At 34.5% G+C, this 72089-nt stretch overlaps 1 pseudogene; it reads left to right on the plus strand.

Annotated features, from left to right (window-relative positions):
• Positions 1 to 16838: 16838 nt before the first annotated feature.
• On the plus strand, positions 16839 to 44293 carry LOC149531774 (uncharacterized; annotated as a pseudogene).
• The last annotated feature ends 27796 nt before the right edge of the window (positions 44294 to 72089 follow it).

The raw sequence follows: 72089 nt of genomic DNA on the forward strand, positions 1-72089 counted from the left end.
ATGATTAATTAATAACATAGAATTATTGGTCATAAACTAAATATTTGCTCTTAGTATCATTCAATTTCTCGATAAAAAGCAATAGGCTTACCTTCTTGACTTAAAACCACTCCAATTGCACTCTCACTAGCATCACAATCAACTTGAAAACCTTTAGTAAAATTGGGTAAAGCAAGCACAAGAAATTCAATGATCTTTTCTTTCCATGTTTCCATCTGAATTCCTTTTCACCATCTCTCATAGTCTCTATCATAGCATTACAAACTAAACTAAAATTTATGATAAACTTCTTATAGAAACTTATCAATCCATGAAATGATATAACTTCTCCAACACACTTAGGTGTAGGCCACCCAAGAATAGATTTCACTTTCTTATGACCCATATTAAAACCATCAATAGTAATCACAAAACCAAGATACACAATCTCCTCTTTCGTACAAGAATATTTCTTCAAATTTATCAACATCTTTTTCTCTTTCAATCTCTAAAACATTTGTCTAGTATGCATAAGATTTTATTCTTATGTCTTATAGTAGAATAATATGCCATCAAGATATGCAATAACAAATTTACCAAATAACTTCTTCAAAACCTCATTCATCAACCTTGTAAAAGTACTAGGTACATTAGTCAAACCAAAAGGAATAACCAATCACTCATACAAACCTTAGTCTTAAAAGAAGTCTCCCATTCATCTCCTTCTTTGATTCTAATATGATGATATCTACTCTTCAAGTCAATATTTGTAAAGTATATTTCTTTACTCAGTCTATCCATAATGTTATCCATCCTAGGAAAGGGAAATCAGTACTTAATTTTTATTCTATTTATATCTCTAGAATTAGTGCACATTATCCATTCCATTCTTCTTAGGTTCCAATATAACAAGTATTGATCAAGGACTCAAACTTTCTCTAATCAAACTTTTATCAAGGAATTCTTGCACTTATCTATTCAATTCTTCATTTCCTGCAGGTATTAGCCTATGTGGTGCTTTATTAGGCAAACTAGTTCCAAGTGTAAAATCTATACAATGAATTATACTTCTCACAGGGGATAATCCATTAGGTACATTACTAGAAAATATCTTGAAATTTAGCCAACAAAGCTCTAACCTCAGGTGCATGCTCAAGTTCATCTTGTTTCTCAATCTTTCTAGGAATAAAAGTAAAGCAAATATTTAGTCTCTTCATCTCTTTGACAAACTAGTTTCCTTTAACCAAGAAAAATCTAACCCTAGTACATTGATTCTCCTTAGGTTTGTCAATCAAAGGAAATAATACTTGTTTCTTCACATTAGCCCAAATAGTATACTAATTCAATCTACTACCATGTAAATATTTCCTATCATACTTCCAATATCTTTCCAAAATTATATGACAATAATCCATAGGCATATTATTACACAAAACTTCATTAAAGTAGTTCCCAATCTTGAATTTTAGAAGGCATTATTCACTGACTAGTAATTTATGTTCATCCTTGATCCAAGCAATGTGATAAGGGTTAGGGTGTTTCAATCCCTATAACTTCAACTTAGATACCAACTATTTAGATGCCAAATTATCAAAACTACCACTGTCAATAATCACTTTGCAACATTTATCTTCAATCTTACATCTAGTTTTAAACAGACTTTTCCTCAAAATAGGTTCATCATCCAATTACTCATTCCACAAATTTATTCTCATCATCAGGTTCTCTCCTTTCTTAGGTTCATTCAGAGGATTAATAGATTCCTCTTGAATCAAAGCATTTCTACTACTGCTCTCTGTCTTCTTTCTAGAAAATGTACATTCAAAGGCTCTATGTCCTCACAATTAAACCAAAATCTATTTTCCCTCTTTCCATTACTATTATTCCTATGGTAAATAAAAAATTTACCTCTAGTGTAGTTAACATAACATCTTTCCATTTAGATTTACCTTTTTCATGAAGTGTACTATTAGATCTACTACTTTCTCCACAAGATCTACCTCTACTTCTCTAAAATCTTCCACCTCTTTCTATATGTCTCTTCTCATGTTTCATTGTCAAAAAAAATTTAGCTCTTAAGGCATACAAGTATGCCTCTTCAATAGTTTCCATCTTCAGAAAGCTAATATCATCTTGTATATAAGTCCTCAAACCATTCAAATATCTAGAAACGTTATCAACCTTGGCATCAACATGTCTAGATCTAATATCCATCTTATAGAATTCCTAAATATAATCTCTCATAGCCATATCTTTCTATCTCAAATTTTGCATTCTTCTCAACAACTTGATAATCAACAGGCAAACCATCTTTACCCAAGTCTTGGTCTTTTCCTTTCCTCTTCTATGACTATCAATTTACAAGTCTTCCCACCAAAGAGAAGCATAACCTCTCAACTTTTTAGCTATTATTCTCACCTTTTTGTCTTTAGATTTACTTTCATAATCAAATAACTTTTCAATATCAGAGATCCAATCCAATAAAGTATCAATATCCAACTTTCCACTATAGCAAGATAGTTCAAAATCAAATCTAGAAATTGCTCTTCTGAAGGCTCTCAAAAGTCTTTCTTCATCGTGTTCAACCCCAGGTTTAGGATTAGGTGAAACTTCTTCTTCTTCATCACTAACATCATCAAAATAAACTCCTCTTCATTGGGTTGTTTCAATAGCTTCAAGACTAGCTACAATTTGTCTCAATATGTCCATAATAGCATCATCTATGTCTCCTCCATGTCAAACCATTTTGACAATAGTTCCTGCAAGAATCATAACCTTTTGCAAGTTATAGATCAAAAACTTGATTTTTCACCCTACAACCTATCTTCAACAAGATTCTCTATCATCCTATCCTTCACAAGGAAATTATGCATGCTCTGATACCATCTAATGCAAGAAAGGAAGCCCAAAGAAGGGGATATTGAGCTACCCTCTAAGAGTTACAAAAAAAGCCCATTATAAGAGAAACTATAAGAAATTATAAAGAATTCCAATGTAGACATGTGAGACAATCTTCCACTAACATGCCATGCATAATGCATACTTGGCTAACCTCATAAACACCCAAAATATAATCTAAAATCTTAGAATATCAGGCTTATAGAGAAAAATTTTAATATTTTCGATCTATCTAGCCTCATTCTACCTATCCTAACTCAAGAGATCAAAATATATAGCCAACAAGACCATAAGTATGTCCGTCAGGCAAATTATTACAAAATATAGGTCTTGACCCAAAGGAGATTTTAGTGACCTTACAATCAAGAAAACTAACTTGTGCAAGGGCAAAGGTAGGTCCATACATGATCTAAGAAGAAAACCCCCATGCTGTAGAAATCCTTGATCCCATACATAACCTTGCCAAAGCCAAAACCACACATTACTCAAGCTACTCAGAAAGAACACACTACAAGTAAATAGAAAGGATAACTCCAGCAAATGAATGAATTCTTTTCTATGTGCTTAGATACAAGATCCACAACAGGTCCTCTTTAAGTAGTTGATTTCATGAAAAGAGAAAATTTGGGCAACAGAGGCCATTTCTCAAACACTAGATAGGAAAAGCTGAAAATAAATCTTTTTAGTTGACGCAAGATTTCTAAAGTACCTAAGATACTCCTGTATCAAAAGATCAACTTATATGTCTTGGGAAACCTTTCTCCTTCAAGAGATATTAGGAAAACTCCATCTCTTGAACTATAGGATGATAAACTTCCATCAAATTTCATAGACCATAGTTCATCAACAATGTTGTATATTAGGATTTCAGTCATATCTTTAGCATTACATGTCATCATATAAGTATCAAGGCTAATGTCAACATACAATATCTCTACCCTTGGATCATCAAACTTTAATACTATATATTTAACCTTGGGATATGAAAATCAAGTCTAACTTTCTTGTCACCCATATGTACTAAGGAATGTGACATGTGTAGTTTGATTTTGCCCCCCAAGTCCCTATAAAAAATCCCAGTCAAGAGTATTTTGCAACTAGCCAGAGTATCAATCTTTAAAATATTATGCTTCAACTTCTTCTCAAGATGAGTGTCTTAGGAAACTTGACCATCATTTAGATGGTCGATGAGGGAAACTTACTTCACATCCATGGAATAAACTTTCCCAAATGTATTTTGAATGCTATCACTAAAGCATGACCCACTTTAGAGGGCATAACATTATTTAATGCTTCAGAGTTAGTCATAGAATTGCTTAATTTACAACTAACAATGAAGAGGGAGACATGGAAAGGCTCTGCATTGTCTACAAAAGATGTTACAATAAAAGAATCATCCTTTATCATAAGTCTGTCTAAGTCATCACCTTCTAACTTTTCATTTTGATTCATGATAAATAGTAGGCTTAGGTATGCAAAAGCCTTGCTATTACATTGAACTAATTTTCCCAACTGGTGAGGATTGACCATTAGATACTATAATCAAGAAATTTTTACATTCCTCTTTCACAATGGTCAATGAACTCAAATGAATCTTTAGGTATTTAAATAGATGTGGTGGCATAGGCATATTGTTTTCCTGATTCCTTTGTCAAAGAAGAGCATTCTTCCATGTATTTGTGAGAAAGGATAGGTTTGAGAACTTCATTCATGGATTTGTATTTTACATTCAATTTAGTTTTCTCTTCTAACTTATGTCACATGATCTTTGTAAACACATCATAAGAATTCTTGTTAGAGTAAAAGACTTGTTACCTTTTATCCACTCTTAAGAATTCACTTTATGAGGTTGAAATTTAATAATTATTCTCACTTATTAAATGTCACGTTATCTCTTTAGGGATACTTTAGGGTTTCCTTTTTGTGATTGCTAGATCTCCTTGTATTTTGTAACAAGACGTTCATTTATTATTCTCTCTCTTGAATACATTTTCATCTTTAAGAGTTGCTCTTCTATCCTTTGCTTCATTATTCCTCATGATAGGTTTATTTGCTTGCATGAGTTATTGTGGGTTCTGTGAATTTGTTCTTACAAAGTTCTGTATGGTATCAGAGCCATTTCTATAGCTGCATGTTCCTATTTTGAAGAGCTTCTTGAAGCTTTATAGTTTGAAAGTTTCAGATACCCCCTTTTGTTGGGATCTATGGGGATGTTATTTTTTGATACACTTTGAGTCCAAACTGACCTAACCATTAGATTCAAAGAGCCCCAAAATCCCCATTGGAAAAAGTTGTCGTTTGAAGCATTTTTTTTTAGCTCTTTGGTTCTTTTGGCAATATCTGGAGGGGTGCTATTTTTTGGCACACTTTGAGCCCAAACAGACCTCACCATTGGGTTTGTAGTGTCTGAAAAGTCCCATTTCCATATAAGGCACATCCTTTTTGGAGAAAGTTAGATTTTGTACAAGAAAAATTATCCCAAGGCCCTATTAGACTTGAGCACAAAAATCGAAGAGTATGAGGCAAATTTTTCAAATTTTTAATTTTAAAAAAATTGTAAAGGGGGGATTTTTTTTGTTTTTTGGCAAAAAACACATATATCTATATATATTATTTGAAAGTAGGGGATAAGCAGTATTGCAGGCTCCACGTGGAGTCATAATCCCACCAAACACCACCCCCACTCTTTTGACACTTGACCTCCTTCCCACTCTAGGTACTTAGTGTCATGGCACTCTTTGCATGTATGTTGTGCTCCCTATGTTTTTCGCCTTCCTATCACATCAGTTGTACTCCACCTTTCCACCATTGTCCTCCACTACAATCGAGCTCCACACTGTTGTGTCAACCACCTACATGCCACCTAGAGTAGAAAACAAACCACCACTCGAGGCCCACCTTAGCCACTCATCATTTTTTCTGTCGACATAAAATTTTCCTAGCCACTGACCAAATATTTCTGGAAAGCAACTTTTATTTCTAGTGATGTTTCTTGGCAAGGGGGTTTTTGTGCATGCAATGACCATTTGTCTGTCAAATTTATTGTCTTGATATCTTGACATCAGCAATACATCACCCCCTTTTTGCACCTTTTGAGCCCTTTTTTACAAGTATTTGGTTTTTCAACCATAACTTGAGCATACATCCTCCATTTTTTAAAAATAAAATATTGTTAGAAAGCTATTTCGGAGCATGTTTTGATGTTGCAAATTTTTTGGGATTTTGATATAGTTTGGTTTCCTTTTTTGGTAGTCAAAATATGGGGTTCTATTTTACACTCTAGAAGGCATATCTTGAGCATTTGACCTCTATTATTTAAAAATTGCATATCAATGGAAAGCTTTGTAATGTGCTCTTTCCAATGATGGTAGTTTTTCTTCTAAATTCTACACCATGTTCATCTTATTCAAAAAAAATCACTCTAGTAGATAACTTGGTTATTTCAGGTCTAGGGATAGTTTTCTCACATGAGATGACTCTTTTTGGACTATAGTATCTTTTGTATCAATCTTATGCCTATTATGATTCCTATTGATACCATTTGTAAGCATGTTTATGCAAATACACTAAGATAACATGTCATTTTATCTATTTTCTTGGGATATATCTTATTGCATCTTATTGTACATGCACTAGTGATAAAGTTCCATGGGGGGTTGATGTTTTCCTTTGAATTCCATATACTTGTGTCAAGTGAGTGTTCCTTCCATGATATTATCCTTGTGTTTTGTGTCTAGAGTGTGACCACCTCTTGACAATATTATGTATGTTTTGTGCATCTTGATTGGTCTTGGTTCCTTGATGTGTAATTTTGGTTGGCCCACTTTCTCAATTGCCTATCACCTCTCCCTTGTTTGCATTAGGGGGTTTTTTCCTTTTCGTTCTACTCCACTACAAAAAAAAAAAAAAAAAATTATCAAAAAATATATATATCTATATATATGTTTTGAAAGTGGGAGGGAGTAGTACCGCAAGCTCCATGTAGAGCTGTAACCACACCAAACCCCACCCCCACTCTTTCGACACTCAACGTCCTTCCCACTTTTTTCATCTATCTTTTTTTGGAATATAGTTCTTTCCATGTAGTTTTCTTTATTCCTCCATTTGATAGAGATTTGGTTGTGATTGGGTGCCTCATCAGGCCTTGTTGCCAAGACCCAAGTTTACATTGTAGTTTACCCTGATTTTGCTTGCATTATTTATTGTTGCATTTTCGCTCATCTTAAGGGTGGGTTTTAGAACTAAAGGCTTATTACCTTTTATATCCACTCTTAATTTTTCACTTTTTGAGGTTGAAATTTAATCATTGTTCTCATTTATTAAATATCATATTATCTATTTAGGGCTACTTTAGGGTTTCCTTTTTAAGATTTCTTGATATCCTTTATAAGGATGATCTCCTTATATTTTGTAAGAAGATGCTCATTCATTATTTTCTCTCTTGAATACATTTCCATCTTTGAGATCCACTCTTCTCTCCTTTGCTTCATTTTTCCTTATGACAGGTTTATTTGCTCGCAACAATTCTTGTGGGTCATATGAAGTTGTTCTTACAAACTTCTATAATTTGTATTAATGTCACCCATGTCTTCATCATCAGACTCGTAGTGCATGAATTTTATAGAAGGTTTCCCTAATAATTGATCCATTTAATATTTATAAGCAATGTATTCTTCAATTCTTTCACTTGTTTGGTGCATCTACATTGTACTTATCTCTATACACTGACTTTCCTTCTATGGATGATTTATTTACTTCATTGTTGACTACATTTTGAAAATTATCTTACTATTTTCTAGGTAGCTTGATCAAGAATTTATGTGACCTTTCTGCAATCTGATTTAACATGAATTGTACATGTTAGTTGTTGGTTGGTGATTTACTGAAGATATTTTACACTTGCTCTTCAACATATATATGATTCCTCCCCAATGAATTTATTTTATACACAGTATTCTTCAAAAATAATTTGTAAACTCTAACTACTATTGTTGGTGTAAATAAGTATTCTCTATTTACACTTTATTCAAGTTTACTTAGGTTAATGCATTATTTAATTATTTATTAGTTAGTCACCTAGGAGTATGCATACTCTTGTGAGTTTTCATGTTGATAACATAGGAGTTTGCACCTCTTTTATGCACATGGTATCTACAACACAAGAGTTAGCACTCTAATTAATCACATGGTGTCTACAACATCTCTACATGAGATACACCTTGTCATTCTTATCCTCTCATCTACAATGAAGTATAAGCTGTGTGCTTGGTTTTCATGATGCTTATCTTATCTCCTGACTCTTTCTAAAACCATTCTAGATGCATCTTGAGAGGTCTTTATAAATAGGCACTCCTAGTGTGTATGTACATGTATCAGGACATGCTTTGAGATGTTGATTCTCATATTGATTATACTTTTTTGGTATGTTGTTGTTCTTGTGTTTGAGTTCTTTGATCTTGGGTGAATTTTTCCCTAAGGAAAATTCTTACATGGTATCAGAGCTCTTGGAGAATTTCTCTTCACATAATCATTCGAGACCATCTTCTTGCTTCAGTACCTCGACCCAAATCTGGAGTATCGTAGTCATTGGGAGTGTCTAGAACTAGATTAGACCTTGCCATTATGTTTAGAACGTCAATTCAATGACAATCAGCTATACATTCACCTATGCCAGCCCAAAGTAAATTTTGAGGCAAAAAAAATTTGTAAACCGAAACCCAAAGGCCTGATTTGCAAATCTAGTATGATTTTTTTTTAGATTTGCAATTTATCCTTCAGATCTGCATTTAATTTCTCTGCATTTTTCATCTACTTTTTTGTGGAAATTCTTAGATTTTTTTTCTTTTCCCTTCAAGCCTTTACAAAAAAAAATTTGCAAGAATCAGGCAGTGACACCCCAGCCCCTATAGAGAACATTCACAGAATATTCTTCATTTGGCAGTTTGATTACAGTCTGGCCACACCATATATTTTCTAGCTTAAATCTGACCAACAACCTCATCAGGTGAGCTCAACACTCACTAGTACATTTGAGGTCATTTTTTGACCATTATTGGTCAAAATTTTGACCCAATTTTTGACCAAATCTCATCCAAGTTCAACCAACCCAATGGTCGATAATTTTCTGGTCAAAATTTCAACCAACCTACTAGTTGGTCAAAACCTTTGAAACATGTTGGCACAAGTTTTGCCAAGCATTGGTCAAAATTTTGACCAATTCTTGGTCAAAAACTGCCAAGTATTGGTCAAAATTTCGAACAATGATTGGTCAAAAATAGCCAAGCATTGGTCAAAATTTTGACCAATGCTTGATAGAAAATTACCAAGCATTGGTCAAAATTTTGACCAATGATTGGTCAAAAATAGCCAAGCATTGGTCAAAATTTTGACCAATGCTTGGTAGAAAATTGCCAAGCATTGGTCGAAATTTCGACCAATGCTTGGTCAAAATATTTGTTAGGCCTACACTTGTTGAGGTCCACTTCAACAATGCCCCTTCTTGTGAAATTTTTGTCAAAAATCTTTCTAATGAGATAATGTGTTATGAGCTCTTCATCAGTGGGATGGAACGTGAATCCAAGAGGCAGTTGTGCATCACCCATATCATGACTGTAACTAAAGTTAAGAGCCTCTATTATTGAATTCTCTTCCCTATTACCCAAATAATAGGGAAGAGAATTAAATAATAGAGGCTCTTAACTTTAGTTACAGTCATGATATGGGTGATGCACAACTGCCTCCTGGATTCACGTTCCATCCCACTGATGAAGAGTTCATAACACATTATCTCATTAGAAAGGTTTTAGACAACAATTTCACAAGAAGGGCCCTTGCTAAAGTGGACCTCAACAAGTGTGAGCCTCAGGGAGGGTTCAATTCCCTCCTTTATTATTCACTATGCATATAATCCCACACACCCATTTGATCTCGAATGATGATATGTACTGAATGCTAAGTGTCTGTGTTGAATGCTCCAAAACCATCCATTTCATGCCTTCAACTGTACACAATGTCTTTCTAGTTTATTTCTACTCACACACCCATTTCATTTCATATGATCATCTAAAAATTGTGTCACTCGAAGATCTCAATTGTTTCCTCTTGATTGATCATCTCATAATTGTTGAATGAGAGCTTTGGGATAAGCTATAGGCATCCATCAAAGCATAAAGGATTTTTTCAGACGGTGTAGATGAAGTAGTAGCATTTTCCTTGGGAGACATGCTTGCAAAATGGAAGCATAGATAAGTCATGTGAACTATTTGACAGGATGCCTAAACGTAATGTGGTCATCAAAAGCCATGGCTGCTAGATATGCACAAAATAGATATATTGAGAGAATATATTTGTTTAAATTGCAACTGCCCTAGTAGACATGCATGCAAAATGTGGAATCATAGGTAAGGTGTTTGAACTATTTTATTGATTGCCTCCATGAAATGTCGTCTAATGGCAAGCCAATATTGTAGGATATTCATATTGATTTGTTGAATATATCCAGATGATGTAGTGACATTCTTGTTACTACAACCAATGCCACATATGTATAAAACTGAGACTCCAACTCTTGTTGAGGTTGTAAATTATGTTGAACATAGTCTCAAGCCATAATAGTTTTCTAGCTACCAAAATTAGAAAGAGAATCATACAAACTTGTGCAAGCTCTTTGTATTTTCTTTGATATGATATTCAATAAAAGGATGAGAAACAAAACTCTAAATAAGCAGGCAAGCTCTCCATGTGCTCTACACCCCATAGGAAAATCTACTCTAATAAAAGCGGCAATGAAAAACCAGTTCACTTTGCATTTTTAACCTTAGGTAGGCTCTTAGCAACATGCTCGCATTGAACCTTTGATGTAAAGGAGAAATAGACAAGCTCATAACCCTCAGGAAGGCTTTCTTAGATAAGAAGTGTATGAGCAGACACAAATCCTCTATAATAATGTTGCTGCAATTTTCTTGTTTAAATCCAAACAAAGTTGTATTATCTTGGGTAGAGGAGACTACTGTTGTTTGTGGTTAAGGATCCTTTAGGTTCGTAGAATCACATGCAAACTAGATGTGACATTGCAGTAAGCAAGTTGTAATAAGAGCTAGGAGCTTGCCTAGTGATTAGGGCTCGACACTAGACACTGCATGAAGCATTTTTAGGCATTTGAGTATGAAGTGTCACCAGCACAAAATCAAACTGAAAAGGAAATTTAGCGAATAAAACTAAATAAAAATAGTCCTCTTGAGTAAATATCAACATTGTATGAACAATACCATTGCAGTGCACTATACTTGGTACAAATATATTGTTGGTTGAGTCCCATGACATAATGCTAGTTCCTAGGTACGTCAATATGCCTACTTATCCAGTTATATCATTTTCTTATGGATAAAGGACAATCTACTAAAAAAAGAAAAGACCACTTTTCACAAATTCACGCAGGTATAAACCCATTCATCTTTGAAGGTAATGCTCTTACTACCGTTTCACCCCTAGTAAATTTGTTTAAGTTCCTAAGTGACGATAGTTGTAGCATTAACAGTGAAAGCTCTCACCAATGTAGGCCCCAAGCTAGCATATAATCCTCTAAAACCGAGTTCTCTATAAATCTTTGAAACATAGAATTGGGAAATGGTTTCATGTTCATTAATATGAGCACTTATTGCTTTTAAATTCATCTATTGGTTATCTAAGACTACTTAGTAGAATAGATCCTAGACAAAAAGACAGAAGCTAAGTCTCGTGGTATTGGAATATTTAAATTTTAATCTTTTAATTAGAACATTCTATATACCCACTATAAAATAAGCATGCAAACAATTGGTATTACTATCGTGAATGATAATTTTTTTATCCAGAACACAAGAAAACATGCAAATAAATGAATTAACCCAATTCAATAATCCAACCATCAATCCTAATAGATATCCTAATTGTTGGCATAAGAATCCAATAGCTTTGTAAAAGCCTAGTCAAAAAATTTATTAAAAATTAATTTAAAAATATTTTTTCTAGAGTAGAGTCCATGTAAAAATGAAATTTTATGTCCTACCATCCTGATTGTGTGTATAGGATTTTTGCTAGCATTAATATTTGGAGCTGTTTGAATATGGGTTTTTGCAACATCGAGAGGAAAAATAGCTGACCAAAACTGCAAAGCAAATTACAAGTTTTGTTGCACACATTTGATCTACAAAAACTGAGTTTAAATACTTAAATTGAAATTCCAACATTAAGGTTACATACCTCAATTCCTGCAAGCCCACTAGAGACAACTCCAACTCTTGCTTCTTGTCACGTCCCCATTTTTGGTGACAGTTCAATTTAATTAATTTAATTAATCTGGTTGTCCAAAATAATGCATATTTTATAAGGACGAATAATTAATTATTTTAATTAAATAAATAGTTGATATTAAGTTAATTATTTATAAAGTTATCAAATAAATAAATATTAAAAGATAACTTTATATTTAATTAATTTAATAAAGTGACTTGGATCATAAAATATTTAATAAAGTCACTTAAGAGATAAGATCGAAAATGTTCTAGAAGTCTCTGGAGAAGATGGAGAGAAAAGAATAAATAGGCACCCCGGGGCTCCATTCGAATCAAGCAGTTGTTTATCTTCCTTTTGGTTTCAGATTGTGATTCAATCACAGGTGCATTGTGGAACCTAAGGTTTTCGCAATTGTCACAGTTGGCCATTGAGAACGATAACTCTCAATAGGTGCGCAATTTTGAGGGTGTGAAATATCATCTAAATTATTGCAGATTGGAGGTGACATTACAGTCATTTCATCGGGGCAGAATCTGTGGCCAAGGGCCAACGTTGGAGGAACATTGTGTGAATTATTTGTAGGATAGAGATAGCTGCAGTATAGAGTCGCCTTTGTTCTTTGTCAGCCAAGATTGAGGAAGAGGATCCATCCTTATTAGCAACGGCTGGAAGTGTATATATTTCCATCAACAGTAATAATTGGGATGCATCATCCCTGGAGCAAGATCACAGGAGCCAGCTGGAACCATTAGGGTCTGAATTATATGCAAGTTTAGCTACCGAAAGCAAATCCTACAACAGGTGGGAGCTGATATAATCTTTCATCTCTTGCAAATTCCTAAGACCCTCCAGAAAACTCCCTAGCTGAACATCCTACAGCAAATCTTAATATTCTATCATCAATTGACACATCATCGACGGCAACCAGTATTGTGCAGGCTTTGAAGTGGAACAACAGGACAAGAAGGTGTATTTTGCGGAAGACATAATAAGCACACGCAAGTGAACTTGAGTGAATGATTCAGAGTTATAATAAATTGGAATCAAGGCTAGTCGCGGTAGAGGGATATACGGTTTGAAGGACTCACAGTTTCTTTGGAATCTTTGCCAGCTTAGATTTGGCAAACATGCAAGGGCAGATCGTGAAGTTGATACGCTTTCCTCCAGCACACACCACGGGGGAAACTCATACGCGTCAAACTCGGATTGAAGACCATTAATCACAGTGAGTTGATTAATTAGAAGTCGCATGCGAATTAGTTGCAGAGACAACATTAAGGACGGACGACTCCATCTACATTTGCCCCTGCGTTTCCTGACCCCGGCCAGTAGCGAACTTAGAATGGGCATTACTCAGGGAACATTGCAATTTTCATCTGAATCAAAATTATGACCAGTATAATAGAAGAAGGACAAAATCGAGACTGGTGAACCTCAGATACCTGCGATCCCCATATTGGTAAATGCGTGAGACAGAGATAAGAAGTTGAGAGCTATCACATGTTCAGGTTTGAATCAACTCCTGCTTCATCTGATTGAGAACTTGGCAGATGCAGTGGAAGGAGTTCGAGATCAACATTCGAATATGTTGTTCTTGACTGGGAATAAGCTCAGTGGTTGATGTGACATGGTATCATGTAATACCACAAACAATACTGGCCATGAGAGTTTTCAAATGATATTGCAATAAGGTAAATGAGTTGACAACGCAGCTTGAGAAATGTCAACCATTGCTAAATTCTGGAGCAAGGTACAATGATGCTACGGTCCAGGTCCATTATTGAATCATGGTTAAGCAATGAAACATTTGAATGTAATAGGACTTTCTCCCTGAACATTAAAGGTATGATTATATTTTTCATTTGAAATGTCTTGGTGAATTATGTGAGGAATTACTCCATTCATGACAAATCTCATAGTGTATTAGTACAACTCTGATTACAAGGATAGAACTTGACATTAGTTTGTAACTAGTTCGTTAAACAACCTTGGGTGCTAACTGTTTGACAAAATGCCTAATCATTGAAGTTTTAGTATTTTGGTGTCTAAGAAGCAATAATCCTGTCGGGGATATTTCAGTGGTATCAGAGCGGTTTTCTTGCCATCCTGTGGGGTGAGAACCAAATTACATGAGTGATCAACACTCTACTTCAACCAAGATGGATAGGTACAACACAAAGTCTCCAAGGACACAATCTTGGACCAGTAATAGACATAGTATTCAGAGTCGGAATTGTGGAAAGGAGGACTATTCAGGCATTCAGGATGAGCTCAGAAAAATTAGACATAACATGTCTGAACTGATGGTTAAGCACCACCGTATGATTGACAGGTTGTCCGACCCAACTAAGGTGAATAAGTCAACTGGTTTTTTATTCGGAAAATCTTCTCGCAAAGCACTAGTTGATACAGTGGGCGATGTTACTAGGAACCTTAATGAGGAGTTCGAGAAACAAGTGTGCAACCGATCAGAGGCTTCAGTTCGGTCATAGGAAGAAGTGGTGAAGGATATTACAATGATGGATAGTAACTGTCAACTTGATACTTCAATTGAGACAGTTGTATACAGGTTTCCCAAGGGTGAAGTCTCAGGTACTCAAGGTGGTTTGGTTCCGACAGTCAATGATTACAGTGAAGTGAGTTCAGATGATGATAAGGATGTTGATGATGAGATACCAGGTAGAGATGAGCAAACACTGAGTATCCATGATTTTTCTGAGAGAGAGTAGCAGGCTCAGTTAGATGCTTCGGATGAAATTGGTAGTACTTCACATGATTGGACTAGCCAGCTGAAGGTAAGTGAAGATAGTATTGTGACTTCCTTATCTCATCATGACAAGATGCGGGACATGTTGGAGGATCACATCCAGATGATTCAGTTACAGAGAAGACATAGGGGAAATCAGGCAAAGTCCTCTTGCGTTGACTTACAGGCGATTAGAGAGGGAATGGGGATGATGAAGTTGAGCTATTTGCATCTTCTATCAGATCGTGACCATCTTCTTAGACTTGTCAGAGACTACTCAGATATCTTGAGAAGGAAGGAGGAAACTGACAAGGTTTCTTGCAAGCTTGAAGACACTCAAGTTTCTTGGGAAAATACTTCATTGGCATTACAAGACAGGAAGAAACATGGGCATGAGTACGACATGGAGCTGAGCTCAAGTTCATCTTGCACTCAGTTTTTGACAGAAGAGGGATCATATGAGGTTGCTGATAATGCTACGAGTTCATCTTGCATTCACATCCAGGATATAAGGACAATGTCAAACAAATATGAGGAGTTAGTTGGTATTGGTCACATTACTCAGGTAAGTAGTTTGCTTGAGTTACTAGTTGTTCCTTGTTTACGGATATGGACTCAAGAATGTTTCCGCAGCGTTTGGGATTCAATTGACTGGAGAACACTTAATGGTAGCAGCGATTGTTTAAATACTATCATGGACTAGATTAGCAGAATACCCGGTGTTGTCTTTCTTTGTGCCAGCAGCTTGATCGATGTTGGTATTAGTTTTTATACACCGGTATTGGGTTTGGTTCATATATGCAGACAACCATTCTTGCTAAAAGGTGTTGAAGATTTTTCATATTTGGAAGCATGTACAGATGAGTCCCAGGATCGTTTTGGCCTTGATGACATCCGAGAGAATGAAGTGAATAGTTTTGAAGATTCAGCTTCCTTGACAAATTCTTTGGGAACAGGGGAGTTTAACAGCAGTACTACAGATTTTGACACTCCGGATGAGGATATGAGTTTTGGAGATGATTCGCGAGATATGAATGATAATACTCTAGAAACCAATGACCTTGAAGATACTCTTTTAGACAGGGCACCAGAAGAGGTTTGTAGGAGACAGTTCAGCCAGAGCCATCATGTGACTAGTCAATTGAAAGTTAGTAAGCGAGACATTGCTATCGCTTGTGAGCATTTTGATACTGCTCGTCAGTTATTGGTCGTTACTGGGTGGGGTACTGCTATGACAGATGAGTCCAGTGGTGGTTACTTTCCTTTGGTAGAGATTCATGCCTTGAGTGAAGCTGTCTAGATTTTGAAGCAGGATTACTTACGACTGGTAGCCGATCGTGATCACCTGGTTGAGTGGGGGAGTACAGCATATGAGGCACTCTTGGATCATGAAGAGGAGGTGAGTGAGCTTTCCCAGGAGCTCATAGCGACTACTGAGGTATTAGAGGACACACAGTGAGATCTACAAAAATTGCAACTTCAGTTAAAAGAGGTGACCGTGGAGTTGGAACATTTGCGGTCAAAACCAGCCCCAGACCCAGTTCATTTGACTATTGAGGTGGATGATGGTAAGAACACTTCCACAGTTGCTACTAAAAAGCATATTGTTGAGGCTGACACACATATTCAGGATTTGGTAGTAGCTGGTTCTAATGAGTTCGGGATACCGGTAGAGTCAAGTTTCCAGATTGATTCTTCTCAGATAGTTGATAGTGTGGTACAGTTGAGTACGCCACCCTTACAAGAGGACCAGTTGTGGTGTAAAGGGGAGTATGTTAATGTTTCCTCATATAATTTTTACTGCACTGAACCGTTCATGGAGTATTTGCTGGATAGTGCATGTGTTCATTTGGACTCGCATAAAGTGACAGAAGGTGTTCTCATCCAAGATACTAGTGTTATTTGCAGATTGGTTGAGAAGATTATAGGGGTCCTTTCTACTATGCTACCTCATAGGGATCTTGAGGAGGGGTTTTTTGAGCAGAGCGCACAGGGACCTATCCAACTTACAGTCACTCAGAGTCAGAGATTGGAGCCATATGTTGATTCCCAGTTCAGCGATCGAGAGCCAGTAGCAGAATTTGGAGGTTCTTACTGGCATTATACGGTAGGGTACGCTCATCACTTTTCTTTTGATAGAGAGATAGAAGATTTTATTTCATGTGGATGTAGGTCGACTCCAGTTTCTTACCATCCATTATGGGATAGATTGGCACCATCTTTTGAAAATAAAATTGGTAGTAGCAAGTTACTCAGCCTGCAGCATTGACACACCCGGAGCAGTTTTTCAGAGATTGGATTTGATGGCAGTGATTCAAGTACCTATGGCTGTTGTCATATCTATAGTGCAGTTGGGTGTAGGTGTCATTTTGATAGGGGTTTGAGTTTTGATAGAGTTGATGTTTCAGTTGGCTTGAGTTTCACAGAATGTTTTCTTCTACCGACATTTACAGTTGGTTTTCAGATAATTTCATCAGAGTTGTCAGTTGTTTGGATGTTGAGTACAGTTTCTCAGATACTGGTATTGATGATTTCTCCACGGGAGTATGATGAGGATTGGGAGGACATACAGATTTACATTTGGGACCCAAGCATACTGATTGGTTTATGGTTCAGCCATTGCTTGGGGAGAAGCAATTTCAGGAAGGGCGGACTGTCATGTCCCCATTTTTGGTGACAGTTCGATTTAATTAATTTAATTAATCTGGTTGTCCAAAATAATGCATATTTTATAAGGACGACTAATTAATTATTTTAATTAAATAAATAGGTGATATTAAGTTAATTATTTATAAAGTTATCAAATAAATAAATATTAAAAGATAACTTTATATTTAATTAATTTAATAAAGTGACTTGGATCATAAAATATTTAATAAAGTTACTTAAGAGATAAGATCAAAAATGTTCTAGAAGTCTCTGGAGAAGATGGAGAGAAAAGAATAAATAGGCACCCCGGGGCTCCATTCGAATCAAGTAGTTGTTTATCTTCCTTTTGGTTTCAGATTGTGATTCAATCACAGGTGCATTGTGGAACCTAGGGTTTTTGCAATTGTCACAGTTGGCCATTGAGAACGATAACCCTCAATAGGTGCGCAATTTTGAGGGTGTGAAATATCATCTAAATTATTGCAGATTGGAGGTGATGTTACAGTCATTTCATCGGGGCAGAATCTGTGGCCAAGGGCCAACATTGGAGGAACATTGTGTGAATTATTTGTAGGATAGAGATAGCTGCAGTATAGAGTCGCCTTTGTTCTTTGTTAGCCAAGATTGAGGAAGAGGATCCATCCTTATTAGCGACGGCTGGAAGTGTATATATTTCCATCAGCAGTAATAATTGGGACGCATCATCCCTGGAGCAAGATCACAGGAGCCAGCTGGAACCATTAGGGTCTGAATTATATGCAAGTTTAGCTACTGGGAGAAAATCCTACAACAGGTGGGAACTAATATAATCTTTCATCTCTTGCAAATTCCTAAGACCCTCCAGCGAACTCCCTAGCCGAACATCCTACAGTAGATCTTAATATTCTATCATCAATTGACACATCATCAACGGCAACCAGTATTGTGCAGGCTTTGAAGTGGAACAACAGGACAAGAAGGTGTATTTTGCGGAAGACATAATAAGCACACGCAAGTGAACTTGAGTGAATGATTTAGAGTTATAATAAATTAGAATCAAGGCCAGTCACGGTAGAGGGATATACGGTTTGAAGGACTCACAGTTTCTTTGGAATCTTTGCCAGCTTAGATTTGGCAAACATGCAAGGGTAGATCGTGAAGTTGATACGCTTTCCTCTAGCACACACCACAGGGGAAACTCATTCGCGTCAAACTCAGATTGAAGACCATTAATCGTAGCGAGTTGATTAATAAGAAGTCGCATGCGGATTAGTTGCAGAGACAACATTAAGGATAAACAACTCCATCTACATTTGCCCCTGCGTTTCCTGACCCCGGCCAGTAGCGAACTTAGAATGGGCATTACTCAGGGAACATCGCAATTTTCATCTGAATCAAAATTATGACCAGTATAATAGAAGAAGGACGAAATCGAGACTGGTGAACCTCAGATACCCGCGATCCTCATATTGGTAAATGCATGAGACAGAGATAAGAAGTTGAGAGCTATCACATGTTCAGGTTTGAATCAACTCCTACTTCATCTGATTGAGAACTTGGCAGATGCAGTGGAAGGAGGAGTTCGAGATCAACATTTGGATATGTTGTTCTTGAGTGGGAATAAGCTCAGTGGTTGATGTGACATGGTATCATGTAATACCACAAACAATACTGGCCATGAGAGTTTTCAAATGATATTGCAATAAGGTAAATGAGTTGACAACGCAGCTTGAGAAATGTCAACCATTGCTAAATTCTGGAGCAAGGTACAATGATGCTACGGTCCAGGTCCATTATTGAATCATGGTTAAGCAATGAAACATTTGAATGTAATAGGACTTTCTCCCTGAACATTAAAGGTATGATTATATTTTGCATTTGAAATGTCTTGGTGAATTATGTGAGGAATTACTCCATTCATGACAAATCTCATAGTGTATTACTACAACTCTGATTACAAGGATAGAACTTGACATCAGTTTGTAACTAGTTCGTTAAACAACCTTGGGTGCTAACTGTTTGACGAAATGCCTAATCATTGAAGTTTTAGTATTTTGGTGTCTAAGAAGCAATAATCCTGTCGGGGATATTTCACTTCTATAAAAACTTTAGAAGAATAGTTGACAAATTGAGAAGACTGGGAATTCATTTGTGGATTCACCTTATCATGCGTACTAATAAGTGAAAGCATATGATAACAATTCAATTCATAAGTACTGAAGAAAACTACATTTCCAATAGACTCCCTAAAAAATGTAGTTAGGCCACCACAAAACAAACCTTGTACCTGGAAAATTATGCACCAATGAAAAAAACAAATAGTATCTTGTATAATGAAGGATACCCGTGAAGCATTTATATTGCATGTCTACAACTACATACCAAATAGTAACAATAATTTAACACCTTACCATTTCATTTCTAAGAGTTTGCAGTGCATAGTCCAGAGGCCCAGCATATATCTACTGATGCTTTTTCAATTGCCTGTTGTCATTCTCCTAAACTTGCAATCTACATTGCAAAACAAAAAATAGTCAATGGTATGGAGTCTAGAGTTTAATTTATATACATACAATAGATACAAAGTCTAGTTCTTGTTACCTTTATCAACTCTGCTAGGCACAGTATAAAACTTATTAATGCTACACCAAAATCTGTAGAAGGAACAACAATCAGAAGTTTGGGCTTGCCACTGCCAGGATCTCCTCCCTTTCCAAAGAACCACCATGCCAAATATGATTGCATCAGGACCATAGACATAAACTACACACTACAAAGAGGAAAAATTACATCAAATAGTCGCCAATATGCCTATGAAGATAAATCAATATGCCTACTTATCTAGGTATATCATTTTCTTACCAATAAAGGAGAATCTATTGAAAAAGGAAAAGACCACTTTTTACAAATTCACACAGGTATAAAACCATTCATTGTGGGAAAGTAGAAAGCAAATCTAAAGTACTAATGATGCAAACAAAAGTATCGAGCATCCAATCAGGCAATTCACCTTGAACATCTATCCAAGTTCCTCAACACACTCCATAACAAGTTGTTGGTGTGCTAAAACTTTTCTACTCTTCATAATTCTTATAATTGACACATCAATTGCATAATGTCTATCTTTATCCACATCCTCAATCACCTTTTTTTCCTCATCCACTATTTAAGCATTGGCCCTACATTAGAGATTTTGGTGCTTGATCATGAGATTGAGAAGCGTGAAGACAAGAACAATGAGACCGCAAGGTTCTCAAGGTTAAGCGCTCACCACTTTCTGAATAAAGGAAGCACCTTGCAGTCTACCAACCCACGTGAAGTACCCAATTAAGAGGAGCCTACTAGAGGGTTGGTCAAAACATTCTTTTTCATTGTTGAGATATTTTAGAAACCCAGAACCCCAAATAGAAAAAGCAAACAAAAAAATTCAAGACCATTTAAGCTTTACCCAATAATAATATCCCAAGAGTCCAAGAACAACATTTGACTACAAGGGTGGTGATGAGAAATGTGGGGCAGCATCCCTTCAGACCATATAAATTCTTCTACAGTTCATGTTTTGAATGCCATAAAAACCTAGAATTAACATTAGAATCCATGGTTTGAATAATATAAAGTCTTAGAATCAAAAAAAAAAATCCATGGTTTGATTGCTATGAAAACTTAGGACCATCACTAAATTTCATGCTTTGAATGCAATAAAGACTCAGAGTAGTCATATAATGTTTTGTAACTCAACAGATTAAATACATTGTAGTAATTACTAGTTGTGATGTAGCAAGATGTGCATGAACCTACAATGTTCATCATACCAATGGCAATCATCTCTTTATTGCCATCAATATTGTAGTTCTTGAACAGTGCAAAAGTTTTGCCAACTACTATTCCTTCCTGCACGAGACTCATTTAAATCAGCTAGAGGTAATAAATTACCAGCCAATGAACATAATTCAAGGGATTAGCTCTTACAGTGAGTGTGATGATGCCAATTATCAGTCCTGCCTTCACAAGGGTCTTTAAATATTTGGCCTCAAAAACAAAGAATTCAGCGATCAATGGGTTCAAACCAACTTTTAAGTGACCAACCTATTTCAAGCCACCCACAAAAACATTAGCAAAAGAAACATGCATTTTAGGACTAGAAAATCATGTTTAGAACAACAATTAGACATAATATCAAACAAATTGTTCCATACCCATCATGTTTCAAACTCGTTAAATAACTAGTATCTTTTGGGTAGTGATACTGAACATGTACAAGTTATAATAATAAGTGATTTGATAAGTGATTCATTCTACCATACTTAGACGTGAGTGAATTGAACACATTGTGCAAAAATGAATACAAGATAGTATAGAATAGTTGGTGATAGAAAATCATACAATATCAACCCTGTGTTTATCAACATGTGTAGCAAACACCAGCATGCTACTAAGAATTACAGATGTCAGAGGAGCAGCTACTGAAATCTAGAAGAGCTTAGGATTTTTCCTACTCCGTCAGATCAAGCCACAAGAATGAAAAAATAGATCAATACGATATCAGACATCAGTCATTCCATGTTGTTTCTTCTTGTCATTATGAAGGCTAGGTATTATATGGATAGAAAAATGAAAGAGAAACATGAAGTTATGTTATAATACTGACAACTTGATGAGTGATGAGTAGAAAAGAGAGAAAGCATATTCCAAGCACTATGGTCTCCCACCTCCACTGCACATCGATACAATTACAAGAAGACAATAACAATAAGTTGGCAATATACTTTATTCAAGAATGAATTCATTACTCCAGATGTATTCAAATCATGAGGTTGTTGATTCATTGCATATAAACATACCTTGTGATTTTGTCCCCATACTGATCTCATGGCAGATGCTATGTCTGTCTCTGTAGTAAAATGTTGAAGACCAAGAATGTCGTTTAGCTGTTGGAGAGAAACAACAATGGCTGCTCCAACCATGAAACCCATGATAGTTCCATGCAATAGAAAGTCTATAATGAATCCCAACCTGTTGTAAAATCATAAATGATTGGACACATACTATTAGTGACCAAAACCAGCTGTTTGGCTCCACTAAAAAAGATTCTAGTGTTGTCCATGAACTTTAAATAGTTATATAAATTAGTATGACTTTCTCATGCCATCCCAAATAAGTAGAATTACATAACTAAAAATAGAAATATGGGACTTGTTAAAACCATTGAATTACATGAGTTTTTAGTGCAAGCCTCCCACTCAATTATGTACAGTCACATGTATCTTCTCTATAAAAGAAGAATCCTATGAAGGACAGACATTGAGAGTCTTGCATAGTGACATTATTGCATTATTAGACATGTAAATCATCAACCTAAAAATGCCCATGCTTGCTTGAAAAATCCTAGCAAAGAATGTTGCAGTCAAGGCCAAGTGCAAAGCTAGTTGAGGATTTTTGTTGGGGAGACCTCCTTGGCAATCAATGATCCTATAAGAAGTGACACAATCACCAATGATCTGTAAGATGGTTTATAGCCTCTTCCAAATCACCTGAGAAACTCTGAGATTATAACAAATGCAAAAGGAAATCTATGTGATACCCTTCCAGAAATAATATATGACAGCCACTCTATAGATTCTATTAGCAAAGAGTTATACCATTTGACATTGCCTCAATTGCTTTGCCCTTGGCTTCTTGGGTAGAATCTCATTGCTCTTCAATTACTTCAACAGAGAGATTTCCCATATGTCAGTAACTACATATGTTAATTAAGGAGTTGATGGTAACATCATCAATCATGTAGAAGCTCCAAAAGCAATACTAACTCAGACTTCAAATGTACTATGATATACATATTTTAGTTTTCAATAGAAAATGTTATCAATCGAAGCCTTACTTTCTATGGGGAGTCATTGTTTGGTTCAACAACTCCTTCATTATCAAGTTCAATGTCTGATTCAACAATCTCATCATCACTGACATTTTCTTCTGGCACTTTTGGTGTAGCACTTGAAGTACCAAATTGTTCATCCAAATCTATATCATCATCACTTTCATCCTCGAAAGTACTTTTTTGGAGCACATTTTACAAAAATTCAATTTAAAAAACTACAAACATTTTGGATTCTCATGAATGTTATAATTCAAATCAGTATAAAACTCCATAGAAACTAATAAAATTGATTCAACACATGCTTGCTTTGTTACAATTCCTACCTGAAACTCCTTGGAATAACACTAGTGAGTTCTCAGGTGAGAATAAAGTTAAATATGGGAACCAATTTTTATTTAGAAAACCAACTAATACAATGCAAAATGTACACAAAAGAAAACTTCAAAAGCACAAATGCCAACAAAGATGTTTGGGACTCAACTTTGGAGTACAAATGTATGATATTAAGATATTTTATAAACTGTAATTCTAATATAAACCTTCTTGATCAATCATAATATGCTTGTTTGCCTCAAAAACACACAACTGAATCCTAATAGTAAGATCACAATTTGACTTCTTGTGTAAAATATCTCATACTTATCAAGCTTCAAATATCTTAATCTTTTTCTACTTTACTTCTTCCAGTAATGCTTGAGAATTAAATGGACCTTAAATGTTTCAATTTGAAACAAGTACAAATTTCCTGATATCTAAGTGTCCAAGTCATTTACTATAGTCTACACTAATGCAATGTCTTTGTTCCTCATATATTTTGCCTAAGAAATTAATTAAACTAACTAATTAAATATCAAATTGTCTTGATATTACTAATATTCTTTCATTCCATTACTGAGTTTCTTTCATTCCATTTGTCCCATATGATGATTATCGAGAATTTTCCAATAGAATTTAAAGGTTTTTTTTCAATTTTCAACGTCTATCCTTCTATAAGGGACTTAGTAAATTTGGACAAGGTCCTTTCTAGGTTCAAGTATTTTCACAAAGAGGAACATGAGAAGAATTTGGTCATTGAGGGGGGGGTTCCAAATACTTCTACGCTGTGAAAATAGTATTAACTATTTAAGTTATTACAAGCTCAACACAGTAACCACAAGTACACAGCTAGTTTGCTAAAGTCTTGATTCCCAATTAATGGGTTGCATTAAATGCAAGCATGCTGCAATTGATCTTAATATTAGCATTAGTAATGATTTGTTGTATTGAAATCATAGATTGGTGAAGCCAATGGCAAGAGCTGTTTATTAACAAATTTTTAACTGAAATCATGTATCACTAAAACCCATGGTAAAAGCATTCAAGTTACTAGATGAAACTTATTCTATGAGCCCGTATATTTGAGTTGCAGAGTTTTGCCACACAATCTTTCTCCATCATCATATATTGACCATATCAACTTCATGCAAAATTTATAAAACTGTGGTACTCGGTAAATAACATTCATTCCTTTGCATTTTCTTCATCTTCTACTTCATTCACATTGACTATGAATGTCATGCCCTAAAATTAACAAGACGAAACATGACTAATTTTTTTTTCAATTTAGTTTACTTATTATTATTATTATTAATTTAGTAACCCTAAATGGCCTCCAATAGACATATGTATATTACAACTAGATCATCAATGAGTTAGACATTCCTCCTACATTTACTCAGGGACACAAGAAATGATTATATTCAATAGGATATGTTGGATATTGATTCCTACTACTTTTAATTATAGAGAAAAATATCTTCAGATGAGGGCTTAGTTTAGTGAGGTGTAATTAGGAGTATTGTGATGCACTATTTTTTTTTAAATGGGCTTTAGACTTTGTGTTAGATCCTTTGGACTTAGTTTCACACTTGAATTGTAATCACATGAGTAGTTCATATGCCACTACCCTCATACTTCCTTCTAATCTAACATGGCATGTTCACATCACTAGTCATACTCACCTTCAACATGGTTCTCCTAACCTATATGTAGCTATTAACATTGGTAGTAAGTTAAGTTGCATTTATCTTAAAATGATGGTGAGGATGCTATATGTAATATGTCAATAAATATCCAATTTCTCATGTTAATCTTGGACCAACTAACACTCACTAACTGATACTAATTACTCCTCAATTGATCATTTATATGCTATCATAGCTACTATCAATTTATCTATGTCCATTCACAAATTATTATACTTGCCTTCATTAATACTTACAAACCCATGAATGATTTATTACTAACTAACTCATTCCCATTTGTACCACTTATTTTCTAACCATACTACATTAACACACTACCAATACATGTTAGTGAATACTTGCTAACTAGAAATCTATGTGAATTACTAACTAATAAATTTTTTTTTTAACATTATTACTTTGGCCATTTTCCTTATATCTTATAATTACTTTCTTATTTTATCTTATAATCATACTACCCTATAACATAATTGATCTCTTATAATATTCTAATCCCAATAATATTAGAATGTCCCATATCAACTACCCCACTAATAATATAAGTTTCAATTCCGAGTGTCAAGCTATCCTTAGATCCTAACACTAATCTTGACAACATCAAAATTAACATATGAACTTTACATGGAATTACAAATTCAAATTTTAATATAATGAGACCTCCCTTATCCTATGAGACTAAGAGACCTGCCACCCTATACTATCCATTAGTTTTTTTAATGCAAATTCTTTCCCCCATTAGAAGCCCACATACCTTTTTTTCTCTTTTCCCAAAGTGGGGTGACATGAGTCACATCCCCCTAGGACATCAAGTCAAGTGGCAGCTTGTCCTACAAGGAAATTTGACCATGGCATTAACTTCAACTTTTACACATTTCATGACTTTCCTTGTCCTCCCTTAACATGAGTTGGTGGGTGGAGAATGCAATTTAAAACCTTTCACTTTTTCCAAGTATTAGGCACCAAAGCATGAGTTGCTAACATGGTTTGTTGTGCCAACGTCAAGGACTAGCATCATTACCACATTAAGAAGGGTAGGCGTCATGTGGGGCCTCTGTCCCTTTTTGCAGATTTGACTTGCAATTTGTTTTTTTGTTTGGTTTTGTTTTTTTTTGCCACTATAATAAGGATGGCACCTAGGCATGCAAAGCTTTTATTATTATTAATATTTTAATTAAGCACTCTCTCTAGGAAGTGGACTTAGCCTATGTCATATCTACTTTAGTCTATTGCATTTACTAATACCTTGCATGGGATTGGATGGCTATTTCTTGAATATTTTATTGGTCTGTAATAGACCTAGGATTTATTTCTGCATCCCCATACAAAATCCAGAAAGATAAATGAACACCTACAACAAGTTATTCTTATGCTCTTATACATTCTATATTATTCACTTGATTTTCTTCTTTTGTAATCTAGGATACTCAGGATAAGTTATTGCAAGGATAATTTGGAGTTATTTATAAACTATAATTTGGAGTTATTTATAAACTAAATATAGTTCTAAAATTGTGATTCATTTAACATTCAAATATTAAACTTAATCTAATAGATATACATTTCATGACAAGGTTCTATATGGAACTATCTGAATTGTTCCTATCTATGCATTATGAAGTTTAGAAACTATTTTCTCAAGGATGAACATTATATTCTCATGCATATTTCAATTTGAATGTACTTTCACAATTATTATGCAATAAAACTAAAATGATAATAACAATCAACAAGAATAATCCTTTCTATGAATACTATCTCTTCTATGATATCAATTTTAGTTTGGAAAATCCTTTTGGTATATCACTCATAACATCCAGTATTTTAAATTCTTGAGAGATGTTCCTATCGAAGACAATGAGACAACTAAATTATTACAATGGATTTCTCTTCCATGATATTCTTATAATACACAAAGGTGATGAAATCAACATATCAAAATATACACAATGGAAATGCTTTTTACTACACATGGACACTCACAACCTTCCCAATTGGCAGTTAATTAAGACAATAATATCTGCTTACAATACATTCAGACTCACATAATAGAATGGAGTTTGCTCATAACCTCAACTCGGATACAACAAAGAATGTCTTTATCTCCTATGCACATGGAGGAACAATAAGAGCTCCAAATTTTCAAGATCATCCAATAGAGTCCTACAAATAAGAGGTAAAAATAATGAACCATGGAGGCTCACCTCCCAACCTAGGCCTCAAGGAGGCCACCCCCGTACTAGGGGAAACAAGGCTCAACCAGGATACATCCAAACATCATCACAGTAACATGAACTAACAAGATCACACATTTACAACCCCAACCAAGGTTTTCACAATGATTCACAAATGGAATCATACACATCAGGTGAAGGTGGGCTTTCAATTAGGAGACTTGCCATAACATACCAAATCTGCACTAACAATCTTCATGCCCTTTTTGGGCTTTCATAAAACAACAAATTTCATGCCCTTTCAGAGCTTCCACAAAACAAAAAATTTCATGCCCTTTTGGGGCTTTCACAACTTTCTCCAATCATACTACCATCAACTAAAGCATCCTTGGCATCTCATACTTCATAAACCTTCTTACTACATCATCATCTTTTTAATTTTATTTTTGCCCAAGCAGGTTATGAATGAATATGGCATACAATGGAGTCCATACTCCAAGGTTCTCAACTATATTTCAAGCCCAACTAACCCCTTCACCCAGGGCTTGCTCTTCCCTCCCAAGGGTGAGTGAAGCCCTCACACCCAATGCATCATTCAATCCACAACAAACAATCCAAGAAACAAAATCACATGCAAACTGACTCAATCAAACACATTCACATACCCAAACATTTACAATTTTCACACCACATACATCACATAAAACTTACAAGAATACTCTTACAAATTTCCATCTTTCAACTTCATGAGATGAGAGAAAATATGGCATGAAGCACTAACCTCCTAACAAACTATGGCTATGAGATGGTGATGAAGATCTCTTTTCTTCCTTGGCTCCCAAGCTTCTCTTCCAAAACCTACTTGTCTCTACCATTAGAGAGTGGGTGAATCATCACTAAGTTTTGCACAAGCTCCCTAACAAGGCCTCCACTTTCCTCCTCACCTACCCCTCTTACCTTCTTGTACCTTTCTACCAATAAGAACTTAACCAAGTGGTGTAATGAGGGAAGAAGTCATGTGACAACTTGATTTTCGAATTGGCTTGGAAATGACTATTTTTGAGGGTCTCTTAGGTCCCCTAGACCAACTTATGATTATATTTAAACCCCCAACCCATACTATTACCATGTGGGTAACTTATTTTCACAAAATTAACACTTGGAAATCACTTTAGGCTCTCTAAAGTTCCTATCAAATTATAACTTGAATTCCATCAAGAAGGTGACTCTTCCTAACACTCTCCAAGGTGGGTTAATTGATTTCATAATGAGGATTAGGCTTAGGTTAAGTGAGTTCATGCCAAAGAATCCTATTTGACATGTCATTTACACATAGACAATACAAGTGTCAAATGACACACACACACACACATAAAACACTTTACACATCACGATGACATGTCTCTAATTAATCATGCTCTCTGACTATAACACTCATGCACAATCACATTATGAAATAAACACAATAAAATGAGGTTTTGAATCTTCCAAAGATTCACATTGGCTTTACTGTGTTCACATAAGATTGAACCTTGTTTCCCCCAATTATCTCCATGGTTCAACTTTCCTGGTCACTTAACTTAAACATTAGTAGCCCAATAAAATAATATACAAATACATACAGATAAGTGTAGAATAAATCCAATGTCTCATTATTCATGTTATATATACGCTTAACTTCATCTAATCATTTTCGTTCTAAGTGCTATAAAGAGAAGCATTGGAATATCATATTCATTTAACTTTCATCTAAGTACATATATAATTAACTTTCATTTTATTCATATTCAAAACATTGCAATATCAATCATATGGGTATCAACATTTATCCTCCTTATCATAATGAAATTACCATTCTAAGTACTATCACCTTTCTTATAATCATTAAACCATTAAAACATATGAAATAGATTTCAGTATATATTTCTTAAGTGAAAGTCACTAATATGCAAACTTTTTAACTAGTATCCTTCAATCAAGTTAAACATATTGACAATCTTAGCAATATACCTTTATCACATTACAAGGAGTTTGTGTGTGAATTTCTAGGGTAAATTCCTCAAATTGTTAAAATGTTTCCATAATGATGTCATCATTATTTAAAACCAATTTTTTTTTAATGTAATCATTTCCTTGTTGTCATCATAATCTATGTTCATTGAGTCTCGTTTTCCATGTGGTCTTATCTTATTAACCTAGTGTTGTTGGATAGGGTATCAACCTTATGATAACCAAAATCTACCTTAGTCTCTAATAGGATCTCAGATCTCATAAATCATTGTTAGTAACAAAAACATCAATCATAACCTAATTAACTCCTAATCATATTTATTTCAATAGGATCTAAAGTAGGGTACTAGTATGGACCTTACAGTGAAAGTGTACTCTTGATCACACCCAAGCTATCAATCACACATGAAATATAGTGTATATGTCTTCTCTCCAAGCTTTGAAGGTGCAGTAAACCCAAGCTTGACTTTAGTCTTCCTTTGGAGCAATACCCTCTTAATGGCCAGTAGCTGATTGCTTTTTAAATCCCCAATTACTAGCTACCATACTTCTTCCTTTGCTTTGGGATACCTTGGTGCATCAACTGGACCCAACTCATGTCTACCTTCAAGATCTCTTTCTAGAGTGACCTGCACTATTACATTCTCTCCAGCCCTCACATCATCAGTATCAACTATTTCATATGCCAAATCAATGTTTGGGAAGTGATTACAAAAATGAGAAATGTCTAATTACTATGAATCTGTCATTTGTAACAATTCACGCCTTTCATCATCCTCCATCTCAACTAAATCAAAAATAGTTTCAATATTTTTCCCTAGATTTTCATGGCACTTTTTAACAAGTTCCTTGATGAAATGTGGAAGCTATAACAGGACAAAATCATGGTCCCAAAGACCTTGTGTAACCATTCAGCTCAATTCCATTGCTGCAAGAGCTGGATTGAACCAACCATTACCAGAAATAACATCCACCATAGCTTGAAGAAGTTGGTTAGCAGGAAGAAGCTCACTAATTTAGTGTTAGGTTTCCAACTATGACATGCCTTGAAAAGTGAGCTTACAACAATGCATTTGCCTTTACATGTGGATTGGTATATTTTGGTTTGTCAATAGCAAACTTTTGATGATTTATCAATTTTCTTATTGTTTCTTCTTCACCTAGCCGTATAGCTCTTTTAGCTTTAAGCAAGAATTTCAAGAAGCTCTTTTAGCTTTGTCTTTGCAGAAAAGGATGAGCTGAAGAGTTCAATGGTGGTATAGCTAATATAGTAGTAAGATCCTAGCATCCCTAGGTTCAAAGGAGAAAGATACATATAATCTTCTATGGCAACACATTTGCTTGATTCCAAATCGCTCAGCGTACTCTCTATAAGCTCAAAAAGGTGGTCTAACAAATGCATGTGGCTAACACCTTGAAGATTATAGTAATTCAGATTCTGTGTGAGTCTTTGATAGAAGAATGTCCAAGTAAGATAGTCTACAACATCCTGCTTACTTTCAATAGTGCCCACGACAACTTCAGCATTGATATAATCATGGAGAAAGTGATCTAGATGACTCTCCACGAGAAATGGCTCATATAAGGATTTTTTATAATATTGTTTATGAGGTGCGTGGCATAAAATTACACACTTTCTAGCATTATCAAGAAGAGGTCTACTAGCATGGCCCATTATTTGGAGAAGATCAATTATAGGATAGTCTGTGTGAGCATTTTCCTGTCCATCATAATACTATATACCCATGACAACAACCAAATGAGTTGACAAAGACAATCCCCAACTCATTGAATTGCTTGCAATGCACACCTGAATTACCCCTGCACTGAACAACTGGGCTACAAGTTGTTGTTCTACCAAAGTGAACATTATGATGAAAATGTTTTTATTGGGTTGATGATAGCATTAAACAATCATAGTTCAAAGTAAAGAAAAGAGAGAATCTAAAACTAGGAAAGAACTATAGATTTGAGTAGATTTTCCTCAAGCATTATGATTAAAAAGTTTTTGTTAATAATAGAATTGAACAACCCTAGCTCAAAGTAAATAAATGAGAGAATCTGAAACCATGAAAGAATCCATATAGATTTGAGTAGATTTCTTTTGACCCCATCATAGTTAAGTTGTTCAGCTCACATATAAGTTATTTACAGTAATTAGAAAATCAACCTCTAGTGCTATGACCAATACCCTACGACCAAAATTTTGAAGGAACAATAACGTGCAATTAGACTTCTTGATGTATAAATTGGGTCTTTAAAAAATCAATTTCCTTTGGGGAAAGTACTTATTTGGTTTTGAATACTAATGTCATGGAGTTCATTTCAAATCATATAGTGTCTTTTCAAGTGACATACCATGTGTTCCTTTTCTTTTCTAACAAAATTGGGTTTTTAGATCTTCATTTAGGAATGTACTTCATATCTATTTGGTGGATATTCCAACTATGATTGGAAAGAAGCGCTGTCAACATTCTAATCATAATTATCTTTGCAACTAGAGCAAAGATTCCTCAATCTTCAATTTGTTGCTCTTTAGCTACTAATCTTGCTTTGTTCTTGTCAATTAAAACATTATTTTGAAACTTGATCTTAATACTTTTTATAATCAATGGCTTTCTTTCAAATGTCTATCTCTCAACTCAACACATTTTTTCATTTTTCTTTCCTTCTTGCTTCATCATAAATACTTGGTTCACAAGCGCTTATGATGTTCTTCTTGCTAAGATTATGAAGTGGACAATGACTTTCAATCTAGATAATCAATTTATTCTCTTCCTTCTATAGATTCAATGGGACTTTCAGAGTTTAGTTCAAATTTTTTGGGTAAGTGTGATGATATGTAGTGCACTATAAATTTTCTCTTCAATGAAAGGATTAGCACCTATAATTTTCAAATAGTTATCAACCAGAACTAGCTGACAATCTAACCTTAAAAATACATTTTATGCCAAATTCCAATCATAGTTAAAGACATTTAGCTATTGGAAAATGGCAATATTATGTCTTATTTCAGATATGCAATAAAATGGGCAAGAAATGTGGAAGAACGTTAAGTTTTTATCCACCAAAACATGAGTAAAATTGTATAAACTGAATGTATTTTTAAAAATAATGTCAATTCCCTTCAAAAGAAATATTTTGCATGCAACTTACTTACTGAAGATGTTTCAAGTTCAGCAACTCTTTAATCATAGGATCCATAATAGTTGGAAGCTTTAACCTATCTATCAGTTGTGGCTTGGCCTACAGCAACCAAAAATTCATTAGTATATGCATCTCAACATTTAAAAAATACATCAAGAAATTCAAGTCAGTTACAGTCTATAAATTAACTGGCATTTTTTTCTTCTTTAACATATTCAATAATCAAGTACAAGGTTTTTTAGTTTGGACTCTACCCTGATGAGCATTGCTAATCAAAGTTATAAACTTCTTAAGGCTTCGAATGAGCATGTCAAGATCCTTCTTGGTAAATTGGAGAATTCTAATGAGGATAGAGCCATTATCCAGCTCGCTGATCACATTGCTCATCATGCAACAAAGAATCCTATTGGACTAAGTAGAAGGACTAAAGCCAGCTATAAAAGAAAATAGTCTTTTGTGGCCTCTAAGGTTAAAGAGCTGAAGAAAGTGGCAGAGAATATGAACAAGCTCGCATTGGAAGCAGCTGAGCTACTCAAAAATCTTGGGTAGCTATTTTTCTGTGATTCTTCTCTATGTTTTGTTGTCTTGGGTCTTTGTATTGGGGAGCTTGGCCCATTGCTTTGTTGTCATCATCTCTGGTTGGCTGGCCTATTTTGTTTTTGTTATGTTTCTCAGTTAGTACTATAATTCTGCCTATCTTTAGCACTATTTTGTAAAAGGTTTCAAGATCCCTTTAAAAACTTGTTTTCAAGTAATCCAAAACATATTCAACAATCAACTCACTCCCTATAAACTACAATATATTTACATATTCAACAATCAACTCACTCCCTATAAACTACAGTATATTTTATAAGTTTTTAATTTTACTGGTAACACCACTGCGACATGTGCCTTGGTATCACATGGACTAAGAGAGATTAGTCCTTGTGACTTCATGCTTTGCCATTGAAAGCACTCACATTTATAACAATAGTCTTAAGACCAATGACACCAATCTCCTTCAAAAATATGTTAGTACTCTTTCTTGGCAACTAATACATTGAATTTCATAAGCTAAAACATAAAATGATAAAGCATACCCATGTAACAAGAGATAGGCCTCCTTCTAGCATTGATTTGTCTACAAGCTTTCTTCTAGTAATCAATTCCAATAGAACTACTCCAAATGCATAGACATCACTTTTTTCCATCAATTATCTTCTCATTGGTTACACAAAGATAATTTTTCCATTGGTTGTACAAATAAAATTATCTAAGTAGAGGTGAATCAATTTCATGGGGGCATTTGCAGCATAGAAAATTAATATTAATTATATCTATTTTCCTAGGATGTGATTTTTTTGGGAAGCGGATATGCCATAAGCATAATTTGAAAGCTTAACCTAGTATTTGAGGCATACCATCTACAAGGTATTCGGAAGCTACATATCCCAAGGTTCCCAAAACTTGAAAAAAGTTTTTGTCCACAACTCCTCGAACTGTTATAGCAAGACCAAAATCTAAAAGTTGCATGCCATATTAAATAGGCAAGACTATTATGAAACATACTTTCTATGTGAAAATATTCCCATACAATCAAATTTACTTACTTTGGCATTGTAGTTTGCATCAAGGAGAACATTTGATCATTTCAAATCATAGTGAATGATAGATGGATCGCAGTGCTTGTGCAAATGCTTCAGCGCTCTATAATATTTAGGGCATAATGACTCTAGATTCTATTGCACTGTCTTTATTTTTACAAAAGAAAAACATGGAGAATCTGCTCTTGGCTCAAATCATTATCACTATTGGCTCAATCCATTTTCATTGAAACTAAATGAATAGGCATCAGAAAAGAGATAAAACAATGTCAAAACAAAGGATGGTCTATTTAGAAGTTTTAACAGCCCATAATCATTTTAGGAGGCTTATTGAACCTATTTAGAATTGAAAGTGAATAAAAATGGGATAAGGTTAGGAATTGAAAGAGAATAATAATGAGTATAGAATCTCACTTGAAAACAAATATAACTAAAGATTTAATGTGATGAAGAAGACTGGAAAAGAAAATGCCAATGAATAGAGCAAATCAGGATGTAATGATTGTGTGTGGACAAAAATACAATCAACCCATTACTCTTCCCATCAAAATAAATTCTAAACAAACCCTTGTAACCGCTTCTCACTATTTTTGTTAACACCACAATGAACAAGAAAATTGACTATGTGGAAAACAAGAAAACTCTTTGACAAGAATCTGTCTCGAGACAAAAAAAACCAAAGCTATTATGTGTTTTCCATAGCTGCATATATTTGTTTTAAGTATTTGTTGTTGCATCAAAAATTTGAACTATTAATGTCAGATAGAAATGGTAGATTTATTCTAATCCATGGCATGAATCTTAAAAGAGGCATTGACATGTTCTAACATGGTCATGTTGGTTATCTTGAGACCTTAATGTCTTATTACATCAAATGTTCTAACATGGTCATGTTGGTTATCTTGAGACCTTAATGTCTTCTCATGCCTTCAACCTTGACCTTGATGCTCCTGCATCATTCTCCCAAGGATCAAAGCAATCCAAGTCCCTTTGGATTAGTAGTCTTCTTCCTTTTCTTCCAGTCTTTAAGTACTCCATCATCAGACCCTGCAACTAGATTTTACCCTCTGCTCTTTGTCCTCATGTACCTACAAATAAATATCTTAGATTTATGCCATGTGTTCCATCCTTCAACTATTATCATGATATGCCCATGGTTTGCACCATAATCACCCACAGAATAACCTTGCAATTCTGCAATAAGGCACATAACTTGTTGAAGGTTTTGCAAATGGCATGGCAAGCTAAGAAGGCTTAATCTTGGGGAAAATTTTATGGTCAAGGAAAGTTGGATCATCACGGAATTGAGTAGGCAGACCTTCTAGGAAGTTGCAATACTTCAACCTTGTAAGTGTCACCTCAATGCAATGGGTACTAAACAAACAATTTAAGTTGATGAGAAATGGTTGTTATGAATTCAATTTGTAAGTGTCACCTCAATGCATTAGGTATTAAACAACAATTCAAGCTGATGAGTATGGGTTTTTATGAACCACAACTCATGAATTATGCATTAAGTCCATACCTGTTGTTTATAGTGACTATGGGTTTTTTTTTAAGAACATAACTGCTATTTACAGATAGTAAGTTTCTATATCCTCTAAGAAATTTGAAGCAATGAGCCAAATTCACACGGTTGAAGATGATCATTGTCCCCTCAAAGCGCCCCTGTTTGATAAATTTTTGCATTGAAATATGATCTAGAAAGGGCCTTTCCACATAGTATGTTGGCACTATTTGGTAATCAGCGATCATGTGGTTATTGCAAAGAGGCTAAGGACCAAACATGGAATCATGGAGATAGTGCACAGATGTACAAAGAAAATACAAGAAACATCAAAGAGATTGTTAACTGTTCAATGGCCTTAGTAAAGACAAAGCTTAGCACTTGAAATGCATAGTGTAATGGGATTAGTAAGATATCAATTTTTTTGATAAAATGCCCAAAACAGAGCTTGGAATGCTGATTGATGGACATGCATATGGAAAAGCATGATATGTAATGTTTTATGTCAAAAATGGCTTTGACTCTATTGGCTCAGTGCATGAGATACACCTGCAACTTCTCTACACAATCAGCTTGCTAAGAAATGTTTTAATCCAGATGGTCAAAACATGTACAAAGAACATGAATTGTTTGACTAAAGGCATTCATGACATTGCTGTCAATGGGTCTCTATGAAAGGCAAAGAAAGGATACCAATTCATTTAACAAAGTCCCAAATATCATACTCCCATCACAATTCAATTATGAAATATAACATGCAACACCATGTCTGATTAGATTGCTTCAAGGAGATATTTGATCAGGGGTGAAATGAATGATCGCACCTAGTGTGCACATTATAGAATAGAGATAGTCTTGTGAAATATAAAACTAAAAATAAAATATGCAAATCCACTAGGCTTAAATTGGAACTATTGACTTACAACTCCAAAACACATCTTCAAAACACTAAATGAATATTAGAACTATAGGCTATGGTTGGGTAAATTTTACTATAGTGCCAAGTCACAAATAACAAAAAAATATTGTTACTTTTGGGCTTTTTGAAAAAGGGGTGGGGTATGTAAGTAAGGGTGCTTAAATTGTCTCGTAGAGCATGCATAGGCAAATTTCAGTTGTGGAGACATCCATTCCAAACTATTTTCTTTATTTTCGACTAACCTATCTAGATTGCTAAAACTCAAAGCTCCTAACCCATTATAAATAGTTACCCATTCCTATCTTAGAGCTCATAACTCAAAGTTCATCCATACATTCTAATTCTACCAAACGATGTTAAGACGCTAATAAGGCCAAATACATTATAGACAAATTAAGCAATAATTTTTTCTGTGTGAGCAAATACCTAGGATGGATCATGGAAGTAGTTGGACAACCACTGACCCAATACTCATCAAACATAAAGATCCAAAAAGTAAGCTGAATTTAAAAACTAGGATGATAGGAAAACCTACCGATCAAGAGAGAGGTAAAAAAATTAGTTTTTTGCATCAATGATTTACACGTAAGTTTTAGGAAAAGCTTAAGTGAAGTAGATTAGACATTCATAAATTAGTTTTTTAAGGATGTTTCTTGAATAATTACTATACGCAAGAAAGTTAAATTGCTATCAACATGAAAAATGGGTTGTAGACACTTGATGGATTTCAAACTGTAGGATTCAAATTATAGCTAAGGATAATCATCAATGCATCTGCTATCACTATCACAAATACACACCATTGACTATATTTTACATTCAAGCTTTTCCTTGTGTGAGAAAGCCAATCTACAGTATGGATCTGTCGATAAAATGTAATAGTAAGAGTTCTAAAGTAACTGACACAATCTTGACGGAGCATAAATTTTGCCTTATAGTTGCCATTAATGTTGTTTGGTAACATCAAAATAATCCTGCTTCCTTCTAAAGATACATACAACTATCTAAATTTAAAAATAGCCACAATTAAAAACCTACTTATTAAAACTAACTTGATAAATTTAAGACTCAACTTTTCAACTTATCTACAGTTCATATGAATATCAGGATTTAACTGTGTAATTTTAGATGTAGTCAAGAAGTCCCTAGATCTAGAATCTTAAGAGCCAAGGAACAAATTCATTTCTAGAGCACCTCGTTTGAATCAATACAATGTTAATTTTAAAAAGAAGTGTAGAACCTAATGCTATAATAAAAGGGTATGTGAATTTCATTGTTGAATTGAGAAGTAAGTCTATTGTGCTTCTATTTCTAGGAGTTATGGGAACCCAGTTATTAAATCCATATTATATTGAGGCTGCCTATGATGATGAGGCTAAGACAAAAGAGCTAAAGCTCATAAAGAAGAATAAGAACTTGAAATAGTGAGAGGAGGAACTAAATACAGCATCTTGGTTGTACTTTGAAGACCACCCAAGGGACAAGTTCCATACTCTCTCAAAGTTCGCGGAGTCTTGCTAGGACAAGGCATCACTGTTCTTATAGACAATGTAGCCACACATAGCTTTCTTTATTAAGGATTGGTGTCTAAGAGGGGCCTTGCATATTTTGTAAGCACACAATAATTATGTTTATTGATACTAAGCTTTTTTTGGAATATGGTGGTAGCTGTCAGTTTTTACATATATGAAATGTGTAACTTTGATTTTACAGATATTACTATCTGAGGGCATCAGGTTGGGGATGTCCTAATCATTTTACAAGCTAGGCACAATGGGAAGGGGACTTTTCATTCTCATCCCCATTAGTAAAATAATATTGCAATTTTAGTTATAAATTTATAATGGTCAACTAAGCTGTTATAATAGACTTCAAGAATATTCTTTATTCTTTAAGTTGTCATCTTTTCTTAGTTTTCAATCTTATCCTTATTGGAGAACACGGAGTTGATAGAAATGCTTTATTACAATTTCCTTCCACAAGCATTTTCTAGAAATTTTTAAATTTTCAAATCCTCCATACAATATACTACTGTAGGTATGCATCTCTTGCTTGTGTGTTGCTCTATGGAGAGAGATTTAATTCTAAGTGACCATGAATAGTAAAATGATAACACTTTTATAGAAAATAGAAATAATATCCAAGCCACTTACCTTGGGATTGTACTCAGCATTCCTAGCCTGAAGAGCTATAGCCTTGAGATCCAATTTGCAATCCAAATTTACAGTTGACATAATGTTTTTGTGTATTTGTCCATTGAAGGCACGTGCATCCAACAAGAAAGATACAATTAAATTTTGAAAGAAACACAAGGAAGAGTATCTTTGAAATTAGAGCAATCCATTGATTAATGTAGATAGCAATATGGCTTTATTAAATTAAAAAAAATTATCCTCTACATATGTACATAACATTTTACAATGTAAATTGACATAACATTATCCTCTAGGTGATAGTTTGCAAGTTATTAGTTAAGACATTTGCAGTGGTATCAAAGTTGTGATCCCGTCAACCAGTGAATAATGCAGAAAAGTTTAAGACATCTAAAAAAACAAAATAGGGTGGATTTTTTTAGAAGCTAATTGAAATACCAAGGAGCCAACATAAAATGATCAAACTATTTAAAATAATATTGCAGCTTCAGAGTAATGCAAAATTCAAATCCAGTTAGAACATCATAGAAAGAGGGAAGCTCATCTTCAAACAACAAACAAATTGTTAGTCCCACGCCAAAACCTAGCAAACCCAGGTTCTCAAAAAAGGATGAAGAAAAAGCCTAAGATAACCATTAGCACATGAGTTTGTGTATGCATCTTGCAAATCAGAACAAGGGTAGGTAAATTTCCAGCATTGCTATAGATTAAATATGTTTCCTTCTTCTTGATAACCCTTCTGATATTCTTTTGTATTTCTACCTACAACAACTAGGTATACACTTTTGATATTCTTTTGTATTGCTTCCTACAACAACTAGGTATACACTAGTAGAGGCAGATAGTAGTGGGTTGGAGAAATCTTAGAATCTATGACAATGGTTGTGCTCAACCATTTTGGTTTGTATTTTCCCGTTTAGAGAATGTTTATTTCTTTGCTTGAAATGGTTTATATATGAGTGTGAATCATTCAAATTTCCTCAGTTAAAAAGATACTGAGTGAGTGTGTAAATTGGCTTTACACCTTCATTATACCACCATTTTTTATATGCAATCACTAAGAATATGCAACTTCTTTGCAATCACATCCATGATTCTTGACCTAACCCTAACATTTCTTAAGGAAAAAATTATAGTACTTTATAATGTTTTGTTTATGAAACCATCTTGTTCGTATCTACTTGCTGACCATGGTAATCTAGATGAAACTAAACATTGACAATTTGTGTTACTCCTCTATGTTACCGTGTTACTTAATAAACCCATTTCTAGCAAAGATGTCAAATGTATACTTGAAACCAACATATGCAAAATGAAATTTAACCCAAGTGAAATTGGTTTTCATGGATGTAAGCTGCATTCATCTAAAAGAATTAGACTCATTGCATTGCCAATTGTGAATATATCCTGAAAATATCCATTTCTGTCAACAGGCAAGTGTGTTACAATGGCTTCAAACTTCAATCTATTTGTCTCTATTGAGGTCTTTTTGGGGAATTTTGTGACAAGAACATTTTTGTATCCATTTTGACTTATTTCTAAGGAAAAGAACAAGACATCACTTTTTGAAATGAATGCCTGAGCATTAAGGTATGAGCATTACAGTATGAGACAAATGCGCTAATTTTTGTGATATGTGCAAGCTATTGCAGAACAATGAAATATCAAGTCCACTTCCTGAAGAATTTTTGTAAGGCTCTACTCTTTATCCATATTTTATTTTCCATTTGGGTTCATCTTATGCTAGGTTTTGTTTTAGTATTTAACCTGTATGCCCCATTTTTAGAGATTTGTCCCACAATAATCTGACTGGGCCAGTACCCATGACTCATGCTTGAACCGTCATGTATGAACAATCTTCCCTCTTATGCTATGTGGGAATTATGTTTCACATGTGAATGCATTTTTGCATTAAAATATAACTAATATTTAGATTGAAGTGCTAATTCTGGGGTTTGGGTGTTTGGAATTTGCCAGTATCAAAGGAAATCCTCTGCTATTTGGAGGTACTGTGCGGAATTGTCTTAGGGAGTCTCCAGCACCCATGGATTTTAAAGTGAATTCATGAGAAGGTGAGGTTATTTCTACTTCTTCAATCTTTTCAATCTGTATTTGATTTCCTTAGCTAAATAGCTCTTTTATAGGTATGGTACTAGCTGGAGACTCTAGAAAACATAAAATGGTATAGTCTCATTCAATGTAAGTCTAGGCCTCTTATGTTTAATGGGTTTTGGAGTTCAGATTTTCTTGTGGTGGAGACAAAGACACAATCAACAGGTTTTCTTACTTGGGAAAGATCTTACAGGAGACAAATGCTCACACCTTAACTTTGGTCCCAATGAATTTTCCTTCAACACTTTGAGGTTATCCTCTCCATAACAATCCACCACGCTGGACTAATCCTTCCCACAACTAGAAGATTTTTGTTTAGGTTGCCCTTTACCTCTCTTGACAATCTCAAAGCTTGATTGTGGCACTTGAGAATTGCTTGGGGCAGACTTTAGTTGCAAAATCCTCTGAATTAGTACTAATGAATCTATAGAGAGGAAATTACCATATTTTCTCTGATTAATAAATACAGTGTAAACAAACTTTTACAAAATCAAATACTTTCTCTCCTAATGCAATAATGTTTGGATTTTCTCTTGTTAAACATGCTAAACAAAAATTTGTGATAGAATCAAAATATTGAGCACTAATTTCAGAGTTTCTTCATCATGAACCTTCAAATATGATTTGATTTAAAAAATTATAGACACTCAATTAGGTAATTTCACGGGAGCTTAGGATTTCAAGAGAGGAACAAGAACAGAAGCTTCATGAGGCTATGGTGAAAAAGACTAGAGAATGGGACAAATCAAAATGTGAGCTTGATTCTAGAATAGTAGAATTGGAGCAGCTACTAAATGAGGCAGAAGCAAGAAGTAATGCAGCATCCACATCTCTTTAGTAAAATTCAAAAGCATTATCTGATTTGCAAGAAGCCAGAAACTAATTTGAGTCTGAGGCTAAAGTTCTTCAAACTAAACTAGGGATGTTAGAAAGTAATAATGTTGGCCTCAAATATAAACTTCATATGCTTAACAAAGAACTGGGTATAATAATTGATGAAAGGGATATTAGTAAGAAATCTACCTAGGCTTTTAGCAAGCAGCAAATAGAAATAGTTAAGAAAGTTACCAAGTTAGAGGCCGAGTGTTAGAGGCTAAGAGGTCTACTTTAAAAATGATTACCAGGGCCTACTACATTGGCTCAAATAAAACTTGAAGTAGATACTGCTGGAAGGGAGTCTGGGGATATCAAATTGAGGAAGTCACTTAGTAAGGGTGTTGGTTCACCACGTTCTTTAGTAGAGACATTAAATGATAGACACAAAGAACATTCTCAAAAAGCAACTAAATACCATACAGGAAAAGTGTGGGCAATAGAAGAAGAGAACAAGATGCTAAAAGATGCTCTCTCAAAGCAAAATGGTGAGCTTAAGACTTCTAGAGTCATGTGTGCTAGAATAGCTACCAAACTCTCCACTGTTAAACAACAGTTGGAATCTTTGAGGCGAAGGCAAGGAAAACCTGCACTTGAGTTGCATTTGGAAGGATCAAGAAATGAAAGCACAAGCAGTCCACTAAGCTTGTCTTCCATTTCTAAGGACAGGAATGATGGTGACCCTAGTGTAGAGTCATGGGCTTCAGCACTGATTGCAAAGCTAGATCATATCAAAATGGAAAAGTTCATTGGAAAAGCTAAGAAGCTCAGTGATGTGTCCAAGGTAGATTTGATGGATGATTTCCTTGAAATGGAGAGATTGGCTTCCATGGATTCAACTGGATTGGATCAAGCAGAAGTAGGAAATTTAGATGAAATAATTGACAAGAATGTTTTAGGAAGTTTTGATATTTCATCTAATCAAGAAGATAGAGCTTTCTTAGAAGAAGCTCTTGCACAAAAAGAATCAAAGCTTCAAACTGTCAATCAGGAATGCTCTGAGTTGTTAAAAAAATGAACCATTTACAAGAAAATCTAATTATTCTGCAAGCTAGAAACACTTGGAATGAATCTGCCCTAGTTAATCTCAAAGAAAAGCATGATATGATCCTTGCTGTTGATGTTGAGGGTGCAGACCTGCACAAAATACTAGATGAGGTCAAATATGCCATGGCAATAGATGCTGAAAGTACTAGAGATTCTCAGACACATATCTGGCCTTCTATGAAAGCTAACTTCACTTCTCATTCAAATACTAGGATTAGAATAAGTTCTATTGATGTAGAGTTTGCAACTGCTATTGTCAGCGTTGTTCATTTCTTACAATCTATAGCCCAAGACCCTGAAAAGACTCAAAAATTTAAATCATCAAATACTGATAAACTAGTTTTTAGAATTCATGAGTTTTCTTAGTTAGTGGATTACTTTTTATAATGCAAAGAAAACATTACAGAGTTAATTGTTGAACTAATATCTTTGTTATCTCAATTTAGAAAAATGTTTGCTCTTAGTTTCAGTGAAATCTTCCAAAATGAAGCCATAGATTTTGGCAACCAAATGCCCAACCTGATGCAGTCTAGTTTTCTTCATAATTCAATTAGTACAGATAATTTCACAACACAAGAAAGTGCTCAGGATCTTTCAGGAGAAGAAAAGGCTGATAGTCTATGCTTTCAACTAGTTGGTAGAAATTTATACATAATTAGGAAGCTTAACAGCATTCAAGTAGAAAAAACATCTTTGGAATCTGAGTTGAAATCCTAGGTAAGTAGAATTGGAGAGTTAGAAGAGGAGCTTATGTGCTTCAAGAGTGAGAATGCAAATCTAGAAATAGTCTTTGCTGCAACTAAAGAGGACCTTGGACACACACTATATCAGATTATTGAGTTAAAAGAGGAGCTCATACGTCTCAAGAGAGAGGATGATAATCTGGAAGGAGTCTTCACTATAACAAAAGAGAAGCTTGATCACACCCAGCATCAAGTTACAGAGTTGGAGGAACAACTTACACATTTGAAGAGTGACAATGCTAATCTAAAAGGTAGTCCTAGCTACAACTAAAGAGAAACTTGAACACACAGAAAGTCAACTTACTAAATCAGAACAAATGCTAGCAAACTTGCAAATGCAGCTTGAATTTGCTAAGGAATTAAACCAGTTATTAGAGAATGAACTAGCAGCCATGATTTCACATAAATCAGATATTAAATCTCAATTCAAGGCAACAAAAACTGAGATGAAAGGGTTGTCTGAAAAAGTGGATGCTTTGGAGTCAGAGCTTTAGGAGGAGTGCATGCAATGCAAAGATTCCATTACCAAGTGCGAGGTTTTAGAGGAGCAGTTACAAAGGTTTGTAAAATGCTTCAATCCTATTTCAAATATACTAGCTTGATGTATATTTTAATTTCCTAAGATATGTTGAGTTCTATCTGATTTTTTTTATAACTTCTTCAGCATGCATGTATTCAGTTTCAGACCTAGGGTTTCTGAACTAATGTGAAGATGTTTAATTGGATACCAAGAAGGAATAATTTTTTGAGTATTCCTAAAGTTTTGTATCAGAGGAATAAAGTAGAAAGAGATTGGTATTAACCAGCCTACTTGGAACCCCTCATATTTAATCTATGTTCTTTTCTTATTTGCTAAATATACAAATCAAAAGTATGCATATATTACTAATTTGTGCTTGCTTTCTATTTATTCTCCATGCTAACCAATGTAAAGTTCATGGTTGAAGTACACTGTCATTTTCTATTTTATCATCACAATGAGATTTAAACTATAAGATTTAGCATGAAGATCTGCTTGGCATGAAGCCATGTTTTCCTATCTTGTTTATGTAGAAGCAGATTCCAAGATAATAAATGTTGAAGAATGTATCATGAATAATTAACATAACTTAAATATAGGTAAGTCTACCAGATCTTCACAATCCATGTTAAATTCTGATTTGTTTCTGGGATAAATTGTGTGACAGTTTTTAGCATCAACGTTTCGGATCATACTACATGATCCATCATCAGGATACGGGAGAGTAACGTTGATAGATCACGTAGGATGATCTAAAACATTGATGCTAAAAATTGTCACAAAATCAATCTAAGAAACAAATTAACATTTGAGTATAGTTGCCTCAAAATGAGGCAGAACTATCCAAAAGGGACTATATACACTAAGAAAAATATGGTAGTTTTGTGATATGGATATCTAATACAAACAGCTTTCTCTCCTTTTAATATAGAGAGATAGATCTATAAGGGAAACCACACGCTTCAATTGAGCATGAAGGATTCCACACACTTAAATCAACCTGAAGGATTTGGATGTTGGTGATTTCATTTAGTTCATGGTTATCTTGGAGATTAAAAATTAAAAATCATTTATAGACTAGTGAAGAAATGAGCACGAATATGCATACTGATTTGAATAGAGACCTTTTTGGCTCAAGAAGAGGTTCATGATCCTTCATCCTTTTTTTCTTCTTAAGAATGTTTTTGGTTAGAGTAAATTAGATGTGCAAATGCATTTTTAATCATAGCTTTTTCCTATCACTTATTCTACCAAAATGTTTCCTTGGAACAGTATTTTTTGATGAGCCGCAAGAAAATTTGAGGCACCATATAGCCATTACAAATCAAATTCTTAGGATACAATAAATTCATCCCATATTCATGGCTTAAACAAGAATTTTTGAAATGAGTTGTATTAGAATATATGGTAGTTCCTAAAACAACTACATTTGGAGAGTGTCTGAAAATGCAGGCAACTGCACATAAGTTGAAACCCTAGTAAAAGGAGAATGGAGAAATACCAATTTGGCACCAATAGAGCAATGTCACAAATTTAGGCCTCTTCTCCAATCTGTCATTGTCTGCTTCTTGTGTCATTTAGATCTCTCATTACCCAAGCCATGTGCATTGGGAAACAAGGTATATTTCAACTCTTAAAAGAGAATGAAATTAATCCCTCTACAATATGGGTTATGTTTAATGGAACATTCCCCAAAGGAGTAAATCAACACTCCTACTGAAAATAATCAGATCTGGCATTGCACTCCATGGGCTTCAAAAGCTGAGTGGAAGTGTATTAGTTGGGAATATTGAGACAAAGGCAATGAGAAACACCTATATTGATAATTTTTGCGAGGTAGAAATGATAGATGAAGCTAAAGTATTAGTCGGTAAAATGCTAGAAGATGGCCATTTTCTTGAAATCTACACATCACTGGCGTAATAGATGACTTTTGCAACTCTGGAAAAGCAAAAAAACCCTACAACTTGCTTGTAAAAATGATAAGTTTGGTCTTTTGCTATCACTTAAAGTTGTGTGACTGATGCTCATTTTGAAATTGATGGAATAGTCAAGGACATGAAACATGTTTTTATTTATTTTTATATATATACACGCAATGATCTATGAAAGATGGGGGATCTTTCTAGAGCAGATTCACTCATGAATAAGATGTTAGATGGAGGCTTGGCTCCTAATGCCATCACTTAAAGCTATTAGATTTGTGCTCATTATGAAATTGTTGGAAGAGTCAAGAACACAAAGTGTGTTTAGTTTTTTGTTTAGAAATATCATATATATAGAGCAATGCATTACAATCTAGTTACATAAAGATGATTGATTCAAAAGTGGCTTGACAATCAATTGTGAATCAAAGCTTAGATTCAAGGTAGACTATTACATTACCCATTGGCCTAATGAACAAGACCTATGATTATGTTTCATGTGGAACTCACTTGGGTTTGAAACCTTGTGTGATCCATCTATCAATTACTTGTGTAATGTCAAAAGATTTGAATACAATAGAATCAAACTAAGAAAAAACAAGTTCTTGTGCAAGCTAAAACAAAACCTCCAAATAGAGCTCAACAAAAGAGTGTGAAAACAACATTACCATCAAAAACCTGACTCAAATGTTACCAAAGCCTCCATTGTTTAATAATATTCTCCTTGACTAATTGATATGTAGATGCTCATTTTCTTAAGGATGACTTGATTTGACAGCATATACTTTGCTCAAACTTGATAGATTCTTGGAATGGATGAGGGAGTGGCTCAATTTATAGAATTTTGGAATGGAGAATGGATATTAAAGATCTAATGATGAGATCATTGTGAAGGATGGTTGACAGGATCCCTGTAGGATGAAGGAGAAGATGAAAGGTGGAGATTGAAGCTTTTAAATTCTAAATAGCTCGGATGAGCTTACTAATCATAGTAAGTGGTTGAAACCATGAGGGAAATAAGGGATGTGTGCATCTAGATTGCCTATATTATTGGGCTTGGTGGAGAGAATAATGGAACTATAATAACAAGTGCCTTTAGATATTTTAATTCTTGGAACATTTTAAGGGGCTTTAGGCATATTTAAATACTAATATTATTAACTATTTTGGCTATGTGTGAGATGAAAAAAGAAATTTTTATTTATTTATTGTGACAGAGTGGAAAGAGGGATTACTTAAATAATAGGATTATATACTTTAATTTATATTACCAGTATTATCTCAATAGTTGAAGGATCCCCGTAGGATGAAGGAGAAGATGAAAGGTGGAGATTGAAGGTTTTAAATTGTGAATAGCTCGGATGAGCTTACTAATCATAGTAAGTGGTTGAAACCATGAGGGAAATAAGGGATGTGTGCATCTAGATTGCCTATATTCTTGGGCTTGGTGGAGAGAAAAATGGAACTATAATAACAAGTGCCTTTGGATATTTTTATTCTTGGAACATTTTAAGGGGCTTTAGGCATATTTAAATACTAATATTATTAACTATTTTAGCCATGTGTGAGATGAAAAAAGAAATTTTTATTTATTTATTGTGACAGAGTGGAAAGAGGGATTACTTAAATAATAGGATTATATACTTTAATTTATATTACCAGTATTATCTCAAAAGCTGATCACTACTTTCTCCATAGGTTTCTACAGAAACAACCAGCCAATTTGGTGAATTATTTGCAGATTTTGACACAAATAAATTGTTACACTATGCACAAAAGCTAGAGACTAATGTGACTCTACAGAACAATGTTTTAGTCCTCTTGGATTTGTTAAATACATTTCATTTAGTTATAATAGCATAATCATTTTCTTTTCTATTATGTAGGTAAGTGACCAAATATACTGCAGTATCCATATTTTTACAGCTAACATCTTTTCAGCAAGATTTTCAACAAACTCATCTTAATTGGAACATAGTCAATTCTATCTCCATTTTATATGCTCAAAATATAAATGTTTATTCCTCACAACACTACCAATATGCTTTTGACAACATGCATGATGTTTCAATGATTTATGAATAGAGTGAAATAACTTAGGTGAAATGGATTTGCGCTAAATGAGTTTGGTTGATTAGGACTAGGTTATGGATTTGACTTGGTAAAAGGGACTGGGTGCACTATGGAAGTACTTTAGGTGTCTACAACGTGTAACAAGAATACACAATATTGACTCCCAAATCCCAAAAGATCAATACTAGGTTCTATTCCAAAAACTCTATTGACTATAATGGAATACAGCCACGTGCTCAGAGTAAGTTCTTTTCCATGTTCACTTCTAGTCACTGAAAAAAAACAAACAATATATCACAAAACAACTTACCAGATTCTCTCTAGCAACCCTCAAAGTCTGGTTTGATTCGCTTTGAAGACCAGCTCCAAATGAAATCAAGCTCTCCAAAAACCATGCGAAAATGCATAGAAAACCTGAAATAAAATTGGGCTCTCCAAAAACCATGTGAAAATGCTCCAAAAACTTGAAATGAAATCAGGCGCGGGAAAGACGTAAAAGGACAAAAAAAATTTCCTTTGCGCATGTATAAGCCCTATGTTGGTCAAAACTTTGACCAACACGGGTCTTATATGTAAAAAAAAAAAAAATTTTGCCTTTACATTTCGACCACTCTAAATTTATTTAGTTGATGGTCAAAAATTTTGGTAGAAAAATGATGTTAAATGTAGTAGTGACTCACGTCGAGCTTCATCAAAGTTTCAGTTGTCCATGGCTTTTGTTATTTCAACATTGTCAACATTTATTTTTAAACACCTTGCAAGGTGTTATCCCATTACATGTGGGATATTTAAATATCATTTCTAGCGGTGACTTTTGCACCGATGGCGGTAGAAAATCCTGCCTCGATGGTCATCCAACCTTTCAACACTTGTACCCAACAGTCTTTGGAAATTTGGCCCTGACGTAATCAAAACTGGCAATGGAGTAGCAAAATATATGTTGAGACGTGGCAAAACATAGTCACTGCCCACACAGACTCCCACCACCACACCAACAAGTCCTCTGCTAGTCTACATCCCAGTCTGAGGACACTTGTCAGGCCATGTGGACACAACTCAGTGCCTTGTCCCCAACACATCAGCAGTGTATGGGTGAAATGTGTTTTTTGTACTGTCTGTACATTTTTGTACAGCTAATGTCATCACCATGTCAGCAAGGGACCCAACTTTTTGCTTACATCAGCATTTCATGACACTAAATTTGACAGTCATCTAACCATCATTTCCAAGCACTTTTGAACTACTTTGATGATTGTTCGACTGTCAAATTTAACCTCATAGTTTGCTACCTAGACCCCTCTCCAGATGTAGTTTTGATTTGACAGTTTGACTTTGGGAGGTCGTAACTCAATCATGCGGACTCCAAATCAAGTACAATTTTTTTGATTTTGGGTAGAATTTCCTGAACTTTTTAGTGGTGGTGTTCTTTTCTAGTTTTGGTGCATGAATTTGTCAAAAATTGCATCTTTTAGTGACTGTACCTATCCAATCCTACATTTTACAACTTGAAACTCTCTATATAGGCTCATCTGGACTTGAAAATAGGTTCCATTTTTTTTTTAAATGTTTTTTCTTGTCTACTTTCTTGATTTTCATTTTGATTATAGGGTTGTGTGGACAAAAATATCACTTTCAGACTTAGGGCCTTTTCTGCATTGTATTGCTTTGATTTCTTTTCAAAATTGTTGTACATCTGAGCTACAGTATTTAGTTCTAGGTTTAGGCCTCAAAAGGTAGTTGTAAATAGCAAAATTAGAAGTCCACTTTGTACATTCTGAGAAGTGGCCTATTGTACACGCACTACGTATAAAGTGCCAAAAGCATCATTTTTTGGGGCGTTCTTTGATTGAGTGAATTGGGGGGGGGGGGGGGGGGGGGGGGGGTGTATTGTGTTTTTGTGTCTCTCTTTTGTACTCTTTTCATTTCCTACATCATGGGTTCACCTAAAGGTTCACTTCTAACTTCACGCAATTATTCTACATAGGAAGATATTGTGTGGAGTATATTAATGGAAAAAGGTCTAAATCTTTATGTTGATGGTACAATCACAAAACCCACTAATGTCACAACACTCGATGATTGGAAAATTAAAGACAATTAGGCTTTAGGAATTATCAGGAGTTGTGTACATAGAGATCTCTTCTTCCACATTTCCTATTTCAAGGAAGCCAAACCTACTTGGGACAAATTTGAAAAATTGTATGGTAAGGTGGATGAGAAAAAAGGATTCCAAATTGAGGATGATCTCCTTCTATTGGATCCAAATAATTTTGACACAATTCAAGATTGTATCAACAAAACCAATGAGTTTAGAGTACTACATAAAGATTGTGGTAATCCCATGAACGATGATTGCTTGATTCATCATATCTTGAAGAGGCTACCTTCACAGTATGCTTCCTTTGTTTCAAGTTATAACACTCATAGGTTAACCATGAGAAGTGCTTTCCAAAAGCCTACATTTGATGCATTTGCAGAAATGTTGATTTTTGAACAATCACCCTTGATAGATATGGGACTTCTCACGTCATCAAAGACCAAAGCATTGGTGGCTAGTGATGAGAACCAATCAAGTCAAGGAAGAAAAAATTTTAACAATAGAAAGAAAAAGCAGTGGAAGAAAAAATCACAATTTGAGACACAACAATCCTCCTCACAATAAAGCAGTTCTTCTTCCAACAAGAAGGGAAATAGTGAAAAGAAGGATAAACATTTTTGTGCATATTGCAAGAAACCAAATCATGATGAGCATCATTGCAAGACTAAGAGAATCAATGAGTTGGAAAACCTACTCAGGAAAAACAAAATTTAAGTGCCAAATGCTTCTAAGGATTCAACTCCACCCACTTCAAAGGGAAAAGGACAAGCACTTATGGCAAATACAAGTTCTTCATTGAAATGGATTCTTGACTCAGGTTCCTCATATCATATGGGTTCTTCAAAGGGATACTTTTCTTCATTGAAGAAGTCACAAGTATCACACATCTTTGTGGGACATGATACAAAAATGGAAGTTGAAGGGAAAGGACATGTGGAAATGGAAAATGGGGAATTCAAAGATGTTCTCTATGTTCCAAACCTTAGCTCTAATCTCCTCTCAATTTACCAAATCACTCAACTTGGAGATGGAAAAAAAGTTGAGTTCCTTCCAGATTCAGTAATGATGTGGAGTCTTAAATATGATTCATTGGTTGTAGTGGGGAAAGTCAATCATGACAAGAGGCTTTATTCCTTCTCCCACTTTGTGCCTAAGTCTCCTTCACAAGCCTTGTTGATGCAATCTCATCCATAAACCAAATTATAGCATAAGTGGTATGGTCATCTTGCCTTCCACTATCTTCATCAAATTTTCTCCAAACACATGGTCAAAGGTCTACCTACAATCAACTTTTCTAAGGGTGAATGTTTAACATGTTCAGTGGATATGCATCTCAAAGAGAAGTATGATAAAGGGAGCTCTTCAAGAGCACCAGTTGTTTTTCAGTTGGTTCACATGGTACTAGTAGGACCTTTTGTAGTAACATTAATCAACCAAGGCCACTACATCCTTACTTTCATTGATGACTTTTCACACTACACATGGATCTACTTTATTCATCACAAGAATGAAGTGGTTGATAAGCTTCAAGCCTTCAAGAGGCATGTTGAAAAACATTCAAGGAAAGCCATCAAAGTTCTACAGATGGACAATGAAAGCAAATATGTGAACACAAGACTTAAATACTTTTGCAAACTTGAGGGTATTGATCTTTAGAATGCACCAACATTTAGTCCACAAAAGACAAATATTGCAGCACATAGGATTATAACTCTTAAGTCCATGGCAAGTTGCATGATACAAGCAAAGTCTCTTGATCCTACATTAGAAGTTGAAGCTATCAGCAGTGTCACTCACATACTTAACAGGTCTCCTCATATTGCCTTAGATGGGAAGACTCCTTTTGAGGCATGGTGTGTAAGAAAACTAGTTGTGAAACACTTCAGAGTCTTCGGCTATCAAACATGGGCAAATATATCTTCTAGGGGAAGCAAGGCACCACCATCTAGGCCTTGTACTTTCATTGGATATGAAGATGATGTTAAACCATATAGACTTATGGATCCTGAGACACATGAGATTTTTGTAGAGAGGGATGTTCACTTTGAGGAATATTCACCAAGCTTATCCTCTAATCCTCTTCGTACTTCATACATTGTGGAAATTGATAGTGACACCAACTATAGTGACTCAATAGATTCAGATATGTGGGATCTTATCGACAGTTGCAACAAGAAGTGACAACATCATCATAGTCTGCATGCATACATTGCCATAGTGATAGGTCCAACACAATAGGGTACACCTTGTCTTCTAGCTCCAACATCAGTGGATGACTTCTTGACAGACATTTTAGGTTTGTTCATGGAGTCACACATAGCAGATTTGGGAGACATCCTTGATGATTTACATCTTCTCTTTGATGAAGATGGTCCTTCTACAGTTGTTAAGAGGGCTCACTCTAACCCCCATGTCCATTCTCTACACATGTGATCAGTCTTTATAGGTTGATGTGATTGTGGATCCTTATGTACAGTAGTTTCAGGAGGTCTCTTTATCATTTGAGGAGACAGATGGTTATTTGGGATAGGTTCTACAAACATTCTTGCCAAGTCTGTATTCATTCTTTTCAGCACTGTTGGAAGGGGTGACCATCAGCATTAACATAGGGATAGTTAAGCAAGTTTTAGGGCCATCATAAATCTTTGAGATTCTTTCCACAAGAGGGGAAGAATCTCATTCATACCTTTGTCGTTGTTTCTTCCAAAGGGGAGGAACATTATTCAACACTCATAGACTAGCTTCTACCTTGGAGCAGCTTTCATTGATCGAGACTCTTCATTTGGGAGGAAACTACCTTGTCTCTCTTCCTCTTCTCTTTTATGGGGGGGACTTTTTCCTTTTATGGGATTGTGTCCTTCTCCTTCTTCACTATTGTATATACTTTATGTATGTTGTAATAGGGGGGTCTTGATTACTCCATCCATCCATGCATCTTATCTTTTCATCTCTCTTTTTGGGGGAGGGTTTTTCCCATGAGGTTTTCCCTCTTTCTCCACTTTATGAGAGGTTGAATTTCATTATGTACATGGGTACCTAACATGGCCTAGTAGTTGGGACCCATTATGCATTTCATCCTAGTTTTTGTAAACTTTAGTGCATTCCCCTAAGTTGCATTTAAGGGGGGTGTTGGTGTAAATAAGTATCCACTATTTACATTTTATTTAAGTTTAATTAGGTTAATGCATTATTTCATTATTTATTAATTAGTCACCTAGGAGTATGCATACTCTTGTGAGTTGTCATGTTGAAAACATAGGAGTTCGCACCTCTTTTATGCACATGATGTCTACAACATAGGAATTAGCACTCTAATTAAGTTCATGGTGTCTACAACATCTCTCCGTGAGATACACCTTATCATTCTTATCCTCTCATCTATGATGAAGGATAAGATGTGTGCTTAGTTGTCATGATGCTTATCTCCTAGCTCTTTCTAGAACCATTATAGATGCATCTTGAGAGGCCTTTATAAACAGGCACTCCTAGTGTGTATGTACATGTATCAGGACATGCTTTGAGATATTGATTCTCATATTGATCATACTCTTTTGGTCTACTGTTGTGCTTGTGTTTGAGTTATTTGATCTTGGGTGAATTTTTTTCCAAGGAAAATTCTTACAACTATAAATGCATTTAAGACAAGGTATATCTTACAGCTTCAAAAATTTAAAACCTCGCTCCATTCATTGTTGTCATAGTTTACACAAGTAAAATAGAGTGCCATTTAATATGTCAAAAGGGATTTTATAGTGGTAGTGACACATAATATGTCATGTTTCAATCATGTACATAGAAACAAAAATAAAATAAAATGGAAGAATATATTGTAATGTTTCCCAACAATCAAAATGAAATTGTTGATGCTTTCCTTATCACAATTTGTTCTTCATCTGACATAGAGTTTTATAGGTGAAAAGCAAATCTCCTACTATCTCATTGCATACACAAAATCAAAATGAAATTTTTGATCCTTTCATTATCACAATTTATTTTTCATCTGACATAGAGTTTTATAGGTGAAAAGCAAATCTCCTACCATCTCATTGCGTACACAAAAGCATGTGACTCTTAATCAATTAAATACATTACTATATTTTTAGCATATCATATAATATAATTTTATCAATTTGTAAAACCTTATCAATTCAAATGTATTTTTGATATTTAATTTATGCGACGTGTCTATCCTTGAGAATTTAAAATCTCACCAAAGAAGGGTTTATCTTTTTCCTTAAAGTTTCCATGTTAAAATTCAGATTTTGATGGCTAAATTTAATTTTTGTGATATATGTGTGTGTGTGTGTGTACATATATACATATACATGTGTATATATGTGTATGTATGTATATATATGTATGTATGTATGTATGTATATATATATATGTGTGTGTGTGTGTGTGTGTGTGTGTGTGTGTGTGTGTGTGTGTGTGTGTGTGTGTGTGTATATATACATATATATATATATACATATATATATATATACATGTATATATATGTGTGTGTATGTATGTACATATATACATACATATATATACATATACATATACATATAAATATACATATGTATATATACATATACATGTACATATGTATGTACGTACATACATACATACATATGTATGTACATATATACATATGTATGTACATATATACATATGTATGTACATATATATATATATATTTTAGTGTTGCTTTAATTAGTTTAAGTATTTTTTTTTAAATGAACTATAATATATTATTTTTATATGAAAAATATTTCCTAACATCTTACTTAAATGTTGTTTTTGTGGAATTTTTTTTGTTTTTTTTTTTATAGGTAAGAGGCTGAAGTCAAGATTCATTATTATTATTATGTGTTGTAATTAATTATTTTTGTTTATTAATCTCGAGTAGATTCAAACCCAAGACCTGTTAGATAAGAGGCTCACAATTTAACATTGTGTTGTAGGCTCTTGCCTTTGTTTTTGTGGAATTTAACTATAAAATATTATGTTTATATTAAAAAAATTTCTTAACATTTTATTTTACCAATTTGGATCATACAAATAAAAATATGTTGTATAAAGATCTAAAATGTCTTATCTAATCAGCTTATTTAAAATTAAATTTTATAATTGAGACACTTATATAAAATCGAAGAAATTTTTTTTTTAAACCAACTAAAATTAATTAAATAATACTATTTAGTTTAATTAGTCAATAGACTACTATGTAGGGAACTTTGATTCATTTATGTGATGTCTTACTCGTAAAAATAAAACAATCGATAACAAGGATGTTGAAAAGTAGAAGAGTAGATAGTTGTAATAATTCATGAAATTGAATAGAGAGTTGGGAATATATTTTTAAATACTTGGTGGCAAGACCCAAGATGTACTTTTTTGTACTTTTCACGAACTAACCTCTAACAAGTTGCAATCTAATAATATAAAGGTCTCTTTCCTATTCTTATCATTTTACACACATTTCTAAAGGTGATTTTTCAGCTATTACAATATAATGATTGTTAACCATGGGTATTTTTAAAATGACACAAAAATTAGTAGTTGTATACTGTAATTAAATTGGGAGGAAACTTATTATATTGCATAGTGGGCTTACGAGCAACATGAAAATGTGTGCGAACTACCAAATTCCATTTTCGTCATGAGCAATAAGATATACAGTATTTCATAAATTGCCATCTATACCTACTTATTGAATTTGAAAATAATTCCCAATAAAAATGCAAGTAATTCAATTATGCATATGTTTTAATGAAGAAAAATAAAAAATGAACTTGAAAATGAAAATGGACAGATCCTTGTATCTTAGGTCTTACAACTGGAGCTACTGGATTTGACATAAAGAAATAACTTTTTATTGTGTAACATTTGAATGCAATGAAAAATGGAGATGTCTATGCAAACATCAAATAGTTACCAACAAGAAAAATATTTTGTATTTAGTAATTAAAATAAAAATATAATGTAATTGTACTTTAAAATTACTCAATTTAAATTTTTTTATACAAACTATTTATCTTGCTAGGGAATATTTGATGCATGTATATAGATCTCCATAAATGAAGGTATTTATTATGCAACTATTGATAACCTTCATTTGCTCTCAATGTAAAACTAATGTGTGTACTATTAGTTTGTGAATGAAAATGTATGGCTTGTGTGCAAATATTAAAGTCAACTAGATTGGGGTTGCATTTAATGTTTTACATCAAGACAAGAAACAAAAAATCTCTATAAACTAGACCTACACAAAATGAAAAAGAGTAGAAATGTTTTTATATTTCAATGATCCAATTCTTAAACTTTGGGCCTTTGTTACCGTCATGTTTATTGCATAAGATATTAATCAATCTAGCTTATGAGACTAATTTATTTGCTAAAGCGAACATAGCCCACAAACATTAATGTACATATCCTTGGTATTTGAGGTTTGGGAAAAATGTTGTCAAAAATGAATGCAGATAAATTAAAGCATTTCTAAAGCATAATTTTGCATCTAGATATATATTTTTATTCTTTAGAAATCATCTCCATGCTAAAATTGAAGTCAATTATGATAAAAATGGCATATGCATAATAAATCTAAGTAACATGATATCCTTGATGTGTTGGAAATTCATAGATTATTCATAGCACACTGAGGACCGACATGGATTATTTTTTATTAACCTATGAGTTACAACAAGAAAATATCACTTTAGTAGATCATAGTACAATAAACCTGAGAAAGTTATGCAATTTTATATTACACACTGTGACGAAAAAAAATATTTTCTTCTAGCCACCATATCATAGTAGACTTGTTATGAGAAAACCACCTTCCCATTCTTGTAGGCTTTTTGACATAGATACTAATAATTGTTGGAGCTACAATTGTTGAAAGCCTAATTGGAACAATTGTTATAGTGTAATTGATGTCAAACCTATTGGTAAGAAAAGTGTCAAACCTACCAAAGAGATTCACTAATAGTGTAAAGTGTCATATCATTTGATTGATGAAGAGGATTTTAAAAGAAGAGTGTAGACACTTAAAATCATCCCTAAAGACTATATTAATCTATTAATATTGCTCGTGACATTGTAATTAATTATATTGCTCACATTCTTCTACTTATTTAATTATATTATTTTAATTAAATGAGTTCATTCTCCTAAGTATTTAAATTTAATTTAAATACTCCTACCCTTAATGTGTTAAATTAATTTAACACATCATCCTCCATCATCCCCCTTTTTAAAATAAATTTTGTTTGTTTAATTCTCACATCCTATTAATTCCTCTAAACCCATGATTAAATTAAATTTCATTTAATTTAATCTTAAGCCTAACCTAGAGCCTAGCCTATAACCATCATTTTCATCCTCTTAAGCCTACTTCTTCTCTAATCCCACTTAATCATTCTTAATCTCCTTCATTAGCCTAAGAGTGTGCTCACACATGTGAGATGGCATACCTACACACTCCCCTTTGCACTCTTATTTGTCATTCTTCTTCTCAAGTTTGCTCACACGTGTGAGAAAATTTTAAATTCTTGACCATTTGCATGGCTTGCATGTCACCTTATGTGGCATCTACATGGATTCCACCTCACCAAGCCCTCCCTCAAGCCTATAAATAGAGGCCTTGTCTCAAGCATTTGCATCTCTCATTATTGCATTGTTATCATGTTGGTTTGAGATTTGAGTTTTTATTATAGTTGAGCTTGCATGCTAGTTTGAGTTTTCATAGTAGCTTTCATGGTAGTTTTCATGGTGATTTCTAGAAGCATATTAACCATTTGGTAGTTGGTTTAGCTTTGCATTTGTATTGTTCATCTAGTTTATTTGTGCATTCACATTTCCATTGCATTTACATGTTAGTATAGCTTGCATACTTAGTTAGCTTTCTTCATTGCATTTCATTTTCATCCTTGAATGCCTTCAAGTATGGCTTTCTCCATAGCCATTTCTTGAGGTTTTTTTCATCTCATGTAGCTTAGGTTCATATTTCATCATCACTCACATTTTCACATCCACGCTCAAGAGATTCAATACTTTGTTGCATTTGGAAGAGCACACCAAACATACCCCCCATCTTAACACAACAATAAGGCCTCTCAGGGGTGCCCTTGTTGAGTTGAAGAGGTGGCTGGAGGATTTGGTTTGTTGGCTTCTTAGAGTTGCAAAACTCAAGCAAGCATTAGTTAGCTAATGTTCTTTCATTTTGATGAATCTTTGATGCATATTCGAGGTTTTTAACTAATATTTGTTTATTGATTCATGCTCCCAATAAGTCATTTCTTCTAGCACACATTTTGGCATGCCCAGTGGGACTCACGTCCCTAATTTCATTCTAAAAATTTGCAAGCAAACCTCATTTAGTCGTAGAAAACCTCGCAGTGTCATTTTTGTGGGTTGTAGTGTCATCTGCGTTTCTCGTCTCCGCAGATTAGCATCTACGTGGATGAGCATCTCCTCTCTTTAGTGTCTCTATCACACTTCAAAAACCTACTTACTTGTATTTCCATTTTAGCATCTACGTAGGAAAATGTTCTTTCATCTAGGTTTTTATTCTGTCATCTACAAAGATTATTTTGTCGTCTGCGAAGTTTATTTTATCATCTGTAAAGTTTGTTCTGTCATCTGTGAACACCTTTCTATCATCTGCATTGTGTGCAAGTCCTAGTTTTCATCTCTAACTTTTAACATCTCTACATTTTATATTGTCGTCTACATCTGACAAGTCATTTTGTCTATTAAAAACCATGCCCTAGTGCCTTCTGTCGTATGTTTTGTTTAGCATCTACACTTTTAAGATCTTCATATTTCGTTGTTCGCACAGATTGGTATCTACGCCTGCATTTTGGCATCTCCATTTTATGATAGAATTGTGAAATTTTGAACAATAATTTTTGCTAACATATTGATTTGCAGGTTTTTACTGACAGTTTTAATGTACAGAATTAACTTTGAAAACCTAAAAAAAAACCAATAGTGATTTTTATCACTAAAGGAGATTTGTAGTGATTTTTATCACTTAAACTTAAGGGTTAGTAAACTTGTATGGATTAAACACTCTCATTTGAATGCATGAATGTTTAGGTTAGCCAACATTTGGACTTGGTGCTTAAAATTCATATGAATATTTAGGTTAGCCAACATTTAGACTTGGTGCTTAAAATTGACATGAATGTTTAGGATAGAAAAAACATTTGGTTTTGGTACTTAAAAAGAATTCACACCATCTTGAATGCATTAAAGGACAATGGACATGTATGCCTAGATTAGGTCACATTTGGAATTGGTGCTAAAAATGGACATGTATGTCTAGGCTAGATCACATTTGGATTTGGTGCTTAAAATGAAGTCATACACTCTTGAATGCCCTAAGGTAAATTGACTTTATTTTTTGCATTTTTATTTTCAGCATTTTATTTTCACACACTCGCTTTACTTTCTTGCTAACGAATCTGTGTTTTTATTTACGTTGGCACTATTTCAAGTTGGAAAGAACCTTGCATGTTTTAATCATGAGTGTCTTCAAGTAGATAGAAAACTTAAAGCTTCATTGGGAAAAGAACAAGTTTCTTTTAAACCCCAAGGCCACTTATGTATTCTCTCCCCTTGCGCCTTCAGGTGATCTTAGGTGCACAAGAAATAAGTGGTCTTATTTTTCAATTTTTTTTAGGAGGCCTACTTGGGGATTTCATCACCCCTTGGGATGACCTCAACTCTAGTGTTCTGATGAAGTATAAATATCAGGAGGTGAATTGAAAGACACATCTCTTGGAAGCAAAATCTTGTCACTCTTGGCTAAGCCCCAAAGAACTTTATACCTTTGGGAAGTGAAGGAGGAGATTTGGGTTACCATCTCCCCCAACTGTGTGGCATTATTTTCTTTCATCTACGGATTTGAGCCTTACGTACCTTGTGCATATCGAGGACACCCTCTAGTTGATCCTTGTACATCCTAGTCAAAGCCTTATAAGATTGTTGGTGTGTTCTACGTGCTTGAATGTTCAGAAACCTCCCCTTTAAAAGGGGACAAACACCATCTAAACTTGTCTTGTATATATTTCATTGTTTGATTTTGCATTCCAAATTTGAAAAACCCAAAAACATCATAAAACTTAAAACTCAAAAAATATCGTAAAAGTTTAAAAATCCAAAAAAAAAAATAATAATAATAATAATAATAAAAACAAGTCTTAGTTTAAGTCCTCATAGTCAAGTTGTCCACATCAATTCCACATCACTTCTTCTTTCCATCATAGTCATCACCCTCATACATCTCTTGTCTTAATCACATTCTTAATCATTCAAATCTTTCCTCAAAACTTTAATCATCTCTATTCATCCAAATCATTTCCTCATTTTCTTAATCATTCAATCAAATCCATAATCTTCATCCTAATCATGGTTCATAATCCACATCAAGATCCAATTCCCTCATTCAATGATTCATCTTCATGATTCTTAATCCAATCCCTTGTCAAATTTAGTCATTTCTAATCAATTCTTAATTCAATCCATTTACATCTTCCTCCATAATCAATCTTTCTAATTTCATTCATTCACGTCTTCTTATAATTCAACTTTGCATCACATCTTCTACTTTGGACATAGGAGCATTTTCATCAACATTGGACTTTAATTCAAATCCCACTTTCACTTGTTTGCAATATCATAGGGTTTTTTTATCAAATCAAATCAAACCCTAATTCAATCAATATCAATATCAAATCAAATCCAATCAATATCAAGTCCAATCCATTTCAAATTAAATCAACACAAAGTCCAAAGCTCCTAGTCCTAAGTTCATATTCCATCCATCATCAAATCTTTCATCATCCTTCATTTAACATCTATGGATTAGAATTGGCTTAATCAAATGGTTGATGATCTTCAAAGACAATATGGAGTTATACCTCCCATTCAACCTACATATCAAATCCATCCTCAACACTTCATATCCAACTCTAATCCATCTCATGTTCATTATTCTTCTACCTTTGACAAGGCAAATCCACCTCATTATCCTTCCACTGCATACGATTCCATTCATAGCCCACACAATTCCACAAACACAAATAACCTTGCCAAGGAAATTAAGGAACTAAAGAATTATCTCTTAGCAAATCAGCAAAAATAGTTTGTCTTCCATGACATGTGTCCTCTCCCTCCATGTTTCGAAGATCCTAGTCCTCATGTCGCATCCAACCCCAACCCTCCATGCAATTCTCCATACTTTGAGCCTAATGTCAAAATCTCTCATCCCAATCCCCTATCCATACCTTCACACAATCCTAATCCTCCAAAAAAAGCATCCCCACCTCGTAAGGGGTATTTCTCATCATTCTTGGCTAAGTGTAAAAAACAAGATAAAGTGTGTCAATCACCTCACGTCATACCCCCAATTCCATTTCAAGATCTTCCTCTAAAGCATTGCATTATAGATTCCTCTTCTCCTCTAGGTCTGAGCATTTCTCCATTCCATCATTACCTTATCCCCTAGGATCCATTTACCCCTCTTAGTCCATCTCATGATCCACTTCCTAATCAAGACCAAGGTATTCCATGTACCACACACATTATTGCTTCCACTCCATCTCACAAGTTAGCCTCCGTAGATCCTCCACTTCATGAAGAGGTTCCTACCACTCCATCCACTAACATTCCTCCATGTCAAGATCAAATCACTCCATCTCATGATTCCATTCCATCCACTCCAACATATGATTCTATTTCATCTAATGATCCACCCATTTCACTACATGATCCTCTTTTAAGTCAAGATCAAACTACCCCTCCATTTACATTTCATGATCCCACTCCATCTCAAGATCCTATTATTCCCCATAATCCCCCTTGCATTCCTAATCCTACGCATGACCCTATCACACCTATCCAATCCACTCATGAACCCCGTATGCATGGACTCGCATCTTGTGTTGAAACTAATAAGTATCCCATTGAAGAAATAATGTCTCAAGATGTTGGTATACCTTCCACTCCTTCCAAACCTAAAATTCCTCTTTCCAAACCTAAAGCTTCCCATCCTCCATATTCCAAGTCCATTTTGGGCCCTTATATTCCCATTCCTTCATCCCTTCCATCCATTCTAGGTCCTTATATTCCACCACCAAACTCTTCATCCCTTCCATCCATTTTGGGTCCTTACATACATCCATCTACCATATCCGTATTTTCCACTTCATTCCCTTGTGGTCCTAGTAAAGATCAACAAAGGCACACATCCTTGAAATCCTTCCAATTTTCACCATCCATGTGCTCTCCACCCCATTTATCTTCATGCACCCATACCATAGCCAATGGAAGCAAATTGGATGTCGAAGAAAAAGAAAATAAAGTCAAAAATCCACAAAAATCCAAGGATCAACATGTCCCCTCTAAAAGACATGTCCAAGAAAAGAAAAATACGATCCAAAATAGAACTTAAAGGCCACAAAGGCTACAAATCAAAAATGCAAAAGTTTTGTGGATCCCAAAGCTACTTAATAAAGCAATGACTCTCAAAGAAAGATTCCAAATGGCATCGAATTGTGCTAATCCAAAGGCTTCCTTCATTCATAAATTATCCTAGCTTCCATTTTCCAAATCCATTTTGGGTCCTTATATACCCAAATCCATCATCCCAAATCCATCGTCTCCTTCAGCCATTTTGGGTTCCTATATCCCAAAATCCAAACTTACATATCCTCCGCAATTCCCTCCTTTCCATCACCCTTCAAGGTGTGTTCCAATGATGATCTTTTTGCCTCCTTCATCCATTCATTCACAAGCCTTCCAACCTAGCATCCATCAACCATGTCTTCCTCCCACCCACTCCACCACCTTACTCCAAACCCTTTCATAAGTCATTGCCCTCCATTCACTATCCTACCAACATCTATGAGCAAATCATAAAAAATCCTTGAAAATAACAAAGAAAAAAGGAAAAGATATCAAGGGATCCCATCCATATATCTAGATGCTTGAGTCCTCCCTTTCTATCCCATGTCTTCCACTTCCACTTATCCATTCATTCACTTTTCCTTCCCCCCTTGCACTCTACACTAGGGACAAGCTCTATCCATACTACTTTGCCTTACATATCTTCCATACTTCCATCCACCATTCATTATCCTTTTCCATCTTTGATCTTGACTTTCACTTTCTTTTCATCCATCCATAAGCACTTTCCATAGTCCTTGCACATTATCCATCCATTATCCTACATACTTCCATAATCCTTTCATATCTTTGATCTTGACATGCTATCCATATCTTTCATCTCATAGTCCTTGTCATGTTCATCCATTTTCCATCCATATTGCTAAATATTTCCATCCCCCTTTCATATGTCCTTGATCTTGGTTATCCCATCCATCTCATTCACTTCATATCCCACATTTCATCCATACTCTTCATATCATTATCCCTTTTCCATACCCTCCATATCATTCTCCCTTTTGCATACCCTCCCTCCCATATCCCTTATTCATTACCCTTTCATACCCATGCTCATGATCACTATTAGATGCACAATACCAAAATGTTCATACATGCTTTGGTAGAGCACATGCCTTCCCTTCCTCCCTACATTAGCCTTCACACCATATTTCCATTTTCATGCATCCTTTCCCACCATATTTTCTTCCATTTTCCTACCCTTGGTATGGGGCATTTGGACTCCTTCGAAACATGGTCCTTGGCTCCACATTTTCCCTCATATCCTTTCACCATTCCTTTCATCCACCAACTCACATTGATTTTCCTCCATTTACCATCCCTTGTTTATCCCTTGTCATTGGTTCTAATCCATTTCACCTTCCATCAATTTTTACTTCTTCTAATCCATTCAATATTCCCTTCTTCTAATCATTTCATTCAAATCATTTCCATCATCAATTGCTTCATTTTTCCATCTATTTTTATATACCTTGATCAATTTTCTAATCTTCCATTAAACACACTTTCCTCTATTGACCATTTATCACTTTCTCTCTTGCATTCCCCTTCCATTCCAATTCACTTCATCCATTATCTTATCATATCTTATCCCAATTCTTCTAGTTCATCATCTAATCTCATGACAATGATTGCAAACAAACTAAGCTTATCAAGTAGTGATTGCAAACAAACTTACACAAATTCACACTAAGAATAAATGATTTAAGAACATTGTTCCTTTCACACTATTGCCAGTGAACAATCACAAACATTTCAATACAATTCAATAAAACAATCAAATTTTTCCTTATAGGATGAATCCTTCGTACAGAGGCTTAACAAATTTCACTATCAGAATCAAGTTCATGACAAGAACTGTGGACTGAACGACTACTTGGTCATAAGGTCTTTTGGTGATTTTATCTTTGTGTGTCAGTGATAGCCTCCCCATATGTGCCTCAATCTTCCATATCTTGGTATCATTTGAATGGCTTAACCTGATTACACGTGTCATTTTGTGATATGATCTATTTTCATGATTCTTTAGCACATCTCTATCAGTTTTCAAGTTATGGTTATGCATTGTTCACTAGGGGCAACAGGTTAGCACACTTTCCACCAAGATCCCTAACAAGACTTTGGTTGTGCCCAGACCTCTCCAGTGTGTATATGTCATTTGTTCCATCGTGACTCTGAAACCTACATTTATTATGTTGAGCATCTTTTCCACGCAAAGGAATCTTGTCATCTACGCTACTATAGTGTTTGATGCATAACTCATCTTACAATATCAAACTAAGTTGTGCTCTCCCATATGAAAACAACTGAATCTCATGCATTCATGTAGTTAAGTTGTATTTAGATTAACCATTATCCAATTCACCCTACTTCCTTCCACTTTTACTAAGCATGTCATGCAAAGTCATCTTCTGAACCTTTTCTCTTTCCCTTTTCCTTCCTGTGTCTATTTTCAAATATGTGGGGCAAAACATATTTCTTTTTTACCCCATTTCCTCAAGGGGGCACCCCTCCTCCTCTATCATCATTCCTAGGACTCCTATCCTTCTCTGAGGCAACCTATATTTTCTTTTCTTTGATATGATGTCGTTTTGACATCACATCAAAGAGGGGCAAAATGTAGACACTTAAAATCATCCCTAAAAACTATATTAATTTATTAATATTGCCCATGACATTGTAATTAATTATTAATTAATTAATTATATTGCTCACATTCTTCTGCTTATTTAATTAAATTATTTTAATTAAATGAGTTCATTCTCCTAAGTATTTAAATTTAATTTAAATACTCCTACCCTTAATGTGTTAAATTAATTTAACACATCATCCTCCATCATCCCCTTTTTTAAATAAATTTTTTTTATTTAATCCTGACATCCTATTAATTCCTCTAAACCCATGATTAAATTAAATTTCATTTAATTAATCTTAAGCCTAACCTAGAGCCTAGCCTATAACCATCATTTTCATCCTCTTAAGCCTACTTCTTCTCTAATCCCACTTAATCATTCTTAATCTCCTTCCTAATCCCCCTCATTAGCCTAAGAGTGTGCTCACACATGTGTGAGATGGCATGCCTACACACTCCCATTTGCACTCTTGTCTCCCACTCTTCTTCTCAATTTTGCTCACACATGTGTGAGCAAACTTTGAATTCTTGACCATTTACATGGCTTGCATGTCACCTTATGTGGCATCTACATGGATTCCACCTCACCAAGCCCTCCCTCAAGCCTATAAATAGAGGCCTTGTCTCAAGCATTTGCATCTCTCATTATTGCATTGTTATCATGTTGGTTTGAGATTTGAGTTTTTATTATAGTTGAGCTTGCATGCTAGTTTGAGTTTTCATAGTAGCTTTCATGGTAGTTTTCATGGTGATTTATAAAAGCATACTAACCATTTGGTAGCTGGTTTAGCTTTGCATTTGTATTGTTCATCTAGTCTACTTGTGCATTCACATTTCCATTGCATTTACATGTTAGTATAGCTTGCATACTTAGTTAGCTTTCTTGGTTGCATTTCATTTTCATCCTTGAATTTCTTCAAGTATGGCTTTCTCCATAGCCATTTCTTGAGGTGTTCTTCATCTCATGTAGCTTAGGTTCATATTTCATCATCACTCACATTTGCAGATCCACACTCAAGAGATTCAATACTTTGTTGCATTTGGAAGAGCACACCAAACATACCCCCCATTTTAACACACCAACAAGGCCTCTCATGGTTGCCCTTGTTGAGCTGTAGAGGTGGCTAGAGGATTTAGTTTGTTGGCTACTTAGAGTTGAAAAACTCAAGCAAGCATTAGTTAGCTAATGTTCTTTCATTTTGATGAGTCTTTGATGCATATTTGGTGTTTTTAACTAATGTTTGTTTGTTGATTCGTGCTCCCAATAGGTCACATTTTCTAGTACACAAAGAGATCATGAGATGACCTAGTGAAAGGTTGAGTTGAGATGTGTAAGTGAGGCAAAATTACAATGTGCACTTGATAAGTTAGTACTTTACAAGATAATGTGTTGTGTTGTTTAAATCAATACATGAAGTGTAGGAGATGGATGAAGCTAAGAGTTGAAAAGAGTCATGATGATAAGCTTGACTGACTATTAGTGTTGCATGATTGTTGAAGGAGTTGAAGCAAATTATTAAGGAACTTAAGCATTGTTGAGCAAGATAATGTTGGTTGATTATTTGTATTGGTCGAGTGATAGTATCGACCAAGTTAAATAGTGATGACAAAGCAAGATAGTTTAGTAATGACCGAGTGATCTAGTGAAGACCAAGTGATCTAGTAAAGACCAATCATAAAGGCACAGTAATGACTAAGTGACAACAAAAGGACAAATTGTGAAAGAATCAAGATTTGTGGCCAACATAGTTAAAATCTTGGAATAAAAAAAGTGTGTCGATGATAAGGATTGATGAGTTGTATTATTTAATGAAAGAAAATGATTAGTTGAGTGATCAAAAGCTAAGATTTGAGAAGATGTTTCTAGAAGGGTTAATAAGAGAAGAACAAGAAGATGAGGAGATTCATTGAATGTGTTGGATATAATCATAAACACTAGGATCTAATCATAAACCCTAAGATCTACAATTGTGATTAAGTCAAAAAAGATCAAAGCTACCTATTTAAGGAGGTATATAGTATGTTTTTGTTGTTGTTGGACTAGAAGCTTGCAAAGACAAGTGATAGACAAACTTGCAAGGAGTTATGCAAAGCTTGTGAGGTGAAGGATTGCTTGAATATTTTCCAAGAAAATTTGAGATGTTGAGAATAATGGAGTCTAGTCAATGAACCAAGATGAGCTGAACAAAGATCTAAATTTGCAAAGTGAGTTGCAGTTTATCATATCAAAGTTTCACTGTCACTTTCTAACCATTGTGGCTGTTGTAAAATCATTTTGATAAGGTTGATCTAACAATCATTTTTAAATCCTTTAATCAAGGTCATATTTTAATGTAATGTTCTTAAGTCCTCTAATTAGGCCACTCCTAACTGGGTGATTAAATCCTTTAATATGGCCACACCTAACAATTTGTTTTGTAACCTTGACATGGTTGGCTCCTAACAAAGCTCACTTTAGAAGAGTGAAAAAGTGGTAGTATGTTGTTGGTGGTTTTTCCCAAATTTGGTTTCTACATTAACTTATAGTGTCAAACATTGTGTGGGTGTTCGTTGTGTGTTTATGCTACTTGTTGTTTTTAAGTTTAAGTTTATTGTTGGCTTTGATAAGTTTATGCAATTCAGCACATATAGAACAAAGAGCTATAATGGAATGAATTAGTTGGATTATTGTTAACAATTTTATTTAGTGAGTTATTGGATTAAGTTTTTAAAAAGTTATAAGCATTTGATTTATACATTTGGACCCGAGGATAACTAATTCACCCCCCTCTTAGTTATTCCAAATATTCTAACAATTGGTGTTAGAGCACTTGGTGCTTATGTAAAAGTTTAAAGGACTTAAAGCTATAGATCAAGATGTATAAGAGAGATACCCAAGCTGAGCGAGGATAATTTTTCAGCATGGAAAGGGCTGATAAAACTATATCTATCAAGTATTAGAAAATTTTCACTTTACTATCTTGAAAATAAGTGCATTGAATTTCCTAGACCTGGGACTATTGATCAGATGAAAGAGAAGCATGAGCATAACCAAATGATGATTGAGCTTACATCCTATCTAAGCCATTCTGAATTTGATGAAGTAAAAGATTGTACAAATGCAGAGAAAATATGAGAAAAGCTCACATTAATTCATGGAGGAGACTCAAATGTGATGAGAGCTAAGGTAGAAAGTCTAAGAGGAAAGTTTGATGACATGTGAATGAACAAAGGTGAGAACGTAACACAATATGTTGGTTGAATTAAAGAGGTTGTGAATGCTATCAAGAGTTCAAGAGGTGAAAAATCTAAGGAGATAGTGATTAGCAAGGCACTGAGAACTTTACTTCATATTTATGCTATTAGAGTGTTTGCAATACAAGAGTTGAGGTGCACGCCTAGTAATGATCTCACCTTGGATAGTCTAGTTGGTAGACACACAACTTTTGAGTTGGCTAATTTTGATAATTATTCCCTTACTAATCTTGAAAGTGTTTTCAAAGAAAAATTGAATTTTGATAGTTCTAGAAAGGAGAAGAAGAGAAGACATGTAAATATTGAGAGTGACTCAAATGAAGAACTTGATGAACTTGAGGCATTCCTGGCTAAGAGGCGACCTAGAGGAAATGCTATATGCAAAGTTAAACTTCTTATTATTTGTTTCACATGCAATAAGGTTGGTAATATTGCTGCAAGGTGTCCTGACAAAGAAGATAAGGATGAGAAGAAGGAAAATGGGTACTGAGATAGGAGAGACAATAGAGACATAGAAGTAACATAGACTACACAGGAAAATGTAAGAAATCTTGTTACATTGCTAAGGAAATTTCTCATAGTGGTACTGATGAAAATGATGAAGAAGTTGTGTATATTTCTATGAAAGATTATTTTGATGAAGACTAAAGATGTAAAAAGAATGCCCTAATTTCACATATAAGAAAAAATGACAGATGGATAATAGATAGTGGATGTTCACATCATATGATTGGTGATACAAGTAATTTTGATAGGCCAATTCATTACAATGGTAATAGTGTTAAATTTGGAAAGGATGCACCATGTTATGTGATAAGGTAAAGGAACAATTATTCAAAATGATAAGATCAGATGTGAAAATGCATATGGGGTTGATGGTCTAAAATATAACTTGTTGAGTGTGGCACAATTGATCAATTCTGGTTACAAGGTTGAATTTCTAAACAAGAAGGCAAAGTTCTATGATGCTATGGGTGAACTAATTGGAAGTGTAGAGCAAACAAGAGGTATTTGTTGTATCTAGACCTATCTGAAGATACATTCATATTTGCACAATATGAAGATGTTTGGCTTTGGCATTAGATGTTGTGTAATGTAAATTCTGACAATTTGGTTGAGATTAGCAAGAAAAGAAGAGTAAGACAATTACCAAGATTGAGTAAACTGGATAAGGTGATATGCAAACAATGTCGATTGGGAAAAATGACTAAGTCTAGTTTCAAGAGCAATTTTTTTTCTTCTGATGATATTTTGGAATTAGTTCATACTGATCTATGTGGTCCTATTGGAGTGAAAATCTATTGTGGAGATAAGTACTTAATCTTATTTATTGATGACTTAACTAGAATGTTGACTATAATGTTTCTTAAAGAAAAATCTTCAATTCTTTTTAAATGTTTAAGTGGTATTTGGCTAGAGTGGAAAAGGAAAAATGTAAGAATATGAAGTGTTTGAGATTAGGTAGAGGTGGAGAGCTCATATCTGGAGACTTTAATATATTTTGCAATGATAGAGGAATCAAAAGGCAGATGTTTGCACCTAGGACTCCACAACTGAATGGTATAGCTAAAAGAAGGAATAGATCCATAATGGATTGTGCAAGGACATTTATAATGGAAAAGAATGTTCATCAAAGTATTGGAGAGAAGTTGTTAGAACCATAGTCTACATACTAAACCAAGTACAAATCAAGAAAGGTACAAATAAGACACCTTTTGAGTTATGGTATAGACATGCACCTAATGTAAATTATTTCAAATTTTTTGGAAGTAAATGTTATGTTTTGAAAGATTCAAGGAATGGAGAGCTTGATGCTAAAAGTGAGCACTATCGAATAACAATAGAAAGGTCCTACTGAGAAAAAACAACCTACTAAGTGTCATATTGTAGGAGTCAATAAATAGGCAGAGAATATCAACCATCAGAATGATGTACTTGTGATACAAACATAAATATAGCAAGAGGAACTAGAAGTGATTAAACATGTTGAACTAGGTGAACCTCGTAAACCACAACAAGAACAAAGAAGAAAAGAACCTATCCTAGCAAATTATATAAGAAGAAATCATGCACCAAACCAAATCATTGGAGACAAAGATTTATGAGTAATGAAAAGAAGAAGATTGATAAGTAATACATGCCTACTATGCAAGTATGAGTCTAGATCAATCAAGGATGCACTTGAGAATGAAGATTGGATTGCAATCATGAATGAAGAGACTAAGGAAATTGAGAAGAAAAAACCATGGACACTAGTAACTAGACCAAAGGACAAGAATGTGATTGGAACAAAGTGGGTATTCAGGAACAAATTGAATAAGAAAGGTGAAGTCACAAGGAACAAGGCAAGACTAGTTTTTAAAGGATATGCACAAGAAGAAGGAATTGACTATGAAGAAACATTTGCTCTAGTTGCAAGGTTGGAAGGAGTAAGAACTTTTCTTGCATATATTGCTTACAAAGGATTCAAAGTTTATCAAATGAATGTGAAGTCTGCAATTTTGAATGACATACTTGAAGAGGAAGTCTACATTGAGCAACCTAAAGGTTTTGTTGAGCCTAGCAAATGAAACATGGTATGTAAATTGCATAAAACTTTTTATGGTTTGAAACAACCTCTTAGAGCATGGTATGAGAGATTGCATGCATACTTGGTGAAAATTGGTTTTGCAAAAACAAATGACAACAACAATTTGTATCTGAAGAATGAATCTGAGAGAAAGATATTGTTAGCTAATTTTTTTGTGGATGACATCATATTTGGAGGAAAAGATGAATTGTGTAAATCATTTGTTGATGACATGAAGAGAGGGTTTGAAATGTCTATGTTTGGAGAGATCAAATGATTTGTTGGCCTACAAGTATATTAGATGAAGAAAGGTGACTACATTACAGAATAAAAATATATCAAGAAGATACTGAAAGCTTTTGGTATGGAAGACTCATGACCAATTAGAACACTTATGGATACTAGACACAAACTTTCAAAGAATGATGATTCTAAAGAGGTGAACCAGAAATTGTATAGGTCAATGATTGGAAAGTTATAGTACATAGTTCATAGAAAACTTGACATTGCATTAGCAGTTGGAATAGTTGCAAGATTATTTGCTAATCCTAAGGAGAATCACATGATGGCCATGAAAAGGTTATTGAGATATATGAAAGGAATAGAGGGCTATGGCCTATGGTATAAGAAGAAAGATAAATTCAAGATAAAGGTCTATACTGATGCAAATTGGGTTGGAAATGTTGATGAACGAAAAAATCACTAGTGGAGGCACTTTCTTTCTTGCAACTTGGAAAGAGAATAATTTCTTGGATAAGCAAGAAGAAAAATTACACTTCTCAATCCATAAGAGAAGCTAAATATGTTGTTGCAACAATAAAGTATTCTAATATTGTTTTGATCAAGAAATTTTTGATAGATATGAAGGAAGAGATAATTAATCATGTA

This window comes from Cupressus sempervirens, chromosome 11 (assembly GCF_028749045.1).
Source record: "Cupressus sempervirens isolate cs-2001-9-10 chromosome 11, ASM2874904v1, whole genome shotgun sequence".
Taxonomy (NCBI): Eukaryota; Viridiplantae; Streptophyta; class Pinopsida; order Cupressales; family Cupressaceae; genus Cupressus; species Cupressus sempervirens.